Source organism: Aquarana catesbeiana, linkage group LG06, assembly GCF_042186555.1.
Source record: "Aquarana catesbeiana isolate 2022-GZ linkage group LG06, ASM4218655v1, whole genome shotgun sequence".
Taxonomy (NCBI): Eukaryota; Metazoa; Chordata; class Amphibia; order Anura; family Ranidae; genus Aquarana; species Aquarana catesbeiana.
The window spans coordinates 227671993-227744081 of NC_133329.1; positions in this window are offsets into that span (position 1 = coordinate 227671993).

Genomic DNA, 72089 nt, shown 5'->3' on the forward strand with positions numbered 1-72089 from the left:
GCATGCATGAGGACAAAGGGGACATTCACAGCATATTACAATCATGGTAATTAGGGAATGAGGAAAGAAATACAATACATTAGCAAACATTATATACAATAAAATGTGATATTAAAGGATAAAAATCTTACCTTAATATACTCCTTCTGCAGGACCTGTATGATGGCAGAACAGGTCTCAGGGATAATGATCCCCAGAGCCTGGGGGGAGATGCCTGTCGAGAACTTCAAGTCCTGCAGGCTTCTCCCTGTCGCCAAGTACCGCAGGGTGGCGACGAGCCTCTGCTCCGGAGTGATGGCTTGGCTCATGCAGGTATCCTGCCTGCTAATATAAGGGGTCAGCAAAGCCAACAAACGGTGAAATACGGGGTCAGTCATCCGGAGAAAGTTCCTGAAATCATCAGGATTATTCTCACGGATCTCACGGAGCAAAGGCATATGACAGAACTGGTCACACTGAAGCAACCAATTCTTGGTCCACGAACTCCTCCCCACCCTGTTCATGGACTGGACTTGTGTCAAGGTCAGGACCCCAACACCAAGCCCCTGCACAGCACAAACTCTACGAGGGGTACGTATACCCAACATGGCTAGAAAATGGTCGGCTGCTCAGAACGAAGGAGCAGAACGCACTGAAGAACAGCAAGGCCTGTGAAGAGCGACCTGAAAGACAGTAACGAACAAGGACAGAATGACAAGAGTAATGCGTCACTTGCTGCACGCACTGAAGAGCAGATACAAACCCACAAGCACAAACTGAACAGCAGAATACGATCTGAAAACCACGAGTCTGAAAAAGCACGAATCATCTCTCACCAAACTTTTACTAACACGAGATTAGCAAAAGGAGTCCACAGGGTGCCACACTTGGTTCTGAACTGGCCTTTTCTAGTCTCGTCGTACGTGGTGTACGTCACCGCGTTCTTGGCGATCGGAAATTCCGACAACTTTGTGCGACCGTATGTACGCAAAACAAGTTTGAGCCAACATCTGTCAGAAAAAATCCATGGATTTTGTTGTCGGAATGTCCGATCAATGCCTGATCGTGTGTACGGGGCATAACACAATAGCAGCAGATTATTATGAACTGTAGCTTACTTCACTATTGTTCTGCTACTGTGCTTATGCTTAATTGCTAAATAATTCAGGTTCTCTGACAAACGAACCAGCTAAGATTGACTGTCTTCTGAAATGATTCAGTGTGTGTGTCTCTCTCTGCTAACAAATCGTAAGTGAAAGTAAGCTGGCTGTATGTGTATACTTAGTTCTAGCTATTTAACTGCCCCTAATCTTTGGTTACAATCGGCCAATAACATTCATCATCATCATGCTTTAGCAGTCCCACTATTGTTATTCGTTTTTATTTATTAGTGGGAATGCTTAAGCAGTCCCACTATTGTTATTCGATTTTATTTATTAGCGGGACTGCTTTAGCAGTCCCACTATTGTTATTTGATTTTATTTATTAGTGGGACTGCTTTAGCAGTCCCACTATTGTTATTCGATTTTATTAGTGGGACTGCTTTATTTAATTTTATTCCGTACTTTTTTTGGCTCTGCGTAACTTCTGCATACTTTTAGCTATTAAAACCATTCAACTGTTAAAATGTTCGTCTCTTTCAGCTGATGATGGGACTTTTTCAACTTTTTTTCTACTATTTATACTTTTTAACACTTTTAAACACTTTTTTTTTTACATTGAAGTCAATGGGAGCATGCTTCAGATCCTTAAAATCTTCTTCCGCTCCCAAAAGTTTCAGCTCCTTCATACTTTCACCTACAGACGCCAAACAAATTTTAAAATGTTCACAACATATTCAGCTATCTGGCTATATCTTTTCAGTTTTATATCTTTTACAGTTTTTGTGAAAAAGCTGTTTATTTAGTGGTCATTTCAGGAAATTGTAGCCATTAAACAGAGTTTACTGTGTTACTTTTGTTGCCATGGTTACCAATGCTTCTGTTATACACAGGGGGAGGTGGCTGGAGCATCTCAGCTCTGATTACAGAGCCCAGGGGAGGGGACAGACACACCATGTACTGATTTATAATAGAGGAATATGATGGGGCAGTTTTGATGGGGCAATTCTGATGGGGCAGTTTTGATGGTGGCAATATGATGGGGCAGTTTTGATGGGACAATTCTGATGGGGGAGTTTTGATGGTGGCAATATGATGGGGCAGTTTTGATAGGGCAATTCTGATGGGGCAGTTTTGATGGGGCAATTCTGATGGGGCAGTTTTGATGGGGCAATATGATGGGGCAGTTTTGATGGGGCAATTCTGATGGGGCAGTTTTGATGGTGGCAATATGATGGGGCAGTTTTGATGGTGGCAATATGATGGGGCAGTTTTGATGGTGACAATTTTGATAGGGCATTTCTGATGGGGCAGTTTTGATGGCAATATTGTGGGGGCAGTTTTGATGGTGGCAATATGATGGGGCAGTTTTGATGGTGGCAATATGATAGGACAGTTTTGATGGGGCAATTCTGATGGGGCAGTTTTGATGGTGGCAATATGATGGGGCAGTTTTGATGGGGACAATTTTAATGGAGCAGTTTTAAAGGTGGCAATATGATCGGGCAGTTTTGATGGGGGCAGTTTTGATGAGGGTAGTTTTGATGGGGCAGTTTTGATGGGGCAATATGATGGGGCAGTTTTGATGGGGCATTTCTGATGGCAGTTTTGATGGTGGCATTAAGATGGTGCAGTTTTGATGGGGACAATTTTGATGGGGCAATTCTGATGGGGCAGTTTTGGTGGTGGCAATATGATGGGGCAGTTTTGATGGGGACGATTTTGATGGGGCAATTCTGATGGGACAGTTTTGATGGCAATATGATGGGGGCAGTTTTGATGGTGGTCATTTTAGCAATTCAGCTATTCAGCATTCCCACGCATTTTCCCCAGGAAATGCATTTCTAGTTTATTTTTATTATTTAATTTTATTCCGTACATTTTTTGGCTCTGCGTAACTTCTGCATACTTTTAGCTATTAAAACCATTCAATTATTAAAATGTTCATCTCTTTCAGCTGATGATGGGACTTTTTCAACTTTTTATCTACTATTTATACTTTTTAAAATATTAAGCTTTTTATTACTTTTTTTAACATTGAAGTCAATGGGAGCATGCTTCAGATCCTTAAAATCTTCTTCCGCTCCCAAAAGTTTCAGCTCCTTCATACTTTCACCTACAGATGCCAAACAAACTTTAAAATCTTCAAGAAATATTCAGCTATCTGGCTATATCTTTTCAGTTTGATATCTTTTACAGTTTTTGTGAAAAAGCTGTTTGTTTAGTGGTCATTTCAGGAAATTTTAGTTATTAAACACAGTGTACTGTGCAGCGTTTGTTGCCATGGTTACCAAAGCTATACACAGGGGGAGGTGGCTGGAGCATCTCAGCTCTGATTACAGAGCCCGGGGAGGGGACAGACACACCATGTACTGATTTATAATAGAGGAATATGATAGGGCAATTTTGATGGGGCAAATCTGATGGGGCAGTTTTGATGGTGGCAATATGATGGGGCAGTTTTGATGGGGGCAATTTTGATGGAGCAGTTTTGATGGGGACAATTTTGATGGAGCAGCTTTGATGGGGACTAGGGATGAGCCGAACACCCCCCGGTTCGGTTCGCACCAGAACCCGCGAACGGACCGAAAGTTCGCACGAACGTTAGAACCCCATTGACGTCTATGGGACTCGAACGTTCGAAATCAAAAGTGCTCATTTTAAAGGCTAATTTGCATGGTATTGTCCTAAAAAGGGTTTGGGGACCCGGGTCCTACCCCAGGGGACATGTATCAATGCAAAAAAAACTTTTAAAAACGGCCGTTTTTTCGGGAGCAGTGATTTTAATGATGCTTAAAGTAAAAAAAAAAAAGTGAAATATTCCTTTAAATATCGTACCTGGGGGGTGTCTATAGTATGCCTGTAAAGTGACGCGTGTTTCCCATGTTTAGAACAGTCCCTGCACCAAATGTCATTTTTAAAGGAAAAAATCTCATTTAAAACTGCTTGCGGGTTTAATGTCATGTCGGGTCATGGCAATATGGATGAAAATCAGTGAGACAAACGGCATGGGTACCCCCCAGTCCATTACCAGGCCCTTTGGGTCTTGTATGGATATTAAGGGGAACCCCGCACCCAAATTAAAATAAGGAAAGGTGTGGGGCCACCAGGCCCTATATACTCTGAACAGCAGTATACAGGCGGTGCAAACAAGACAGGGACTGTAGGTTTGTTGTTAAGTAGAATCTGTTTGTAATTTTGAACATTTTTAACGTGTTTAGCTCCAGCCAAAAAATCTTTTCTAAGCTTTTTGGAAAACATAGGGAAGGGTTATCACCCCTGTGACATTTGTTTTGCTGTCTTTCCTCCTCTTCAGAAGATTTCACCTCACTTTTTTGTCCCAATGAAAAATGTTTTTTGAAAATTTGGGTTTTTTTGTGGAACAAGGATTGGAAAGCATCAGTGGAAAGGAGAAATTGTTTTCCCATATTAACTCTTACAGGAGAGAATTTCCCTTCCTAGGGGTAGATTTCATCTCACTTCCTGTTGTCTCCTTCCGTTTGCAAGTAGGAGTCGTTTGTAAGTTAGATGTTTGAAAGTAGGGTCCTGCCCTATATACTCAGCAGAAATTTGGGCCTTAGGTGTTGCTGTGGCCACAACACTGTAAGCCCTCACAGGGCCCTGCTGTGAAATATTAGATCAAGAATTGTAATTACATGCCCCTGTTGAACAGGAGCTGAAAAATTAGGCCTTAGGCACTGGTGCTGGTGCCACAACACTGCAACCCCTCACAGACACTCTAGTTGGAACGCAGGAACGAGCCCTGCTGCAAATTATTGCTTCAAAAATTGTAATTACACGCCCCTGTTAGACAGGGGCAGAAAAATTGGGCCTTAGGCACTGGTGCTGGTGCCACAACACTGCAACCCCTCACAGACACTCTAGTTGGAACGCAGGAACGAGCCCTGCTGCAAAGTATTGCATCAAAAATTGTAATTACACGCCCCTGTTAGACAGGGGCAGAAAAATTGGGCCTTAGGCACTGGTGCTGGTGCCACAACACTGCAACCCCTCACAGACACTCTAGTTGGAATGCAGGAACGAGCCCTGCTGCAAAGTATTACATCAAAAATTGTAATTACACGCCCCTGTTAAACAGGGGCTGAAAAATTGTGCCTTAGGCACTGGTGGTGGCGCCCAGAACCAAAAATGTTCTTACAAGCTATCAGCGTGATGATTGAGGAGGAAGAGGATAATTACTCAGGGATAGTCACTCAGCATCAGCATAGGCAGTCTTTGAAGGGATCTGAGATTTCAAAAAAAATTATTCGGTTACATCAGCATCAGGTGCTTGGTAGCTGGTGGTGATCCAAGACTCATTCATTTTTATGAAGGTCAGCCGATCGACCGAGTCGGTGGACAGACGCACCCTGTGATCGGTTACCACGCCTCCAGCAGCACTGAATGTGCGTTCCGAAAGAACGCTGGATGCAGGACAGGCCAGTAGCTCAATTGCATACTGTGCAAGCTCTGGCCAGTGATCCATCCTCAAGACCCAGTAACCCAGAGGATTTTCGGTGGGAAAGGTGTCCAAGTCTGATCTTGCCCCTAGGTATTCCTGCACCATGTAAAACAGACGCTGGCGATGGTTGCTGGAACCGATCATACCTTGGGGCTGCGGACCAAAAAATTGTCTGAACGCATCGGTCAGACGGCCACCTTCTCCACCGCTCCTTCTTTGACTGACCGAAGCCTCAGCAACACGTTGTCCAGAAACAGGAGTTTGTAACCTCCCAGTCTCTGGGAACGCGTTGCACAGACCTTTCTGCAAGGCCTCCCGAAGATGTTTCATCCTCTGCTCCCTCTGCGATGGCAAGATAAGGTCCGCAACCTTACCCTTGTAACGTGGATCAAGGAGGGTTGCCAGCCAGTATTGGTCCTTCTCCTTGATACCACGAATACGAGGATCCTTACGCAGGCTTTGCAGGATCAGGGAGGCCATGCAGCGTAGGTTTGCTGAGGCATTCGGTCCGGAGTCCTCTGGGTCACTAAGAACGACATGGTCCGCAGCCACCTCCTCCCAGCCACGTACAAGTCCATGTGTTTCTTGGGACTGATCCCTTAAAGACTGCTGCTGATGCTGAGTGCCAGGCTCCACCTCCATACTGACACAATCTTCCTCCTCCTCCTCTTCCTCCTCGTCCTCTTCCTGTGTGATCGGCGGGCACGCAGGAACACTGTCTGGATAAAGGGGGCCTTGAGAGCTAAGGAAGTCCTCCTCTTCCTGCCTCTGTTCTGCCTCAAGTGCCCTGTCCATTATTCCACGCAGCGTGTGCTCCAACAGGTGGACAAGGGGGACAGTGTCACTGATGCATGCACTGTCACTGCTCACCATCCTCGTGGCCTCCTCGAATGGTGACAGGACAGTGCATGCATCCCTGATCATGGCCCACTGGCGTGGGGAAAAAAAACCAAGCTCCCCTGACCCTGTCCTGGTGCCATAGTCGCACAGGTACTCATTGATGGCCCTCTGCTGCGTGTGCAGCCGCTGCAGCATGGCCAACGTTGAGTTCCACCTGGTGGGCATGTCACAGATTAGGCGGTTCTTGGGCAGGTTAAACTCCTTTTGGAGGTCCGTCAGCCGAGCACTGGCATTATATGACCGGCGGAAATGCACACAGACTTTCCTGGCCTGCCTCAGGACATCCTGTAAGCCCGGGTACCTGCCCAAGAACCGCTGCACCACCAAGTTAAGGACGTGAGCCAAACAGGGCACATGGGTCATTTGTCCCTGTCGGAGGGCAGAGAGGAGGTTGGTGCCATTGTCGCAAACCACCATTCCTGCCTTAAGTTGGCGTGGCGTCAACCACCTCTGAACCTGCCCCTGCAGAGCTGACAGAACCTCTGCCCCAGTGTGGCTCCTGTCCCCCAAGCACACCAGCTCAAGCACCGCATGGCATCTTTTGGCCTGCGTACTTGCGTAGCCCCTTGAACGCCTACGGAGCACCGCTGGTTCCGAGGAAGAGGCCATGGAGGAAGAAGAAGAGGAGGGGGTGGAGGAGAGAGGTGTGTCACAATCAGCATTTTGGAGGCGTGGTGGCAGAACAACCTCCAACACTACTGCACCTTGTCCTGCATCCTTCCCAGCTGCCAGCAGAGTCACCCAATGCGCCGTGAAACTTAGGTAACGTCCCTGTCCATGCCTGCTGGACCATGAGTCAGCGGTAATATGCACCTTACCGCTGACCGCCCTGTCCAGCGAGGCATGGACATTGCCTTCCACATGCCGGTAGAGAGCCGGAATCGCCTTCCGTGAGAAAAAGTGGCGTTTGGGTACCTGCCACTGAGGAACCGCACATTCCACAAACTCACGGAAGGGGGCAGAGTCTACCAACTGAAAAGGCAGCAGTTGAAGTGCTAGCAATTTTGCCAAGCTAGCATTCAACCGCTGGGCATGTGGATGGCTGGGAGCAAACTTCTTTCGGCGGTGCAGCAGCTGGGGCAGGGAAATTTGCCTGGTACAATCTGACGTCGGTGTACCAAAAGCAGATTGCCCACAAGTACTTGGCTGTGACACACCTAATTCTACACCTTCATTCCTCTCACTGCAGGTCTCAGAGAGGACTGAAGGTCTAGTGGGGTTGGAAATCTCAGCTGATGAGGAGCAAGGAGAGATCCTCTTTGTTCTTTGGTGTGGGTCTTTTAGATACGCTTGCCAACGAACTGCATGGCAGGTCAACATATGTCTGGTCAAGCATGTGGTACCCAAGCGGGAGATATTTTGGCCACGCGAGATACGCTTGAGACATATGTTGCAAATAGCAGCGGTGCGATCTGATGCACTCGTCTCAAAAAAGGCCCACACCAAAGAACTTTTTGAATAACGCGCAGAGACTGCAGCGCCCTACACATGTGGAGCTTTGGGGTGTGATGCAGTCAATGTGTTGCCCTTAGGCTGGCCCCTGGAGGGCATCCTGCCTCGTTGGTGATGTGCTGCCGCCTCCTCCTCCTCCTCCTCCTCCTCCTCCTCCTCCTCCTCCTCTCTCCTATCAGGCACCCACGTTGAGTCAGTGACCTCATCATCCCCTCCCTCCTCATCACTGGAGCAAACCTGGCAGTATGCTGCAGCAGGGGGAGCATGACTGCCAGATTGCTGTCCTTCTTGGGCACCCCCTCTGTCCGCGCTCATGTTACTGCCTTCATCGAGCTCAGTATCGTCATCAGAGCCTTCCAAACGCTGGGCATCCTCCTGGAGCATGTACCCAACACTGTGGTCAAACAGTTCGAGGGAATCCTCATGAGGACATGGTGGAGCTAGGGAAGGAGTCACTGATGACATTGAGCTGAGGGAAGAGGCCGCTGCTTTGCCAGACAAAGCACCCTGGGCATGGGTGAGAGAGGATGAGGAGGATGAGGACGGCTTGGTCATCCACTCGACCAAGTCTTCCGCATGTTGCGGCTCAACATGGCCAGCTGCCGAAAAAAAGGCCAAGCGTGTCCCATGGCCACGTGCTGATGAGGATGCACCGTCTCCACGACCAGCACTAGACACAGAGCCTGCTTGCCCTCTCTTATTGGCTTGTGACTGTCTGCCTCTCCTTCTTGGCCTTCCAGACATACTAATGGCCTGTAGCTGCACTAAGCTGGGATAGAACACCTGTAATTTTCTTCAAGTAGCTTTATATACTGTAACCAGACAAGCCTGCCTGTCAGTAGGAAGATAACAGGAACGGATCTAGCTGAACACTGTGAGCAGGACGCACTGTACTAAATGTAAATAGTCTAGCTGCCTGACCGTGGTACTAATAGGATCAAATAGAACACCTGTAATTTTCTTCAGGTAGCTTTATATACTGTAACCAGACAAGCCTGCCTGTCAGTAGGAAGATAACAGGAACGGATCTAGCTGTACACTGTGAGCAGGACGCACTGTACTAAATGTAAATAGTCTAGCTGCCTGACCGTGGTACTAATAGGATCAAATAGAACACCTGTAATTTTCTTCAGGTAGCTTTATATACTGTAACCAGACAAGCCTGCCTGTCAGTAGGAAGATAACAGGAACGGATCTAGCTGAACACTGTGAGCAGGACGCACTGTACTAAATGTAAATAGTCTAGCTGCCTGACCGTGGTACTAATAGGATCAAATAGAACACCTGTAATTTTCTTCAGGTAGCTTTATATACTGTAACCAGACAAGCCTGCCGGTCAGTAGGAATTTAACAGGAACGGATCTAGCTGAACACTGTGAGCAGGACGCACTGCATTAAATGTAAATAGTCTAGATAGAAGATAACAGGAACGGATCTAGCTAAACTGAATACAGTGTATATATATATATGCAACACCTGGGATGCATATATATACACAATACACTGTAAGTGCAGCTAACTGACTGACTGTTCTGCCTAATCTATCTAACTCAAATCAAATGACACTGTCTCTCTCTCTCTCTATCTCTCAGCACACCGGAACACACACTACACAGGGCCGCCGTGCAGGCGGCCTTATATAGTGTGGGGTGTGTACTAAATGCCCTGAGCCGTAATTGGCCAAAGCCACCCTGGCTTTGGCCAATTACAGCTCTCTCTACTGACAGCGCTGTGATTGGCCAAGCATGCGGGTCATAGTGCATGCTTGGCCAATCATCAGCCAGCAATGCACTGCGATGCCGCAGTGAATTATGGGCCGTGACGCGCCACACGAATTTAGCGCGAACGGCCCATAACGTTCGCAATTCGGCGAACGATCGAACAGCCGATGTTCGAGTCGAACATGGGTTCGACTCGAACACGAAGCTCATCCCTAATGGGGACAATTCTGATGGAGCAGTTTTGATGGTGGCAATATGATGGGGCAGTTTTCATGGGGACAATTTTGATGGAGCAGTTTTGATGGTGGCAATATGATGGGGCAGTTTTCATGGTGACAATTTTGATGGGGCATTTCTGATGGTGGCAATATGATGGGGCAGTTTTGATGTGGGCAGTTTCAATGGGGCAATTCTAATGGGGCAGTTTTGATGGTGGAAAAATGATGGGGCAGTTTTGATGGTGGAAAAATGATGGGGCAGTTTTGTTGGGGCAATTCTGATGGGGCAGTTTTGATGGTGGCAATATGATGGGGCAGTTTTCATGGGGACAATTTTGATGGAGCAGTTTTGATGGTGGCAATATGATGGGGCAGTTTTGATGGGGCAATTCTGATGGGGCAGTTTTGATGGTGGCAATATGATGGGGCAGTTTTGATGGGGACAATTTTGATGGGGCAATTTTGATGGGGCAGTTTTGATGGTGGCAATATGATGGGGCAGTTTTGATGGGGACAATTTTAATGGAGCAGTTTTAAAGGTGGCAATATGATGGGGCAGTTTTGATGGGGGCAGTTTTGATGAGGGTAGTTTTGATGGGGCAGTTTTGATGGTGGCAATATGATGAGGCAGTTTTCATGGGGACAATCTTGATAGAGCAGTTTTGATGGTGGAAATATGATGGGGTAGTTTTGATGGGGACAATTTTGATGGGGCAATTCTGATGGTGGCAATATGATGGGGCAGTTTTGATGGGGCAATTCTGATGGAGCAGTTTTGATGGTGGCAATATGATGGGGTAGTTTTGATGGGGACAATTTTGATGGGGCAATTCTGATGGGGCAGTTTTGATGGTGGCAATATGATGCGGCAGTTTTGATGGGGACAATTTTAATGGAGCAGTTTTAAAGGTGGCAATTTGATAAGGCAGTGTCAGAGAGGTTACCTGGTTGGGCGCCGGTGCGCGCCGGGGCGCGTTGGTGCTCGTGTCTCTGTGCGTGCTGGGGCGTGTGTTCCTGGGGACACTGGCGTGTCTGGTCTGACCGGCCGTGGTGTGCAGGGTGGCGTCCGGGCGTGCGTGCGTACGTGCGTCCGCGCTAGCGCGCGTTCGCCTATGGGTGTTACCGCGGGCGTGCCCGGTGGTGTTGGCGTGCACGCCGGTGTCGGGGGCGCGCTCGGGCGCGTGGGGCGCTTTGACAAATCGGCGCGTGCACGAGCGCGGCGTTTTGGCGCCAATCAGCCTATTTAAGTCTGCCTCTATCCCTGTTCGGTGCTGCCTGATCAACAGCTCTGTGTCTAGTTCCGTGATCCTCTCTGTGTTCCTGTATCTCTGAAGTTTGACCCGTTGTGACCCGGCTTGCCTTTTGGACCTCCCTTGATTGCTGCCTGAACCCGACCCCGGCTTGTTTGACCTTGTTTCTGCCTGTTCCCTTTGTACCGTTGCTGCCAGCACGCTGCCGACCTCTGCCTGTGTGTGACCAGCCTGATAAGCTCCTGCTCAGCATCAGCTCCAGCATATAAGAAAGATAGGGGGCGCTAGATACCATAATATTCAAGTGCTCCAAAAAAAATATATATATATCTCCTGCATTACCAAAAAAATGGAAATGTAAGAAAGCTAGGGGGCGCTAGATACCATACTATTCAAGTGCTCTAAATACATATATCTCCTGTGTTACCAAAAAAAATGAAAATCATAATATTGACAAATAATAGTTAGATTACACATTGAAGTGCCCACATTAGTGAAAACATATATAGTGATTGATTGTCCACATAAAAAAGTGATTGAAGTGATATCTTTCAATATTATCCCAATCTTGTTGCTGTAAACAAAAGGTTTTCCATCACCAAAGAAACAAAAAAAAGGAAAACACCTCGAAGTAGTAGATATCTGCTTACCAGATACCAATGACTCCTTTAGTTATAAAGAGAGTCACTAGCGCTTGTGCAGGGTTGTGCCTGCTCACATGGATGGCCGGGCTGTGGTAGGTATTATAGGCATGGATCATTCCCGTCAGGCTCATTCAAGATAGGATAAGGATACATAGGAAACAAAAACAGTCTCCATAGCGTAAAACCATTTATTAAAAAAGTAAACAAATTAAAAAGCCAAATGGCCGCTTACATTGGTTGGTGCCTACCTGGCACTGGGGCTGCTTGCATGTCAGGGTGACTTCGCAGTCAAAAAAAGCCTTTCATGTCTCCTCCACGCTGGCATGCGTTCCAGCTTACACAGGGGGGCAGCCAAAGGATCCGGATGTTGTTGGATGATAGGACATGTGACCACGTACCGCTCCGACGTACGTTTCGTAGTGAACGTCTTCAGGGAAGCATACCTGAAGCTCTACCGGTTGCCTGTAAGACCACCCTGCTCCAGGACTCTAACATCAGGCCCTCATACCACTCCGCATACCACTCCTGTTTACTCTATCAGGGGCCCCGAATCGGATACGTAAGGGAGCCTACCCTCTGCCCAAGTGGACTCACCTGTCTGGTAAGTGTGGGACCTGACAGTATCAGGCAGCCATGTCCGGGCAGGGGGCCTCCCCCATGGAGGAACTTTTCAGGCACCTAGCGGGCCTCACCCAAGCCGTCAAAAGCTTACAGGAGGGCTATACCAGACTGGAAGGACAGGTCCAGGCCCTCTCAGCCTCCCCTCCGGGAGCAGCACCTGCTAATCCTGCCTCAGCGCCCTCTGTAGTAATGCTCCCACCAGAGCCCAGGGTGCCTACACCTGAAAAATTCTCCGGAGAATGTTGCAAGTTCCGGGCATTCCGCAACGCATGCAAACTTTATTTTGCCTTACAACCCTGTACGTTTTCCTTGGAGGCCACCAAAGTGGGGTTCGTCATATCTCTGTTGTCCGGTGAGCCTCAGACCTGGGCCCACCACCTGCTGGAGCAAAAGGCCAGATCTCTGGATTCCTTGAATGACTTTTTCATAGCAATGTCTCAGTTGTACAAGGACCCCCAGTTAACAGCCACGGCAGAAGCTGCCTTGCACTCCCTTCAACAAGGCCGCAGAGCGGCCGAAGATTACGCTGTGGAGTTCAGGCGTTGGAACTCGGATACGGAGTGGAATGACGCGGCTTTGCGTCACCAATACCGGCTGGGGTTATCGGACCCTCTTAAGGACGAATTGGCACGGGTAGGGGTACCTCAGACACTAGAGGAGCTTATCAACTTGTCAATCCAAATTGACCGCCGCCTCAGAGAGAGACGTTCTGAGAGGTCCGTTGGCCATCCACGCCTCACTTGGATGCTACCCAGGGCTCCTAGTGCCCCGAACCAAGCTCCACCTGTCCCGACTGTTCCAACCCTGGAGGCTCCTGAGCCCATGCAGCTGGGACTGCTCCGTCCCTCTCTGACCCCAGAAGAGAGGACACGTAGACGCACACTCAACCTGTGCCTGTACTGTGGAGAGTCTGGACACTTTGCAAGAGCATGTCCCAACAAGAGACGTAAGTGCCTGCCGTCCTCCTCGTTGTGTGCACCTGTTTTTCCTAGATCCGGTAACCACTTAACACTTTCCGTTGTATTACAGTTACCTGGAAGGAACATCCCAGTACTGGTCATCATTGATTCGGGAGCATGTAGCCGATTCATTGACCGGACCTTCATTGAAGATCATCACATTCCCACTCAAACCAAGGCCCAGGGATTGGCAGTTTTCTTAGCGGACGGCTCCACCCTCAGCTCCGGTCCTGTTACCCAGGAGACTGTTCCTCTACTGGCCACCATTGGCCCGGAACACCAGGAACTTTTATGCCTGGATGTCATCTCCTCTCCCCTCTTCCCAATTATCTTAGGAATGCCTTGGCTACAGGCTCACAATCCCAGTATCAACTGGTCCACGGGCAAAATCCAGTTTTCATCCGAATATTGCAAGCAACACTGTTTACAGGGGACCCCTATGTCATCCTTTCAATGCCTGTGCCTAGATTCAGAAACCAAGTCTTACCAAAATCTTACCGAACCTTACCGGGATTTCCTGGATGTATTCAGCAAAAAGGGGGCAGAAACTCTTCCAGTACATAGACCCTACGATTGCCTGGAACTGAAGTTCCCTTCGGGAGGATTTTTCCCTTAACTGAGCAGGAGCTAGGCACCTTGAAAGTCTATATAGACGAAAACCTAAAGAAAGGATTAATTCGTCCCTCCACATCTCCAGCAGGTGCAGGCATCTTTTTCATAGAGAAGAAAGATCACTCTTTACATCCCTGCATCGATTACCGGGAACTCAATAAAATTACTATAAAAAACAGATATCCACTACCTCTGGTTCCCAAATTATTTCAGAGGTTAGGATCTGCTACCGTCTTCACCAAGCTGGACCTCCGCGGAGCCTACAATTTGATCCGCATAAGAGAGGGGGACGAATGGAAGACGGCCTTTCGTACTCGATTCGGGCACTACGAGAACCTCGTCATGCCCTTTGGTCTGTGCAACGCGCCAGCCACATTCCAGCACTTCGTCAACGATGTCTTTCGTGACTTTCTGGACCTATATGTCATCGTTTATCTGGACGATATCCTGGTTTTCTCTGCTTCCCTGACTGACCACCGCAAACATGTGCGAAATGTACTTACCCGACTTAGACAACATGGGCTTTATGCCAAACTCGAAAAATGCGAGTTCGAGCTCCAATCCATCCAGTTCCTAGGCTTGGTCATTTCCCCTGACGGTATCAAAATGGATCCGCAAAAAGTATCCGCTATCTTGGATTGGCCTGCACCTATAGACAAGAAAGGAGTACAGCGCTTTATTGGTTTCGCCAATTTCTATAGGAAATTCATTAAAGGATTCTCTTCAATTATAACTCCCATTACGGAACTCATCAAACAGGGAATCCGGTTCTGCTGGACCCCTAAGGCGCAAGTGGCCTTTGAAAGACTCAAAGCTCTGTTTACGTCAGCCACTATCCTCAAACATCCCAACCCTGCCTTGCCTTTCGTCTTAGAAGTGGATGCTTGCGAAGTCGCGGTTGGAGCCGTGCTCTCACAAAGACAAGGTGCCAAAGCACTTCTGTACCCTGTGGGATTCTTCTCACGTAAACTCTCCTCTTCTGAGAGGAATTATGACGTGGGAGATCGGGAACTTCTAGCCATTAAAGCAGCTCTGGAGGAATGGCGCTATCTCCTGGAAGGTGCAGCTCCCCCCATTTTGGTCTACACGGACCATAAAAATTTAGAATACCCAAGGACAGCTAAGAGATTGAAACCCCGGCAGGCCAGATGGGCACTTTTTTTTTCCCGATTTATTTTTCATATCACCTACAGACCCGGATCCAAGAATGTCAAATCCGACGCCCTTTCCCGAATGTATCCTGATTCAGAGAAGACCCTGTCTCCAGACACCATCCTCCCCTCTGGGAATTTCCTGATGTTACAGGAGGACCTAATCTCTCAGATCAGACGATCCTCTATGGGAATGCCATTACCTGCTGAAGCTTGTACCAAAGATGGGCTGTTCTGGTACAAAAATAAAATTGTGGTCCTTGAGGAGCTAAAAGTACGGGTGTTAAGCTTGTGCCATGATCACAAACTGGCCAGTCACTTTGGCACACGGAAGACAATTGATCTTGTCCAACGCACCTTTTGGTGGCCTCACTTTACTAAGGACTGCAAGGAATATGTTGAATCCTGTAATACTTGCGCCAGAAGCAAGAGTAGCCGGGCAAGAGCATGGGGTCTGTTGAGACCATTACCAGTCCCAGAAAGACCGTGGGCCATGATTTCAATGGACTTTATAATTGAACTCCCCCATCAGAAGGTTTTTCTTCCATTTTTGTTGTGGTAGACAGGCTGTCTAAAATGGCCCATTTCCTCCCCATGAAGGGCATCCCTTCGGCTATGGAGACCGCTTCCATCTTTATTAAGGAGATCATCAGACTGCATGGAGTACCAACCAATATAGTTTCCGACAGAGGCGTTCAGTTTACCTCCAGATTCTGGAAAGCCCTTTGTGGCGCCCTGGAAATCGAATTATCATTTTCCTCGGCCTATCATCCCCAGTCAAATGGACAAACCGAGAGGACGAATCAGACCTTGGAGCAATACCTCCGCTGTTTCTCTGCATTCTCCCAGGATGATTGGGCTTCCCTGCTTCCCATCGCGGAGTTCTCTTATAACAACTCACTACACTCAGCTACCAATCAGTCACCATTTTATGCCAACTATGGTTTCCATCCATCCTTCTTGCCTGGATCTATTCCCGAGTGCCCTGTCCCTGCAGTATCCGAAACCTTGGACTTTTTCTCAAACAATAACAAATTACTGCAGGATACCATGACCAAAGCTCAAGAAGATTACAAGAGAATCTTTGACAGGAAGAGACGGGGAGAACTCGTTCTGGAACCGGGCAATTCTGTCTGGTTATCTCCCGCTAACCTTAAGTTGGCCTGTCCATCTGACCTAAATACTTGGGTCCTTTCTTGATTAAAAGAAAAATCAACAATGTGGCATATGAACTTGACCTTCCTAACACCCTGAGGATACACCCAGTCTTCCACGTGTCCCTCTTGAAGCCGGTCACCCCCAACTCTTTTTCTGGCTGTAGTGTTGGCCCACCCAAGCCTATCTTAGTTAATGGCGAAGAGGAGTTCGAGGTGGAGGCAATTTTAGATTGCAGAAGAAGACGCAATCAAGTTCAATATCTTGTAAAATGGAGGGGCTATGAACCCGAAGACAATTCGTGAGAGCCAGAAAGTAACTTGCATGCCAGAGAACTCCTACAGTCTTTTAAAACTTCTCATGCCTCAAAGATGGCCCAGCTGGGCATCCGGAGTCTGCCCTTGAGGAGGGGGTACTGTCAGAGAGGTTACCTGGTTGGGCGCCGGTGCACGCCGGGGTGCGTTGGTGCTCGTGTCTCTGTGCATGCTGGGGCGCGTGTTCCTGGGGACACTGGCGTGTCTGGTCTGACCGGCCGTGGTGTGCAGGGTGGCGTCCAGGCGTGCGTGCGTTCGCGCTAACGCGTGTCCGCTCTAGCGCGCGTTCGCCTATGGGCGTTACCGCGGGCATGCCCGGTGGTGTTGGCGTGCACGCCGGTGTCGGGGGCGCGCTCGGTCGCGTGCGGGGGCGCGGGGTGCTTTGGCAAATCGGCGCGTGCACGAGCGCGGCGTTTTGGCGCCAATCAGCCTATTTAAGTCTGCCTCTATCTCTGTTCGGTGCTGCCTGATCAACAGCTCTGTGTCTAGTTCCGTGATCCTCTCTGTGTTCCTGTATCTCTGAAGTTTGACCCGTTGTGACCCGGCTTGCCTTTTGGACCTCCCTTGATTGCTGCCTGAACCCGACCCCGGCTTATTTGACCTTGTTTCTGCCTGTTCCCTTTGTACCGTTGCTGCCAGCCCGCTGCCGACCTCTGCCTGTGTGTGACCAGCCTGATAAGCTCCTGCTCAGCATCAGCTCCAGCATACCTGAAGCTCTACCGGTTGCCTGTAAGACCACCCTGCTCCAGGACTCTAACATCAGGCCCTCATACCACTCCGCATTCGCAGGCCTCCTGTTTACTCTATCAGGGGCCCCCGAATCGGATACGTAAGGGAGCCTACCTTCTGCCCAAGCAGACTCACCTGGTAAGCGTGGGACCTGACAGGCAGTTTTGATGGGGGCAGTTTTGATGAGGGGGGTTTTGATGGGGCAGTTTTGATGGTGGCAATATGATGGGGCAGTTTTGATGGGGCAATTCTGATGGGGCAGTTTTGTTGGTGGCATTATGATGGTGCAGTTTTGATGGGGACAATTTTGATAGGGCAATTCTGATGGGGCAGTTTTGATGGTGGCAATATGATGGGGCAGTTTTGATGGGGACAATTTTAATGGAGCAGTTTTAAAGGTGGCAATATGATGTTGCAGTTTTGATGAGGGCAGTTTTGATGGTGGCAATATGATGGGGCAGTTTTGATGGGCAATTCTGATGGGGCAGTTTTGATGGGGGCAATATGATGGGGCAGTTTTGATGGGGCAATTCTGATGTGGCAGTTTTGATGGGGACAATTTTGATGGTGCAATTCTGATGGGGCAGTTTTGATGGCAATGTGATGGGGCAGTTTTGATGGTGGTAATATGATGGGGCAGTTTTGATGGGGCAATTCTGATGGGGCAGTTTTGATGGTGGCAATATGATGGGGCAGTTTTGATGGGGCAATTCTGATGGGGCAGTTTTGATGGGGCAATTCTGATGGGGCAGATTTGATGGTGGCAATATGATGGGGCAGTTTTGATGGGGACAAATTTGATGGAGCAGTTTTGATGTGGACAATTCTGGTGGAGCAGTTTTGATGGGGACAATTCTGATGGAGCAGTTTTGATGGTGGCAATATGATGAGGCAGTTTTGATGGTGGCAATATGATGGGACAATTTTGATGGGGCAATTCTGATGGGGCAGTTTTGATGGCAATATGATGGGGGCAGTTTTGATGGTGGCAAAATGATGGTGCAGTTTTGATGGGGCAATTCTGATGGGGCAGTTTTGATGGCAATATGATGGGGGCAGTTTTGATGGTGGCAATATGATGGGGCAGTTTTGATAGGGACAATTTTTTTTTTAGTTTATAATTTTTATTGATTTTGCATAGGAAATACAAAGTACAATTTGAGATTGTACGTCGTGCAACGACGTTTGAATAAACAATATAAGATATAAACACAAGTCCACAAACAGTGTTCAAATGTAACCAGTAGTAAACATGCGTTGGTGAGGGTATTAATGAGTATATTCAGTCCATTACGCTGGAGGGGCACCCCATGTGGGATCTTTAGTGCCCCTGAAGCGGAGAGGCCTGTCTGCATATTCAAACATGTTCACCGTACTTATCTATTAAGAACTATTTGATTTAAATGTAAATGTCTCCCAGTAGAGTTGCAAATATTGCTCGGTCAAGAAAGTGAAATCTAAGGTGTCGTGCTATTATGTGGGGTGTCCAGTTTTAGTCCAATCAGTCCATGGTTGCCAGTTTTTGTGTGCTTTTGCTGCATGGCCTGTGTACTCTGCAGCTGTTATCTCATAGCTGCAGTGCAGGGCCACTATGTCGACAACTTGGGTTAATGTCGGGGGGTTGTCGGATTTCCATTGTCTAGCAATATTGAGTCTGGCCGCCAGTAGAATATGTGTAAATATTAGTCTGAATGTAGGGTGTATTTCTTCTATATTCAGGTTTAAAATTGCAAGTGCCGGTAGTGGATAGAAGTGGTGCGGGTTACTTGTGATGGTAAGTGGAAAACATTTTCCCAGTATTTCTTAAGGGCAGAGCATGACCAGAATACATGAAATAGGTCACTTGAGGAGGATTTGCATCTCCAACAAGTGTTGGGAATTTGTTATTGTTATTCTAGCTGGGGTCATGTACCAACGCAAGGATATCTTCTGGGTCAGTTCCCAGAGGGCCACGCATTTGGTGGCTGTATATATGGACTTGAGGGCTTGGTGCCATTGATCATTTGAGTAGGTGTACGCAAGATCAATGTCCCACCTGTGATGTGGTTTCAGTTTTGAGAAGATGCATTTTTGGTGGAGGATCTTGTAAAAGTAAGAGATTCCTTTTGTTTTCGTGTTAGGGTTGGTGAGGTAGTCCCAGGTTTTAGGATGAATACAATATAGAGGGAGGGGGATAGTTTTCAGGCAGTGGTGTATACGGAGGTAGGTATAATATTCGGTCGAAGGCAGAGTGTATTCTGATTGTAGTTGGGAGAATGGTTTGATGTGGTTATCATGCAATAACTCGTGTAGGAAGTGGATGCCATTGAGGTTCCATGTTGATAATGAGAGTTCAGGCATTAGGTGTAGCAAGGCATTTAAGGGTATATGGGAATGCATCTTTGTGGAGGTAAATGGCAAGAGGGTTGACATTTTCTTCCACGCATGAGCCGTGGCTTTCATAGTTGGTGATATAGCTATTGGGATTATGGTGCCTAGCGGTATGCTAAGTATCCATGTTGTTAGGTTAGGGTGGGTGAGTGAAGCTTTCTCTATTTGTCCCCATAGTGTTGACGGATAGGTTTGAAACCAAGAGGGAAGTTGGGCTAGGATGGTTGCCAAGTGATAATCCTCAAAATCTATGGAACCCGTACCGCCCGCTAGTTTGTGTTTAGTCAGATTAGAATGGGCACATCTTGGTTTTTTGTCTTTCCATAGAAACTTGTTAAAGATCGTACGAAGAGATCTAAAGAAGGAGATGGGTAGAGGGATGGGTAGAGTCCTGAAATGGTACAAGATTTGGGGGAGGCATATCATCTTGAATGCTGCAAGTCTACCTGTCCATGAAATTTTGTGTTTTGATATTTGTTGTGATGTCGATTGAATGTTCTGAAGTAGGGGCAAGAAGTTACATTGGTATATGTGTTTGGTTTTCCGTGGTAATTGGATGCCTAGGTAGGTAATGTCAGTGTCGGCCCACGCGAATGGGTATTGTAGCTGTAAAAGGTTTTTCGTGGTAGCGTCAATATTAATGTCTAATATAAAGGACTTAGTCGTATTCACTTTATAGTACGATATCGAGCTGAACCAGTTTAGCAGTTTTTGCACTTCAACCAGGGAAGCAGTCGGATTGGAAAGGATGAGAATCACATCGTCAGCAAATAGACTGATTTTATGGTGGAAGCTGCCAATTTTTAGACCTGAGATATGTGGGTGGGAGCGGACATGTTCCGCTAGTGGTTCCATTAGCATATTGAATATGAGGGGGGATAGGGGGCACCCCTGTCGGGTACCATTAGTAATGGGGAATGGGCGTGAGAGCATGCCCTCTACATATACCTGGGCCTCAGGGTTGGAATAAAGAGCCATGATGGCGCTCAGAATGTTGCCTTGGAACCCAAATTTTTGCAGAACCGCTTTCAAGTAGGACCAGTGAACTCTATCGAACGCCTTCTCTGCATCTAGAGATAGAAGCAGAGAAGGCGTTCCAGTGCACTCTATATGGTGGATGAGGTCAATTATCCGTCTAGTGGCGTCAGAAGTCTGTCTGCCTTTTGTGAACCCGGTTTGGTCTTGGTGGATAAGGGTGGGCATGATTGTAATTAGTCTTGTTGCAATTGTTTTAGCGTAAATTTTGAGGTCCAGGTTTAGCAATGAAATTGGGTGAAAATTTTGTGGGACGTTCGGCTGCTTCCCTGGTTTCGGTAGCGTTATAATCAAAGCTTTTAAATATTCATTAGAGAAATTGGAAGAGGAGGCAGCGTTGTTGAAAAGGTCGGTGAGGTGAGGGGTTAACTGTGGGGAGAATTGCTTATAGTATTCCCCGGTCAAGCCGTCTGGTCCTGGTGCTTTTCCACTGGGTAGCGAAGTTATGGTATTTTTAATTTCATGTTCAGTGAAAGGGGCGTTAAGGGCGGATAGTTGGTCCATATTCAGTCTGGGTAGATTTATTTTGTTGAGAAATACGTCTATGTCAGTTAGTGTGGGTTGTGGGGTATGGGGGTCTCTTTTTAGGTTGTATAAATCTCCATAATATGCACTAAAGGCATCAGCTATATCTTGGGGATTACTTAGGGAGATTTTCGTGTGTGGGTGAATCAGTTGGCCAAATTTAAATTTTGTGCGTCTACCTTTGATGCGTTGTGCTAATTTCTTTCCCGCTTTATTTGAGGTGGAATAGGTAAATGCTTTAACTTTCCTTAAATGGAATACATATGAGTGCAGGAGTAGGGATCTGAGTTCCTGTCGTAGGGATAGAAGCTGATTCGTCTGAGAGTCATGAGGGGTTTTTTTATGTCTTGATTCTAGGGCCGTTATTTGAGCTGTCAATTCATCTATGCGCTGCGCCCTCTTACGTTTATGATGGGAGCTCAATTTAATTAGCATTCCCCTCATATACGCCTTATGTGTGCTCCACACCACGGCAGGGTCGGGCACTGAGCCCTTGTTTAGTGTGAAAAAATCAGTGATTTGTTCTGATATTTCTGGCGCATATTTGTCATGTTGAATAATAAAGTTGTTTGCTCGCCATAAAAATGTGTTGTGTTGTAAGTTGGAGTCTTTGATTGTAATTGAGATAGGGGCATGGTCCGACCATGTTGTGGTGTGAATCACAGAGCTGGATATTTTTTGTAGAATACATTTATCAGTGAGAAAAAGATCAATTCTCGAATACGAATTGTGTCTGAAAGAAAAAAAAGTGAAGTCTCGTTCTGAGCCATGATGGCATCGCAAAAACATCATATAGATCGTGGGAGGATAGAAATGCTTTTAGGGGTGATTCCCTTCTCTTTGTTGCTGACGTGGAGTCCATGGTTGCATCTGGGACTTGATTGAAGTCTCCACATAGAATCATGTGACCCTTTTGGATAGGTCTGGCTGCGTTTAGAACTTTTATGATATATTGAGGTTCAAAGGAGATCTGGAACCGGAATCCAGGTGAAGATGTGCCGGGGTCCGAGATTCGGAAGTCGTTTAGGCTAGTAGAAGAATGGTGATGCGACTTGGCTCTGAAGCGGCTTGGAGGCGAGATTCAGTTGCAGGCTTGTGGTTGCCCGTTTAGCTGTATGGAGGGTGGACTGTAAGACTGCGAATAGAGCAATATGTTAAAGAGCACAGTAGTGGAAATCAATAGGAGAACATTAAGCTCAAAAAAGAGAAAAAAAAAAAGAATAACCAGAGATAAAATAGCAACTGTAAACAATATAAGTGGAATGATCTGTTGGTGGATGATTCGGTGTATCTTTCGCTATGGGTATAGCAAATGGTGACTAAGAGGGGGTGTTGAACACCGTGTTTTCCTCTAAGTGGGGTGCACAAAGTTAATAACACGGGAAGAAGAGATCAGGAGTAACAAGTTGTCAGTGCTCAGGGGAGCTGTAATGACGATTGCTGACCATGCGTAGCATTAAAAGGATCATCCTTCAGTGGAAAGTGTGCTCCAGGTGTCTACGGGATGCATTGGGGCCTCTGTCTGGAGGGGTTTCTTTTGGCAGATCTGGAATTATTCCCCAGGAGTGGAGGAGTTTTAGGCCTTTGTCAAGATTTCTGATGGTATGGTTTTGACCATTGTGCACTAGGAGTATGGTGGCTGGGTACCGCCATTTATACGGTATTTTGTGATTTTGTAGACCTTTAGTGATCGGGTTCATCTGTCTTCTCATTTGGAGAGTGTACTTGGACAGATCTGGGAAGAATTGAACTTCAGTGTAGGGAGCTGGTAAGGGTGTTTTAGCTTTTACTCCCATGAGGAGTTTTTCCTTTATGTGGTAGAAGTGGACCCTCATCAGCACGTCCCTGGGGACCGAGGCTGCAAGGTGTGACGGTTTAGCGATTCTGTGTATTCTATCGATAATCACATCTCGTGGAGATGCTTCGGGGATAACAATGTGCATCAATTCTTTTGCGTAAAGCGGGAGGTCTGCGGGTAGTACACTCTCAGGGATTCCTCTCAGTTTAACATTGTTCCTGCGAGACCTGTCTTCTAAATCGGCCAGCTTGGCACGCATCCACGACTGCTCCTCTTTGAATTCATCATAAGCATCAATGATGACATTCACTGTGGAGGTACAGGCATTTAGGCCTTTTTCAGTGTTAGTCACCCTGTCATCCAGTGAGTGGATGTCAGAGGTGATTTTGTGAAACATGGATGAGAGGTCTGTCATTAGGGATGATTGCAGAGAGAGGAGCATATCTTTTAATGTTGTGTCCATAACTGGCTGACCTGAGATGGGGAAGGCAGCCATGGATGAGTGTAAGGCCTGGTCTATGGAGAGAGGAATAGGAGCCTGGGCCTCGATTTGTGGACACTGCGTCCAGTGCAGCGGTGTGTCTAACCGCATTTTAGCTTTGGCTGGGCTGGCAGGGAGAGGATCACCCTCAGGGGGATAGTGGTGCTCAGCAGCGGTACCTGGAGTCAGTTGTTCATCTGCGATGGCATCCGGGAGGTCAGTATAGGAGACCTGCGGCGCGGCCTGGTCAGCGCCATCTTGCGATCCGGTGTGCGCCGGCTTGTAGGCAAATTCTGTGAGTTTTTGGGGTATATGCTCCATAATTCTTTTCCTGGATGATTGCATCTTGCTCTGGTGGATGAATGGAGCAAGGATGGTGCCTTTTGTGGGTCGTGATGGCGGCCTGTTGTGGCGGATTGTGTCCCCTGGCTGACGAGCTGCAGGCTTAAGCATCCATCTTCTTCTCCGGTCGGCCACGCCCCCCCGATGGGGACAATTTTAATGGAGCAGTTTTAAAGGTGGCAATATGATGGGGCAGTTTTGATGGGGCAGTTTTGACAGGGGTAGTTTGATGGTGGCAATATGAAGGGTCAGTTTTGATGGGGCATTTCTGATGGGGCAGTTTTGATGGTGGCAATATGATGGGGCAGTTTTGATGGGGCAATTATGATGGGGCAGTTTTGATAGTGGCAATATGATGGGGCAGTTTTGATGGGGCAATTCTGATGGGGCAGTTTTGATGGGGACAATATGATGGGGCAGTTTTGATGGGGCATTTCTGTTGGGGCAGTTTTGATGGGGACAATATGATGGGGCAGTTTTGATGGGGAAATTCTCATGGGGCAGATTTGATGGTGGTAATATGATAGGGCAGTTTTGATGGGGACAATTTGATGGGGCAATTTTGATGGGGCAGTTTTGATGGCAGTTTTGATGGGGCAGTTTTGATGGGGGCCGTTTTAGCAATTCAGCTTTTCAGCATTCCCACGCATTTTCCCCAGGAAATGCATTTTCTAGTTATTATTTATTATTTAATTTTAGTCCGTACGTTTTTTGGCTCTGCGTAACGTCTGCATACTTTTAGCTATTAAAACCATTCAACTATTAAAATGTTCGTCTCTTTCAGCTGATGATGGGACTTTTTCAACTTTTTTTCTACTATTTATACTTTTTAAAATATTAAGCTTTTTAACACTTTTTTTAACATTGAAGTCAATGGGAGCATGCATCAGATCCTTAAAATCTTCTTCCGCTCCCAAAAGTTTCAGCTCCTTCATACTTTCACCTACAGACGCCAAACAAACTTTAAAATGTTCAAAAAATATTCGGCTATCTTGCTATATCTTTTCAGTTTGATATCTTTTACAGTTTTTGTGAAAAAGCTGTTTGTTTAGTGGTCATTTCAGGAAATTTTAGCCATTAAACAGAGTGTACTGTGTTGCTTTTGTTGCCATGGTTCCCAAAGCTTCTGTTATACACAGGGGGGAGGCTGGAGCATCTCAGCTCTGATTACAGAGCCCGGGGGAGGGGCCAGACACACCATGTACTGATTTATAATAGAGGAATATGATGGGTCAGTTTTGATGGGGCAGTTTTGATGGTGGCATAATGAGGGGGCAGTTTTGATGGGGCAATTCTGATGGGGCAGTTTTGATGGTGGCAATATGATGGGGCAGTTTTGATAGGGCAATTCTGATGGGGCAGTTCTGATGGGGCAGTTCTGATGGGGCAATTCTGATGGTGGCAAAATGATGGGACAGTTTTGATGGGGCAATTCTGATGGGGCAGTTTTGATGGTGGCAATATGGTGGGGCAGTTTTGTTGGGGACAATTTTAATGGAGCAGTTTTAAAGGTGGCAATATGATGGGGCAGTTTTGGTTGGGGCAGTTTTGATGGGTTTAGTTTTGATGGGGCAGTTTTGATGGTGTCAATATGATGGGGCAGTTTTGATGGGGCAGTTTTGATGGTGGCAATATGATGGGGCAGTTTTGATGCGGTAATTCTGATGGGGCAGTTTTGATGGTAGAAATATGATGGGGCAGTTTTGATGGGGCAATTCTGATGAGGCAGTTTTGATGGGGACAATTTTGATGGGGCAATTCTGATGGGGTAGTTTTGATGGCAATATGATGGGGCAGTTTTGATGGGGCAATTCGGATGTGGCAGTTTTGATGGTGGAAATATGATGGGGCAGTTTTGATGGGGACAATTTTGATGGGGCAATTTTGATGGGGCAGTTTTGATGGCAGTATGGCATCAAAACTTCACATGGAAGAAAACCATCAGGCCTTCAGAAAGAAACTCAAGACCTACCTCTTCTGAGAAGCTTGACAACACAGGACGGATCCAGCGCCTTGAGGCGATTCAGTTCGCAACTGCAGCGCTATACAAATCATTCATTCATTCATTCATTCAGTATGATGGGGGCAGTTTTGATGGGGGCCCTATTAGCAATTCAGCTGTTCAGCATTTCCACTAGGGATGAGCCGAACACCCCCCGGTTCGGTTCGCACCAGAACCCGCGAACGGACCGAAAGTTCGCACGAACGTTAGAACCCCATTGACGTCTATGGGACTCGAACGTTCGAAATCAAAAGTGCTCATTTTAAAGGCTAATTTGCATGGTATTGTCCTAAAAAGGGTTTGGGGACCCGGGTCCTACCCCAGGGGACATGTATCAATGCAAAAAAAACTTTTAAAAACGGCCGTTTTTTCGGGAGCAGTGATTTTAATGATGCTTAAAGTAAAAAAAAAAAGTGAAATATTCCTTTAAATATCGTACCTGGGGGGTGTCTATAGTATGCCTGTAAAGTGACGCGTGTTTCCCATGTTTAGAACAGTCCCTGCACCAAATGTCATTTTTAAAGGAAAAAATCTCATTTAAAACTGCTTGCGGGTTTAATGTCATGTCGGGTCATGGCAATATGGATGAAAATCAGTGAGACAAACGGCATGGGTACCCCCCAGTCCATTACCAGGCCCTTTGGGTCTTGTATGGATATTAAGGGGAACCCCGCACCCAAATTAAAATAAGGAAAGGTGTGGGGCCACCAGGCCCTATATACTCTGAACAGCAGTGCAAACAAGACAGGGACTGTAGGTTTGTTGTTAAGTAGAATCTGTTTGTAATTTTGAACATTTTTAACGTGTTTAGCTCCAGCCAAAAAATCTTTTCTAAGCTTTTTGGAAAACATAGGGAAGGGTTATCACCCCTGTGACATTTGTTTTGCTGTCTTTCCTCCTCTTCAGAAGATTTCACCTCACTTTTTTGTCCCAATGAAAAATGTTTTTTGAAAATTTGGGTTTTTTTGTGGAACAAGGATTGGAAAGCATCAGTGGAAAGGAGAAATTGTTTTCCCATATTAACTCTTACAGGAGAGAATTTCCCTTCCTAGGGGTAGATTTCATCTCACTTCCTGTTGTCTCCTTCCGTTTGCAAGTAGGAGTCATTTGTAAGTTAGATGTTTGAAAGTAGGGTCCTGCCCTATATACTCAGCAGAAATTTGGGCCTTAGGTATTGCTGTGGCCACAACACTGTAAGCCCTCACAGGGCCCTGCTGTGAAATATTAGATCAAGAATTGTAATTACATGCCCCTGTTGAACAGGAGCTGAAAAATTAGGCCTTAGGCACTGGTGCTGGTGCCACAACACTGCAACCCCTCACAGACACTCTAGTTGGAACGCAGGAATGAGCCCTGCTGCAAAGTATTGCTTCAAAAATTGTAATTACACGCCCCTGTTAGACAGGGGCAGAAAAATTGGGCCTTAGGCACTGGTGCTGGTGCCACAACACTGCAACCCCTCACAGACACTCTAGTTGGAACGCAGGAACGAGCCCTGCTGCAAAGTATTGCTTCAAAAATTGTAATTACACGCCCCTGTTAGACAGGGGCAGAAAAATTGGGCCTTAGGCACTGGTGCTGGTGCCACAACACTGCAACCCCTCACAGACACTCTAGTTGGAACGCAGGAACGAGCCCTGCTGCAAAGTATTGCATCAAAAATTGTAATTACACGCCCCTGTTAGACAGGGGCAGAAAAATTGGGCCTTAGGCACTGGTGCTGGTGCCACAACACTGCAACCCCTCACAGACACTCTAGTTGGAATGCAGGAACGAGCCCTGCTGCAAAGTATTACATCAAAAATTGTAATTACACGCCCCTGTTAAACAGGGGCTGAAAAATTGGGCCTTAGGCACTGGTGGTGGCGCCCAGAACCAAAAATGTTCTTACAAGCTATCAGCGTGATGATTGAGGAGGAAGAGGATAATTACTCAGGGATAGTCACTCAGCATCAGCATAGGCAGTCTTTGAAGGGATCTGAGATTTCAAAAAAAATTATTCGGTTACATCAGCATCAGGTGCTTGGTAGCTGGTGGTGATCCAAGACTCATTCATTTTTATGAAGGTCAGCCGATCGACCGAGTCGGTGGACAGACGCACCCTGTGATCGGTTACCACGCCTCCAGCAGCACTGAATGTGCGTTCCGAAAGAACGCTGGATGCAGGACAGGCCAGTAGCTCAATTGCATACTGTGCAAGCTCTGGCCAGTGATCCATCCTCAAGACCCAGTAACCCAGAGGATTTTCGGTGGGAAAGGTGTCCAAGTCTGATCTTGCCCCTAGGTATTCCTGCACCATATAAAACAGACGCTGGCGATGGTTGCTGGAACCGATCATACCTTGGGGCTGCGGACCAAAAAATTGTCTGAACGCATCGGTCAGACGGCCACCTTCTCCACCGCTCCTTCTTTGACTGACCGAAGCCTCAGCAACACGTTGTCCAGAAACAGGAGTTTGTAACCTCCCAGTCTCTGGGAACGCATTGCACAGACCTTTCTGCAAGGCCTCCCGAAGATGTTTCATCCTCTGCTCCCTCTGCGATGGCAAGATAAGGTCCGCAACCTTACCCTTGTAACGTGGATCAAGGAGGGTTGCCAGCCAGTATTGGTCCTTCTCCTTGATACCACGAATACGAGGATCCTTACGCAGGCTTTGCAGGATCAGGGAGGCCATGCAGCGTAGGTTTGCTGAGGCATTCGGTCCGGAGTCCTCTGGGTCACTAAGAACGACATGGTCCGCAGCCACCTCCTCCCAGCCACGTACAAGTCCATGTGTTTCTTGGGACTGATCCCTTAAAGACTGCTGCTGATGCTGAGTGCCAGGCTCCACCTCCATACTGACACAATCTTCCTCCTCCTCCTCTTCCTCCTCGTCCTCTTCCTGTGTGATCGGCGGGCACGCAGGAACACTGTCTGGATAAAGGGGGCCTTGAGAGCTAAGGAAGTCCTCCTCTTCCTGCCTCTGTTCTGCCTCAAGTGCCCTGTCCATTATTCCACGCAGCGTGTGCTCCAACAGGTGGACAAGGGGGACAGTGTCACTGATGCATGCACTGTCACTGCTCACCATCCTCGTGGCCTCCTCGAATGGTGACAGGACAGTGCATGCATCCCTGATCATGGCCCACTGGCGTGGGGAAAAAAAACCAAGCTCCCCTGACCCTGTCCTGGTGCCATAGTCGCACAGGTACTCATTGATGGCCCTCTGCTGCGTGTGCAGCCGCTGCAGCATGGCCAACGTTGAGTTCCACCTGGTGGGCATGTCACAGATTAGGCGGTTCTTGGGCAGGTTAAACTCCTTTTGGAGGTCCGTCAGCCGAGCACTGGCATTATATGACCGGCGGAAATGCACACAGACTTTCCTGGCCTGCCTCAGGACATCCTGTAAGCCCGGGTACCTGCCCAAGAACCGCTGCACCACCAAGTTAAGGACGTGAGCCAAACAGGGCACATGGGTCATTTGTCCCTGTCGGAGGGCAGAGAGGAGGTTGGTGCCATTGTCGCAAACCACCATTCCTGCCTTAAGTTGGCGTGGCGTCAACCACCTCTGAACCTGCCCCTGCAGAGCTGACAAAACCTCTGCCCCAGTGTGGCTCCTGTCCCCCAAGCACACCAGCTCAAGCACCGCATGGCATCTTTTGGCCTGCGTACTTGCGTAGCCCCTTGAACGCCTACGGAGCACCGCTGGTTCCGAGGAAGAGGCCATAGAGGAAGAAGAAGAGGAGGGGGTGGAGGAGAGAGGTGTGTCACAATCAGCATTTTGGAGGCGTGGTGGCGGAACAACCTCCAACACTACTGCACCTTGTCCTGCATCCTTCCCAGCTGCCAGCAGAGTCACCCAATGCGCCGTGAAACTTAGGTAACGTCCCTGTCCATGCCTGCTGGACCATGAGTCAGCGGTAATATGCACCTTACCGCTGACCGCCCTGTCCAGCGAGGCATGGACATTGCCTTCCACATGCCGGTAGAGAGCCGGAATCGCCTTCCGTGAGAAAAAGTGGCGTTTGGGTACCTGCCACTGAGGAACCGCACATTCCACAAACTCACGGAAGGGGGCAGAGTCTACCAACTGAAAAGGCAGCAGTTGAAGTGCTAGCAATTTTGCCAAGCTAGCATTCAACCGCTGGGCATGTGGATGGCTGGGAGCAAACTTCTTTCGGCGGTGCAGCAGCTGGGGCAGGGAAATTTGCCTGGTACAATCTGACGTCGGTGTACCAAAAGCAGATTGCCCACAAGTACTTGGCTGTGACACACCTAATTCTACACCTTCATTCCTCTCACTGCAGGTCTCAGAGAGGACTGAAGGTCTAGTGGGGTTGGAAATCTCAGCTGATGAGGAGCAAGGAGAGATCCTCTTTGTTCTTTGGTGTGGGTCTTTTAGATACGCTTGCCAACGAACTGCATGGCAGGTCAACATATGTCTGGTCAAGCATGTGGTACCCAAGCGGGAGATGTTTTGGCCACGCGAGATACGCTTGAGACATATGTTGCAAATAGCAGCGGTGCGATCTGATGCACTCGTCTCAAAAAAGGCCCACACCAAAGAACTTTTTGAATAACGCGCAGAGACTGCAGCGCCCTGCACATGTGGAGCTTTGGGGTGTGATGCAGTCAATGTGCTGCCCTTAGGCTGGCCCCTGGAGGGCATCCTGCCTCGTTGGTGATGTGCCGCCGCCTCCTCCTCCTCCTCCTCCTCCTCCTCCTCCTCTCTCCTATCAGGCACCCACGTTGAGTCAGTGACCTCATCATCCCCTCCCTCCTCATCACTGGAGCAAACCTGGCAGTATGCTGCAGCAGGGGGAGCATGACTGCCAGATTGCTGTCCTTCTTGGGCACCCCCTCTGTCCGTGCTCATGTTACTGCCTTCATCGAGCTCAGTATCGTCATCAGAGCCTTCCAAACGCTGGGCATCCTCCTGGAGCATGTACCCAACACTGTGGTCAAACAGTTCGAGGGAATCCTCATGAGGACATGGTGGAGCTAGGGAAGGAGTCACTGATGACATTGAGCTGAGGGAAGAGGCCGCTGCTTTGCCAGACAAAGCACCCTGGGCATGGGTGAGAGAGGATGAGGAGGATGAGGACGGCTTGGTCATCCACTCGACCAAGTCTTCCGCATGTTGCGGCTCAACACGGCCAGCTGCCGAAAAAAAGGCCAAGCGTGTCCCATGGCCACGTGCTGATGAGGATGCACCGTCTCCACGACCAGCACTAGACACAGAGCCTGCTTGCCCTCTCTTATTGGCTTGTGACTGTCTGCCTCTCCTTCTTGGCCTTCCAGACATACTAATGGCCTGTAGCTGCACTAAGCTGGGATAGAACACCTGTAATTTTCTTCAAGTAGCTTTATATACTGTAACCAGACAAGCCTGCCTGTCAGTAGGAAGATAACAGGAACGGATCTAGCTGAACACTGTGAGCAGGACGCACTGTACTAAATGTAAATAGTCTAGCTGCCTGACCGTGGTACTAATAGGATCAAATAGAACACCTGTAATTTTCTTCAGGTAGCTTTATATACTGTAACCAGACAAGCCTGCCTGTCAGTAGGAAGATAACAGGAACGGATCTAGCTGTACACTGTGAGCAGGACGCACTGTACTAAATGTAAATAGTCTAGCTGCCTGACCGTGGTACTAATAGGATCAAATAGAACACCTGTAATTTTCTTCAGGTAGCTTTATATACTGTAACCAGACAAGCCTGCCTGTCAGTAGGAAGATAACAGGAACGGATCTAGCTGTACACTGTGAGCAGGACGCACTGTACTAAATGTAAATAGTCTAGCTGCCTGACCGTGGTACTAATAGGATCAAATAGAACACCTGTAATTTTCTTCAGGTAGCTTTATATACTGTAACCAGACAAGCCTGCCTGTCAGTAGGAAGATAACAGGAACGGATCTAGCTGAACACTGTGAGCAGGACGCACTGTACTAAATGTAAATAGTCTAGCTGCCTGACCGTGGTACTAATAGGATCAAATAGAACACCTGTAATTTTCTTCAGGTAGCTTTATATACTGTAACCAGACAAGCCTGCCTGTCAGTAGGAAGATAACAGGAACGGATCTAGCTGAACACTGTGAGCAGGACGCACTGCACTAAATGTAAATAGCAGGAACGGATCTAGCTGAACACTGTGAGCAGGACGCACTGCACTAAATGTAAATAGCAGGAACGGATCTAGCTGAACACTGTGAGCAGGACGCACTGCACTAAATGTAAATAGCAGGAACGGATCTAGCTGAACACTGTGAGCAGGACGCACTGCACTAAATGTAAATAACAGGAACGGATCTAGCTGAACACTGTGAGCAGGACGCACTGCACTAAATGTAAATAGCAGGAACGGATCTAGCTGAACACTGTGAGCAGGACGCACTGCACTAAATGTAAATAGCAGGAACGGATCTAGCTGAACACTGTGAGCAGGACGCACTGCACTAAATGTAAATTGCAGGAACGGATCTAGCTGAACACTGTGAGCAGGACGCACTGCACTAAATGTAAATAGTCTAGAAGATAACAGGAACGGATCTAGCTGAACACTGTGAGCAGGACGCACTGCACTAAATGTAAATAGCAGGAACGGATCTAGCTGAACACTGTGAGCAGGACGCACTGCACTAAATGTAAATAGCAGGAACGGATCTAGCTGAACACTGTGAGCAGGACGCACTGCACTAAATGTAAATAGCAGGAACGGATCTAGCTGAACACTGTGAGCAGGACGCACTGCACTAAATGTAAATTGCAGGAACGGATCTAGCTGAACACTGTGAGCAGGACGCACTGCACTAAATGTAAATAGTCTAGAAGATAACAGGAACGGATCTAGCTGAACACTGTGAGCAGGACGCACTGCACTAAATGTAAATAGCAGGAACGGATCTAGCTGAACACTGTGAGCAGGACGCACTGCACTAAATGTAAATAGCAGGAACGGATCTAGCTGAACACTGTGAGCAGGACGCACTGCACTAAATGTAAATAGCAGGAACGGATCTAGCTGAACACTGTGAGCAGGACGCACTGCACTAAATGTAAATAACAGGAACGGATCTAGCTGAACACTGTGAGCAGGACGCACTGCACTAAATGTAAATAGCAGGAACGGATCTAGCTGAACACTGTGAGCAGGACGCACTGCACTAAATGTAAATAGCAGGAACGGATCTAGCTGAACACTGTGAGCAGGACGCACTGCACTAAATGTAAATTGCAGGAACGGATCTAGCTGAACACTGTGAGCAGGACGCACTGCACTAAATGTAAATAGTCTAGAAGATAACAGGAACGGATCTAGCTGAACACTGTGAGCAGGACGCACTGCACTAAATGTAAATAGCAGGAACGGATCTAGCTGAACACTGTGAGCAGGACGCACTGCATTAAATGTAAATAGTCTAGATAGAAGATAACAGGAACGGATCTAGCTAAACTGAATACAGTGTATATATATATATGCAACACCTGGGATGCATATATATACACAATACACTGTAAGTGCAGCTAACTGACTGACTGTTCTGCCTAATCTATCTAACTCAAATCAAATGACACTGTCTCTCTCTCTCTCTATCTCTCAGCACACCGGAACACACACTACACAGGGCCGCCGTGTAGGCGGCCTTATATAGTGTGGGGTGTGTACTAAATCCCCTGAGCCATAATTGGCCAAAGCCACCCTGGCTTTGGCCAATTACAGCTCTCTCTACTGACGGCGCTGTGATTGGCCAAGCATGCGGGTCATAGTGCATGCTTGGCCAATCATCAGCCAGCAATGCACTGCGATGCCGCAGTGAATTATGGGCCGTGACGCGCCACACGAATTTAGCGCGAACGGCCCATAACGTTCGCAATTCGGCGAACGATCGAACAGCCGATGTTCGAGTCGAACATGGGTTCGACTCGAACACGAAGCTCATCCCTAATTTCCACATATTTTCCCCAGGAAATGCATTGTTATTCGATTTTATTTATTTTTATTTATTTATTATTCCGTACGTTTTTTTGGCTCTGCGTAACTTCTGCATACTTTCAGCTATTAAAAATACTCAATTATTAAAATGTTCGTCTCTTTCAGCTGATGATGGGACTTTTTGAACTTTTTTTCTACTATTTATACTTTTTAAAATATTAAGCTTTTTAACACTTTTTTTTAACATTGAAGTCAAGGGGAGCATGCTTCAGATCCTTAAAATCTTCTTCCACTCCCAAAAGTTTCAGCTCCTTCATACTTTCACCTACAGATGCCAAACAAACTTTAAAATGTTCACAAAATATTCAGCTATCTTGCTATATCTTTTCAGTTTGATATCTTTTACAGTTTTTGTGAAAAAGCTGTTTGTTTAGTGGTCATTTCAGGAAATTTTAGCCATTAAACAGAGTGTACTGTATTGCTTTTGTTGCCATTGTTACCTAAGCTTCTGTTATACACAGGGGGGAGGTGGCTGGAGAATCTCAGCTCTGATTACAGAGCCCGGGGGAGGGGCCAGACACACCATGTACTGATTTATAATAGAGGAATATGATGGGTCAGTTTAGATGGGGCAATTCTGATGGGGCAGTTTTGATGGTGACAATATGATGGGGCAGTTTTGATGGGGCAATTCTGATGGGGCAGTTTTGATGGTGGCAATATGATGGGGCAGTTTTGATGTTGACAATTTTGATGGGGCAGTTTTGATGGTGGCAATATGATGGGGCAGTTTTGATGGGGACAATTTTGATGGGGTAATTCTGATGGGGCAGTTTTGATGGCAATATCATGGGGGCAGTTTTGATGGCGGCCGTTTTAGCAACTCAGCTATTCAGCATTCCCACACATTTTCCCCAGGAAATGCATTTTCTAGTTATTATTTATTATTTAATTTTATTCTGTACGTTTTTTGGCTCTGCGTAACTTCTGCATACTTTCAGCTATTAATACCATTCAACTATTAAAATGTTCACCTCTTTCAGCTGATGATGGGACTTTTTCAACTTTTTTTCTACTATTTATACTTTTTAAAATATTATGCTTTTTAACACTTTTTTTGAACATTGAAGTCAATGGGAGCATGCTTCAGATCCTTAAAATCTTCTTCCGCTCCCAAAAGTTTCAGCTCCTTCATACTTTCACCTACAGATGCCAAGCAAACTTTAAAATGTTCACAAAATATTCAGCTATCTTGCTATATCTTTTCAGTTTGATATCATTTACAGTTTTTGTGAAAAAGCTGTTTGTTTAGTGGTCATTTCAGGAAATTTTAGCCATTAAACAGAGTCTACTGTATTGCTTTTGTTGCCATAGTTACCTAAGCTTCTGTTATACACAGGGGGGAGGTGGCTGGAGCATCTCAGCTCTGATTACAGAGCCCGGGGGATGGGACAGACACACCATGTACTGATTTATAAGACAGGAATATGATGGGGCAGTATTGATGGGGCAATTATGATGGGGCAGTTTTGATGGTGGCAATATGATGGGGCAGTTTTGATGGGACAAGTCTGATGGGGCAGTTTTGATGGTGGCAATATGATGGGGCAGTTTTGATAGGGCAATTCTGATGGGGCAGTTTTGATGGGGCAGTTTTGATGGGGGCAGTTTTAATGGTGGTAATATGATGGGTCAGTTTTGATGGGGACAATTTTGATGGGGCAATTCTGATGGGGTAGTTTTGATGGCAGTATGATGGGAGCAGTTTTGATGGGGGCCATTTTAGCAATTCAGCTATTCAGCATTCCCACGCATTTTCCCCAGGAAATACATTTTCTAGTTATTATTTAATTTTATTTCATACTTTTTTTGGCTCTGCGTAACTTCTGCATACTATTAGCTTTTAAAACCATTTAACTATTAAAATGTTCATCTCTTTCAGCTGATTATGGGACTTTTTCAACTTTTTACTACTATTTATACTTTTTAAAATATTAAGCTTTTTAACACTTTTTTTTAACATTGAAGTCAATGAGAGCATGCTTCAGATCCTTAAAATCTTCTTCCGCTCCCAAAAGTTTCAGCTCCTTCATACTTTCTCCTACAGACGCCAAACAAACTTTAAAATGTTCACAAAATATTCAGCTATCTGGCTATATCTTTTCAGTTTGATATCTTTTACAGTTTTTGTGAAAAAGCTGTTTGTTTAGTGGTCATTTCAGGAAATGTTATTGATTAAACAGAGTGTACTGTGCTGCTTTTATTGCCATGGTTACCAAAGCTTCTGTAATACACAGTGATGGGTGGTGGGGGAGGCAGCTGGAGCATCTCGGCTCTGATTATAGAGCTCGGGGGAGGGGACAGACACACCATGTACTGATTTATAATAGAGGAATATGATGGGGCAGTTTTGATGGGGAAATTCTGATGGGGCAGTTTTGATGGTGGCAATATGATGGGCCAGTTTTGATGGGGACAATATTGATGGGGCAGTTTTGATGGTGGCAATACGATGGTGCAGTTTTGATGGGGACAATTTTGATGGGGCAATTCTGATGGGGCAGTTTAGATGGTGGCAAAATGATGGGGCAGTTTTGATGGGGCAATTCTGATGGAGCAGTTTTGATGGTGGCAATATGATGGGGCAGTTTTGATGGGAACAATTTTGATTGAGCAGTTTTGATGGTGGCTATATGATGGGGCAGTTTTGATGGGGCAATTCTGATGGGGCAGTTTTGATGGGGCAATTCTGATGGGGCAGTTTTGATGGTGGCAATATTATGGGGCAGTTTTGATGGGGCAATGCTGATGGGGCAGTTTTGATGGCAATATGATGGGGCCAGTTTTGATGGGGGCCATTTTAGCAATTCAGCTATTCAGCATTCCCACTCATTTTCCCCAGGAAATGCATTTTCTAGTTTTTAATTTTATTTTTAATTTTATTCAGTACTTTTTTTGGCTCTGTGTAACTTCTGCATACTTTCAGCTATGAAAACCATTCAACTTTTAAAATGTTCAGTTCTTTGAGCTAATGATGGGACTTTTTTCTACTATTTATACTTTTTAAATATTAATCTTTTTAACATTTTTTTTAACAAGTCAATGAGAGCGTGCTTCAAATCCTAAAATCTTCTTCAGCTCCCAAAAGTTTCAGCTCCTTCATACTTTCACCTACAGATGCCAAACACACTTTAAAATGTTCACAAAATATTCAGCTATCTGGCTATATCTTTTCAGTTTGATATCTTTTACAGTTTTTGTGAAAAAAGCTGTTTGTTTAGTGATCATTTCAGGAAATGTTATCGATTAAACAGAGTGTGTATTGGGCTGCTTTTGTTGCCATGGTTACCAAAGCTTTTTATACACAGTGATGGGCGGTGGGGGAGGTGGCTGGAGCATCTCAGCTCTGATTACAGAGCCCGGGGGACAGCACAGACACACCATGTACTAATTTATAATAGAGGAATATGATGGGGCAGTTTTGATGGGGCAATTTTGATGGGGCAGTTTTGATGGTGGCAATATGATGGGGCAGTTTTGATGGTGGCAATATGATGGGGCAGTTTTGATGGGGCAATTCTGATGGGGCAGTCTTGATGGTGGCATTATGATGGGACAGTTTTGATAGGGGCAGTTTTGATAGGGGCAATTCTCATGGGGCAGTTTTGATAGGGGCAATTCTCATGGGGGCAGTTTTGATGGTGGCAATATGATGGGGCAGTTTTGATGGTGGCAATTTTGATGGGGTCAGTTTTGATGGGGCAGTTTTGATAGTGGCAATATGATGGGGCAGTTTTGATGGGTCAGTTTGATGGGCGCCGTTGTAATGGGGCAATATGATGGGACAGTTTTGATGGGGCAGTTTTGATGGTGGCAATATGATGGGGCAATTTTGATGGGGTCAGTTTTGATGGGGGCAATATGATGGGGCAGTTTTGATGGTGGCAATATGATGGGGCAGGTTTGATAGGGCAATTCTGATGGGGCAGTTCTGATGGGGCAATTCTGATGTGGCAGTTTTGATGGTGGCAATATGATGGGGCAGTTTTGATGGGGCAGTTTGATGGGCACCGTTGTGATGGGGGCAATATGATGGGGCAGTTTTGATGGGGCAATTTTGATGGAGGCAGTTTAATGGGGGCAATTTTGATGGGGTCAGTTTTGATGGGGGCAATATGATGGGGCAGTTTTGATGGTGGCAATATGATGGGGCAGATTTGACGGGGCAGTTTGATGGGGGCCTTTGTGATGGGGCAATATGAACGGGCAGTTTTGATGGGGCAATTTTGATGGGGGCAATATGATGGGGCAGTTTTGATGGGTCAGTTTGATGGGCGCCGTTGTAATGGGGCAATATGATGGGGCAGTTTTGATGGGGCAGTTTTGATGGTGGCAATATGATGGGGCAATTTTGATGGGGTCAGTTTTGATGGGGGCAATATGATAGGGCAGTTTTGATGGTGGCAATATGATGGGGCAGGTTTGATAGGGCAATTCTGATGGGGCAGTTCTGATGGGGCAATTCTGATGTGGCAGTTTTGATGGTGACAATATGATGGGGCAGTTTTGATGGGGCAGTTTGATGGGCGCCGTTGTGATGGGGGCAATATGATGGCGGCAGTTTTGATGGGGCAATTTTGATGGAGGCAGTTTAATGGGGGCAATTTTGATGGGGTCAGTTTTGATGGGGGCAATTTGATGGGGTAGTTTTGATGGTGGCAATATGATGGGGCAGATTTGATGGGGCAGTTTGATCGGGGCCTTTGTGATGGGGGCAATATGAACGGGCAGTTTTGATGGGGCAATTTTGATGGGGGCAGTTTGATGGGGGCAAGTTTGATGGTGCAGTTTTGATGAGGGCCGTTTTGATGGGGCAATATGATGGGCAGTTTTGGTGGGTCAGGTTTGATGGGGGCAGTTTTGATGGGATAGTTTTGATGCAATCAGTTTTGATGGGTTCAGTTTTGATGGTGACAATATGATGGGGCAGTTTTGATGAGGCAGTTTTGATGGTGGCAATATGATGGGGCAATATCATGGGGGCAGTTTTGATGGTGGCTATATGATGGGGCAGTTTTGATGGGGGCAATATGATGGAGCAGTTTTGATGGGGCAGTTTTGATGGGGGGCATTTTGAAGTGGCAATATGATTTGCAGTTTTCATGGGGCAGTTTTGATGGGGCAGTTTTGATAGGGGCAGTTTTGATGGGGCAATTTTGATGGGCCATTTTTTTGGGACAGTTTTGATGGGGGCAGTTATGATGGGGCAGTTTTGATGGTGGCAATATGACGGGGCAATCTTGATGGGGGCTGTTTTGATGGTGGCAATATGATGGGGCAGTTTTGAAGGGGGTAATATGATGGGGCAGTTTTAATAGGAGCAGTTTGATGGGGGCCGTTTTGATAGTGGCAATATGATGGGGCAGCTTTGATTGGGCAGTTTTGATGGTGCAATATGATGGGACAAATTTAATGGGGACTTTTTTGATGGGGCAATATGATGGGGCAGTTTTAATGGTGGCAATATGATGGGACAGTTTTGATGGGGCAATATGATGGGGCAGTTTTGATGGGGGCCGTTTTGATGGTGGCAATATGATGGGCAGTTTTGATGGGGCAGTTTTGATGGTGGCAATATGATGGGGCAAATTTGATGGGGGCCGTTTTGATGGGGCAATATGATGGGCCAGTTTTGATAGAGGCAGGTTTGGTCGTGTCAATATGATGGGGCATTTTTGATGGGGGCAATATGATGAGGCAGTTTGATGGGGGCTGTTTTGATAGGGCAGTTTTGATGGGGCAGTTTTGATGGTGGCAATATGATGGGGCCATTTTGATAGGGTCTGTTTTGATGGTGGCTGTTTTTGATGGTGGCAAAATGATGGGGCAGTTTTGATGGGGGCAATATGATGGAGCCGTTTTGATGGGGCAGTTTTGATGGGGGGCATTTTGATGGTGGCAATATGATGGGCAGTTTTGATGGGGCAGGTTTGATGGGGCAATATGATTGGGCAGTTTTGATAGGGGCAGTTCTGATGGGCCAATTTTGATGGGCCAGTTTTGATGGGGCATTTTTGATGGGGGCAGTTATGATGGGGCAGTTTTGATGGTGGCAATATGATGGGGCAATCTTGTTGGGGGCTGTTTTGATGGTGGCAATATGATGGGGCAGTTTTGAAGGGGGTAATATGATGGGGCAGTTTTGATAGGAGCAGTTTGATGGGGGCCGTTTTGATGGTGGCAATATGATGGGGCAGCTTTGATGGGGCAGTTTTCATGGTGGCAATATGATGCGGCAAATTTGATGGGGGCTTTTTTGATGGGGCAATATGATGGGGCAGTTTTGATGGTGGCAATATGATGGGACAGTTTTGATGGGGCAATATGATGGGGCAGTTTTGATGGGGCAATATGATGGGGGCCGTTTTGATGGTGACAATATGATGGGCAGTTTTGATGGTGGCAATATGATGGGGCAAATTTGATGGGGGCCGTTTTGATGGGGCAGTTTTGATGGGGGCAGGTTTGATGGTGACAATATGATGGGGCATTTTTGATGGGGCAATATGATGGGGTAGTTTGATGGGGACCATTTTGATGGGCGCAGTTTTGATGGTGGCAATATGATGGGGCAGTTTTAATGGGTCAGTTTTGATTGGACAGTTTTGATGGTGGCAATATGATGGGGCAATTTTGATGGGGGCAGTTTTGATGGGGGCCGTTTTGATAGGGGCTGTTTTGATGGTGGCTGTTTTGATGGTGGCAATATGATGGGGCACTTTTGATGAGGCAGTTTTGATGGTGGCAATTTTGAGGGGGGCAGTTTTGATGGTGGCAATATGATGGGGCAATTTTGATGGGGCAGTTATGACTGTGGCAATATGATGGGACAATTTTGATGGGGCAGTTTGATAGGGGCAATTTTGATGGGGAACAGTTTTGATGGTGGCAATATGATGGGGAAGTTTTGATGGGGCAAATTTGATGGGGGCCGTTTTGATGGGCAATATGATGGGAAAGTTTTGATGTATAAAATTCTTCACATTTCCCAGCGGAAAGCACAGTCAACGTCTTGTTTGAATCGCTGACATGCCCACATTTTTAAGTTTACCAACATAAATTTTATACCGATACGTTCACAAAGGCTGTGTGTCTCTAACGGTGAAGTCGCTGTTTCAATAGCATGTACTGTTGTGGATTTATTAAGGTTTGTTTGAAGGGTTCTCTCACACTGTCTCTCACTCATGGGACAGCACAAAGGACTAAAAGAGGATATAGAATAAAGAGACACAACACAATTTCATGTTGGCAATAATGGCCACGGCATTTATTAAGGGGTTACCCAAGATGAACAATAATCATTCATAACAAAATCTTTAATCTTAAAATTCCATAACCATAAATTATTTCATTTATTAATGATATCACGTAGTCCATCCAGAACTGAACTGGATGACAAACCCCACTAACAAATGCCATGACAAATTCAAAATTAATTTTTTAGGGAGGTAGGGTGGGAGCAGCGCGGGGCTCCGTCTTCAGCGTTTCTCCTCAGGCAGTGAACGGAGCAGGAAAGCTGCCGGCTTTTATAACCACAGCCTGGCTCTAACCCGCCCGATTCAGCCAATCAGAAACTGTTGCCATGCCACTCTGCAATCTGCCATCACCTGGGGCAATCCAAACAGCAAAACGGAGGGGGAGAAACAGCAGAACATACTACCGCCCTCTGTACTGTCCCATGGAGCCCCGCATAAGCGCTAGGGGCTCATTCATATAGTTACATAGTTACATAGTTAGTAAGGTTGAATAAAGACACCAGTCCATCAACTTCAAAATGAGTGAGTGTGGGTGTGTGTCTACAATTATCCCTATTTATTTAAGTTACCCATATAGCACTGTCAATTTACGCAGCACTCCACACACACACATTGCACACTCACATTGGTCCCTACCCTCAAGGAGCCCACAATCCAAGGTCCCCAACTCACATTCATATACTAGGGCCAATTTTGGACAGAAGCCAATTGACCTACCAGCATGTCTTTGGAGTGTGGGAGGAAATCGGAGTACCCGGAGGAAACCCACGCAGGCACAGGGAGAACATGCAAACTCCAGGCAGGTAGTGTCGTGGTTGGGATACGAACCAGCAACCCTTTTTACTGCTAGGTGAGAGTGGTAGCCACTACACCACTGTGCTGCCACAATAGGACATGGGACAGCACAAAGGACTAAAAGAGGATATAGAATAAAGAGACACAACACAATTTCATTTTGGCAATAATGGCCACGGCATTTATTAAGGGGTTACCCAAGATGAACAATAATCATTTATAACAAAATCTTTAATCTTAAAATTCCATAACCATAAATTATTTCATTTATTAATGATATCACGTAGTCCATCCAGAATTGAACTGGATGACAAACCCCAACAGCTGAAAGCCTCTCAAAAACTGAGTGGCTGAAGCCCCCATAACGCCGTGGCCTGCTCAATCATGTTTTGTAAACCTAAAATAAAAAAGTCTAACCCAACCTCCAACAGGTGTACAAATCAATTCTGTATAAACCAGGCAAGAAACCTTCGAGGTCTATATGGCGATTAAAAAAAAAAAAACGCCTTGAGAAATTACTAAGTTGCATATAGTTCTATTTACGCGTTTCCTAATCCTGTCTACATAATGAAGATTACGTAAATCTGACCAAAGGAGTCTTGGCACTATTTCTGAAAAACTATAACTGTAGAAGGAAATAACAACTTAAAAGAAGATAAGTCTCTCTTCATCTCGCAAATCAAATCTCAAGTTTTGATCCTGCCCAGGTCATTACCCCCGGCATGAATTATAATTACATCGGGAGAAAGCCACTGTCCTAGCAAGTAAATAAAGTGATCCTTTAAATTCCTCCATCTCAGCCCCCTTATTCCCCACCATAAATCCTGAAAACGTCTTTCATCCAAACCAATATTGATTGTGCCATTTTTGATGGAAGCTTTCCATTTGGCCCAAAATAAAAAAGAATGTCCTATTATCTAAATGACGTGCTTGGAAGAACCTAAGAAAAATAAAAAATAAGATCAGGACAATCATACAAGTTAAATCTATCACTATCCCAATGCCCCAATTGCTTTAAAACATCCTTAGAAAACCCGAGAAGGCTGGCTTCAGTAGCCACCCCAATCCTAAATGAATGCGAAGAGAAATGAAAACCGGAAAGGTTAAGTTTCTTTAGTCAAGAAGACAGGACAGATGAGAACTGGTACTGGTAACTAGTTAATGGAGATAGATTAATATGAATAAAGAATGAACCTGTAAAAAGGGGGTCGAGAAGAAAGATACTGAGTAACTCTAAAAACTGGAAATATGACTTGAAAGGGGGCTCTATAAAGAGTTAACCAACAACCCTTGCCTAATGGATCCATCTTGGATCTACAGATAAAAATCCAAACTGAATCTTCTGAAACAGAGATGTCTGAAAAAACGAAAAAGGAAGAAGATTTTTTAGGTGCTGTGAATTCCTCTAATCTAAGAGCACAAAAATACAATAAAAAATGCCGTTCTGAACAGCAAAGTCTCAAAAGAGGAAAAGCAAACTGATTCCAGTGCAGACATCAATTTTACCAATAAATCAGAGGAAATAGGGCGTCTACTGTCAACAGCTGGAGAGGATCTTCTGAAGCCTTTCAGCAATTGTTTGACTGGAAAAAAGAAATTAAGGGCAGGAAGTTCTGACACTTTCAAAAAGAATTAGGCCCCTGCTACAATTTTTCCAACCAAAGCAGGGCTAAGATTGGCTGGAATTAGAGAGAAGACAAAACATAACGCCACATGCGCACTAACTGTATTAAAAGAAAAAATAGACTCTTCACAAAAATTACACCATCTAAACCAAGCTTGTGAGTATTCTTCCCAAGTTTTAGGAGCAATGGAATTTCTTATATTTTCTTCAATTATCCCCAAATCAGGCCCCAGAGAAATTCTGGGCAAGGGAATCCTTCCTGGTCTGCCTCTGGAGCGAGTTCCCGAAAACCTCTGGAACTTCGAATGAGATAAGGAATCAGCGATCTCATTAGTAGTGCCCGGGACATGTTTTGCTTTTAGCCAAATGTTAAAAGTCATGCATTGCAAAACCAAAAACTGAGTAATTTTATAACTAGTTCAGACTTAGATGATAAACAGTTTACCACAAAAATACTCCTTTATTATCCATATGTAATATATTTTCAAAGAATTCCTTCCAAATAGTAATAGCCACCACTACCAGAAACAATTCTAATAAAACTAAATTACGGCTAATATCTCGTGACCTCCAAACTCAGACCATTCCTTAGTACACCAATGACCATCCAGGAAGGCACCAAAACCAGATGCGATCTTTAATGAATTCGCTCTGCCATTTTTTTTTTTCTTTTACTGCGTGGCCATTAAAGTTGATCAAGAATTGATCCCAAACTTTAGATCCTCCTTAATGGGCCGGGTAATGGAGACATGTGAAAAAGGATTTTTAAGACCCCTAGTGGCTAAGGCAAATCTCCAAGAAAATATTCTGGCTACAGGGATTACTCTAGACACAAACGCAAAGAGACCTAACAAGGACTGAATGTCCCACAACAGAACCTGTCTTTTAGACAAAACCTTAGCGATCATCAACCTCATTTGTATAATTATTTTCCATCGGCAAACGGAATTCCATGGTGACAGAGTCAATTGTGATGCCCAGGAATTCAATAACCGTCACTGGATTCACAGTTTTTTCATTGGCTAGGGGAATGCCAAAAGACTCACAAATGTTGAAAAAACAATTCAACATTTCAGAACAAACTTGAGCTTCGATGGGGCCTATAAATAAAAAAATCCTCTAAATAATGGATAGCACTACCTTGAGGGGAATTTTGTAACAAAACCCACTGCAAAATGTTGAATAACATTTAACAAATAACTGCAAGATTTGGGAAAACCCATGGGCATGCACTTATCAAAATAGAATTTATCCTCAAAATAAAAACCCAGTGAGTTAAAACCTATGGGGTTGACTGGTAAAAGTCAAAATGCAGATTTTATATCCGCTTTGACATAAAAGATCCCAAATCGATTTAAAAGACAAAGAGCTTCTTCGAAAGAAGCATAGGACACTGGCGATTGAAAGTCGGCTACTTCATCATTTAGAGAATTTCCAAGAGGAAAGGATAAACGATGGATCATCCGAAAAGAACCTGGCCCTTTTTTATTTTTTGGGACCAGGCTTAAAGGGGATAAATGAAAATTTAAAAAGGGGAGAAGGAAAAAATCCAGCAATTCTGCCTTCCTTTAATTCCTTAGAAATTTTTTATCCTGACTATTTCAAGGGTGTGCAAGAAGGGAAAGTACATTTTACCAGAAGACAACCTTGCCCTACAAAAGCAGGGACTAAAAAACAAACTTAAATCCTTCATAAAGAAGGTCCGCCATCTTGTGGTCTGGATACTGATCTAGCCAGAACAGCATTTTTGCCAATCTCACTGGCGTCCATGCTCTTTGAATTATTGTCTCTTGACTGAGATGTGTTAGCTGATTTTCTAAAACAGCGGGATGCTGGATGAGCATTCATGCTTATATCTGCAGTTCGATAAGAATTTGCTTTGGGAATCATTATATGCAAAGCATACTCCTTTACAAAAAGTGGACTGAACATTCGCTATTTGCGGTCTCTGTGTATATTGAGGTCTTTGTGGCAGCATCAAGTTCAGCCACAGCCTTACAACTTTTACCTCCCAGCGGATGGATGGATGAACCGAGAGCTATTGCCTGCTCTCAACATAATTGAACCATGAAATGGACCAAAGTGGCGGTATGCCTCCGCCACTATATCCCAGTGCTGAAACAATCCTGAGCATTTATCAGGAAAACATTCGCCCATAACAGAAGCAAAAATACAAAATGCCTGAAGCCAGTTCTGAAAAGTCCAGGGAATTACCCTCCTCCTATCCTCCTCAGACCTGTCATCCATTCTTTTATCAGATTTCAACAGAAATTCCTTAGATGATGGGAGCAATTATAAAATATCTATGAATTCTCCACTCCATATTTTTTCTTAAGCAGCAGTGGATAAATGATATCGCAGTATAGATAATTCACAGGGGAGAGCCTCTTTAAAACAGGATTCAGAAACCAGAGTTTTAACAGGTAAGGGAAATGTAGGATTATAAACAGAAACAGGCATAGAGGGATCAATATTGGTATTATTAACAGGTAATTTGTCAATAGAAACATTTTTATTCAAAAGGTTAATACTTACCGATGTGGTGGGGTTACCCTGTGAAAAACAGCATTATCTGGTACAGTTAAACCACTTGAGCCACCGCCACTCCATACATTAGCAACATTACCAATATTAATAGGTTCACCCATTTTAGCAAGTACATTGGCTAAAGAACCAACTACTTTTACCTAATTCTATTAAATGTAAATCATTTCTCTCACCAGAATTATGGTCCACGCTAACAGGCTGCCCAGATGTTTGCACCTCACAGGATATGCCAGCAGAAGCTATCTGAGGTGATTCCATTCTGACTCTGTTTAAGGAGCGTGACCTTGCCTGTTTCATATTTTCTCTCACAGGGGAAGAGGGAGAATCTTCCCTTCTCAACCTCTTTCCCTTGTTACCTTTGCAACCTCTCTTCTGGCCAGCAAGGGGAGCTGGATGACTGTCATTTTCAATTACTTCAGTGGGCACAGACTGAGCATGCTCTAAATCAGCCTAAGCTGACACCAACGGGACCACTTCCTCCTCCAAGCACCGCCTTAACCACTCCGCCCCTCCACAGCTCTCGCCTTTGTGGACAAGACGACGCAGCAGCTCTTCCATCCTTCAGATAACACTGTCTGGAGCAGCGCGGGGGGTCCATCTTCAGCGGGTCTCCTCAGGCGGTGAACTGAGTGGTAAAGCTGCTGGCTTTTATAACCACAACCTGGCTCAAACCCGCCCGATTCAGCCAATCGGAAACCATTGCCATGCCACTCTGCAATCTACCATCACCTGGGGCAATCCAAACAGCAAAACGGAGGGGGAGAAACAGCGGAACATACTACCGCCCTCTGTACTGTCCCATGGAGCCCCGCATAAGCACTAGGGGCTCATTCATTAGGTGTGGGGATTAATGTTCACAAAGCTTTTCAAAAAACCTTGAAATATTTCACATCTTTCATACATTAGTGGTGTCGTTAAACTTTTTAAGTGAAATTCATGTTTATTTTAAAACGATTCCTACTTTTCCAACTATTCTCAGTACTTCAACTTTTTCTTACGGATTTCAGCTATTCATCCAGTTAGCTTTAGCAATTCAGCTATTCACCATCCCCACGCATTTTCTCAAGGAAATGCATTTTCTAGTTTTAATTTTAATTTTATTCCGTACGTTTTTTGGCTCTGCGTAACTTCTGCATACTTTCAGCTATTAAAACCATTCAACTTTTAAAATGTTCAGCTCTTTCAGCTAATGATGGGACTTTTTCAACTTTTTTATACTATTTATGCTTTTTAAAATATTAAGCTTTTTAACACTTTTTTTTAACATTGAAGTGAATAAGAGCATGCTTCAAATCCTTAAAATCTTCTTCCGCTCACTTGCCTATCCCGGACAGAGAGACGCATCTTGTCCCAGCATCCACGGCTGCAGCTACATCAGGGACGCCTCCTCCGGCTTCCAGGGTTACACGGCTTTCCACCCCGGGGGACATTTAGGACTACAGCCACTCCGACATATCCACTGGAGACAGGCATATCTGACAGCCAAATACCATCGCAAAGGAAAATACAATTAATATACATTCCTATTACATTCGTAGAAAACCTGGACATGGACTAGTATGGAACTTGGAATAATGAACTATCCACCACAGGACATCCCCTCCTACTAGCCACTCCTTTCCATGTACACATAACGGCCTACCAGCCCATACAGACTGTGCTCCTGTTCTCCTGGCTCTGATGAAGAGGTTATCCTCGAAACGCGCCAGCCCTTTTTAAATACCTGCCTCAACATGGGCATACCCCAATTTTAATTAATTTTTTAGTGCCTATTTTGTTACCTGTTTTTATGCAATGTAGTATTTGTATGATTCAATATTATATGTTTGTATTCCTTATACATGATTAAACCATACATGTTTTGATGTAAGCGTCTGATCACGCGCCTTCTATCCACCTCCTACCATACAATACTTTCATCTACAGACGCCAAACAAACTTTAAAATGTTCACAAAATATTAAGTTATCTGGTTATATCTTTTCAGTTTGATATATTTTACAGTTTTTGTGAAAAGCTTGTTTAACCACCTCAATACAGGGCACTTAAACCCCCTTCCTGCCCAGACCAATTTTCAGCTTTCGGTGCTCTCACACTTTGAATGACCATTACTCAGTCATGCAACACTGTACTAAAATGAAATTTGTGTCCTTTTTTTCACACAAATAGAGCTTTCTTTTGGTGGTATTTAATCACTAATGGGTTTTTTATTTTTTGTGCTATAAATAAAAAAAGACCGAAAATTTTGTGAAAAATTGCCCTTTTCTTTGTTTTTGTCATAAAATTTAGCAAATTAGTAATTTTTCTTCATAAATTTTGGCCAAAATTTATACTGCTATATATCTTCGGTAAAAATAACCCAAATTAGTGTATATTATTTGGTCTTTGTGAAAGTTATAGAGTCTACAAACTATGGTGCCGATCACTGAAAATTGAAAACACCTGATCAGGCCTTCAGTACATCAGGTGAATCTCATTTCTTGAGGTACTAACAAGTCAGAAAAGTACAAATACCCCATAAATGACCCTTTTTTAGAAAGTAGACATTCCAAGGTACTAAGTAAGTAGCATGGTGAGTTTTTTTAAGTTGTAATTTTTTCCCACAATTCTTTGCAAAAGGAAGATTTTTTTTTTTTCAAAATTGTCATATTAACTGGTTATTTCTCTCACAGAGCATATGCATACAACAAATTACACCCCAAAATACATTCTGCTACTCTTACCGAGTATGGGGATACCACATGTGTGGGACTTTTACACAGCCTGGCCACATACAAAGACCCAACATTGAAGTCGCACCATCAGGCGATCTACGAGCATAAATTGCACATCTCATTTCTTAACCACCTATTACACTTTTGAAGGCCCTGGAGCACCAGAACAATGGAATTGCCCACAAAATGACCCCATTTTGGAAAGCAAACACCCCAACGTATAATCTATGAGGCATAATGAGTCTTTTGAATGGTTATTTTTTTTCCAGATGTTTTTGGAAAATGTGGAAAAAAAATGAAAACGCATTTTTTGTACACAAAGTTGTCCATTTATAAGATATTTCCAACACATAGCAAATACATAGCAAAAATGACACCCCAAAATACATTCTGCTACTCCTCCTGAGTATGGCGATACCACATGTGTGGGACTTTTACACAGCCTGGCCACATACAAAGGCCCAACATTGAAGTCGCACCATCAGGCGATCTACGAGCTTAAATTGCACATCTCATTTCTCAACCACCTATTACACTTTGAAGGCCCTGGAGCACCAGGACAATGGAATTGCCCACGAAATGACCCCATTTTGGAAAGCAAACACTCCAACGTATAATCTATGAGGCATAATGAGTCTTTTGAACGGTTATTTTTTTTCCAGAAGTTTTTGGAAAATGTGGAAAAAAAATAAAAACGCATTTTTTTTACACAAAGTTGTCCATTTATAAGATATTTCCAACACATAGCAAAAATGACACCCCAAAATACATTCTGCTACTCCTCCTGAGTATGGGGATACCACATGTGTGAGACTTTTATACAGCTTGGCCACATACAGAGGCCCAACATCCAAGTAGCACCATCAGGCGTTCTAGGAGCATACATTACATAGATAATTTCCTGGCAAGCTATCATTTTTGAAGGCCCTTCATATTTCTAACACATAGCATGTACATACCAAGAATTACAATCCAAAATAAATTCTGTTGCTGAAAGGATAAAAAAAAGTATTACCTGTGCTTTTAGTAGTGTCCACAGAAGAGAGCACTGGTCCAGACAGCAGTAAGGGATGTGCTTAGTGACAGCAATATTAACTATCCAGGCAGCAGGCAGGAATATTGTCTATAGTCGGCACAGCACAGTCCATAGGAATTGTCAAGGCAGAGACAGCCAGCACAGCCATAATATTGGTCCTGGTACACTGTTACCTGCAGACACTCATTATTGTACCGCTCTCCAGCCCTTCATAAACATACTGCCTCTTGCTACAGCAAATTATTTGCATAGTCCAGGTAGCAGGCAGAGGTGTGGTCCATTCATGCGGCAGGCAAAGGCATGATGGCAGTAAGTCAGCAGAAGGCTGAGGGCCGCAATCGGGTAAGACCTGTGCACAGGGGCACAGGGGTAGAGGCTTCAACCCACCCAAATCTCTATGAAGCCTCCGGACTCCAGACCCTAATCCGGAAATTACAAAACCGGGAGAAAACAAAAAAATTGTTATCTCCATCCGGAAAAACTATTCTGGAGCCCCTCACATATGTGAGACCCCTGTGTACTATAGTAGCAGGGCAACAGATCAGTCCAAGCGGTAGGCAAAAGCATAGTCCATAAAACAGGCCAGGGTCAGGTAACGTGCAAGCAGTCCAAGCGGTAGGCAGAAGCATAGTCACAAAACAGGCCAGGGTCAGTTCATGAGCAAACAGTCCAAACGGTGGGCAGAGGCATAGTCAAAACAGGCCAGGGTCAGTTCATGTGGAAGCAGTCCAAACGGTAGGCAGAGGCATAGTCAAAAAGCAGGCCAGGGTCAGTTCACATTGAAGGCAGTGGCATGGTTATTTGGGTAAGCATGGAAAATGATCAGCAAAAATGGGGAAAATATGGGCTAATAACTTAGGGATGTATGATACAGTTCGAAGCATTCACCAATGCAAAGGACTGGTTGGGAGGGACACTGGGGATAATGGAAGCTGGTATCTTTTTGAAAACCTCTTCTGCTTCACACGCGACATCTTTTTTGCCGTCTTCAGCCTGCTTCCGATGGTTGAATGTTGTACGGGAATTGGCGTTCATGAAGTTGGCTAACTGCATCAGAACAAAGTCCTTCTGGGAGGGGTCTTTGTTGATAGATGAGGGGCGTGACTACTACTTCTATGAATTTTAGGAAGGGGGCGGGGCTTTCTGTGGATTTTGTGTAGATTATGTAGGAATTGTAAATGGCCAAATGGATTAGATAAATTGCTACCTTCTTGTACCAGAATCGGGACCTCCTTATTGACAAATAGGGCTGAATCATTTGGTCATTGAAATCCACCCCCCCATGTAGAGATTATAGTCTTGGACACATGTCGGTTTTTCAATGGGACCTCGTCTTCGCTGAACTACAACTGTAGTGTCATCATGAATGGTGGACATCATGTGCACGTTCCTGTTATCCTTCCACCTCAAGGCCAGCACTTCATTACATCTCAGTGTTGTTCTTTCCCCCTTTGCAGCTTTTTGTTCACTATGGATTGTTGGAAGCCCTTCCTATTTTTTCTTGAGGTTCCGCAGGCCAGGGTTTTTTCAATATATAGGTGTCTGAAAAGGAGCAGGCTGGTATAATAGTTGTCCAGGTATATATGATAGCCTTTTTTCAGAAGTGGGTAAGCCAGGTCCCATACGATTTTTCCAGTTGTGCCCAAGTAGGCCGGGCACTCAGGGGGCTGGAGCTGGGAATCTCTTCCCTCATATATGCGAAACGCATATAGATATCCCGTGGCTCTCTCACACAGCTTGTAAAATTTGACTCCATATTTGGCCTTTTTGCTAGGAATATATTGTTTTATTCCTAGCCGGCCTGAAAATGGTACCAGGGACTCATCCACACATATATTCTTCTCGGGGACATAGAGTTCTGCAAATCGTTGGGAAAATAAATTTATCAGTGGGCGAATCTTGTATAGCTTATCGGAATTTGGATGATTGCGGGGAGGGCACTGGGTGTTGTCATTAAAATGAAAGAATCTCATAATCATCTCATATCGGGACCTGGACATTGCAGCAGAATACATAGGCATATGGTGGATGGGGTGGGTGGACCAATAGGTATGTCCTTCATTTTTTTTTGTAAGCCCCATATTTAGGGTGAGGCCCAAAAACAATTTGAACTCCTCCAAATTCAAATCTCTCCACTCAAACGGACGGGCATAAGATGATTGGGGGTTGCTGGCAATATACTGCTGGGCATACATATTTGTCTGGTCCACAATGAACTGCAGCAAAGTGTCGGGAAAAAACAGGTGAAAAAAAATTGATCTCTAAAATTTTGGGTGTTGGCCTGCACACCTGGCTGTGCTGTGAAAGGGGGAATATTTGGTGATCCCGAGTTGGAAGGCAGCCATGTTGGGTTGGCAAGACCATCTGGCATGTATGTAGCGGCCCTGGCTCTTGGGGGACGTGACACTCCAGTAGTTGGGGGAGTTGAATTTCCTGTGCTGGTACTCAGGTGTGATGTGGCAGCACTGGTACTGGGCATTTGTTCCTGGGGCCTATTCCTGGCGGCAGCACTGGTACTGGGCCTTTCTTCCTGGGGCCTATTTCTGGTGGCAGAGCTGGTACTGGGCCTGGGAATATAATCCTGGTTGCTGGCGGCTTCCTGGTTTCCAGAGTGTCGCGCCCTTTTAGGATGGACCCATTCTTCATCCGAATCATTGCTACTCTTGATCGGTTCAAATGCTGAATTTGATTTGAAATCAGAATTGGACTCTGATGAGAACTCCCCGGTGCTCTCATCAGTCATAGAGAGGATCTGGAATGCCTCCTCGCTAGTAAATCTGCTTTTGGACATGGCTGTGTGGCGGGTAGCTGTGCGACAGGTGACAGATGGGTGGCAGGTGACGGTCACTGATGGGCTGTGCGATGGGTGGCAGGTGACGTTCACTGAGAGGTGATGGTGTGGTGGGCGATGGTCACAGATAGTTGACAGGTGACAGTCACTGATGGGTGACAGGTGCACCGCTGATGGTCATTGATGGGTGACAGGGCACAGTCACTGATGGGTGACGGGTGACAGGGCACAGTCACTGATGGGTGACGGGTGAGAGGGCGCGGTCACTGATGGGTGAAAGGCCACTGACGGTGACAGGTGATAGTCACAGATTGTTGACAGGCGTCGGTCACTAACAGGCGACGGTCACTGATGGGTGACGGGTGCACCGCTGATGGTCACTCATGGGTGACAAGGCACGGTCACTGGTGGGTGACAGGGCAGGTCACTGATGGGTGACGGGTGACAGGGCATGGTCACTGGTGGGTGAGGGGTGACAGGGCAGGTCACTGATGGGTGACAGTTGCACTGCTGATGGTCACTGATGGCAGTCTCTATGTGACAGGTGCACTTTTTATGGGGTGACTGTTGGGTGACAGATGACAATTGGGGGGGCGATGGGACAGGTGTGGTGTTGGTGCAGACACTACAATACATAGATCTGTAACTCACTGCTCCTGGCTCTTCTCTCCTCACACTGGAAATGGTGTGTGAGGAGGGAAGGGCTAGTAACAGCTAGTGACAGCTCTTTGTTTACAGTTAGTGATCGGCTGTGAATGGATCACAGCCGATCACATGGTACACAGCCCTGGCCAATGGCTGTGTACTATCGTCGGTGATGAGCAATGTTCCTGGGAACACGCCGCCACCGACATGCACGCGCAGCGCGCTCACGATCGCGCGCATGCGCCGTGCAATGCGGGGATGTACCATTAGTGATCGGCCGTTACTTCATCACGGCCGATCACGTGGTAAACAGCCATGCCCAGTGGCTGTTCACCCCTGTCGGTGACGAGCGGTGTCTCAGTGACACGCCGCCACCAACAGTACAGGGCTGCGCACTCACGATCGCCTGCATGCCCTGTTTAAACGGGCTCACGTAATATGACATCCGCCCAGAACAAGAGGCTTACCGTCCCGCCGTCATATGACGGCGGGGCGGTAGGCTAGTGGTTAAGTTTAGTGATCATTTCAGGAAATTTTATCGAATAAACTGAGTGTCTATTGGGGTGCTTAGAGTGGATGATGTCATACCTAGAGCACAGAGCCTTAAAAAAATGATCTTAGTTCCTTCTCTATAAATTGCTCTCACGCCCACAAGATCTACTTGTCATACACAATTTATACATCAAAATGTAGGTATTTTTGTCTAGTTTCAGACGATGTGCTGAGTTTTGTGATACACCTCTCACTTTTGGCTGGTTGAGCTTCCAAATGACAAGAGTTCTACACTTTCTTCCATTGACTGTCCTGTATACAATTCTTCACATTTCCCAGTGAAACGCACAGCCAACTTCTTTTTTAAATCGCTGACATGCCCACATTTTTAAGTTTATCAACATATATTTATACCGATACATTTACAAAGGCCGTGTGTCTCTAATGGTGAAGTCACTGTTTCCATAGCATGTACTGTTGTGGATTTATTAAGGCTTGTTTGAAGGGTTCTCTCACACTGTCTCTCACTCAGGCATTTTCTAGTTAGTGGGACTGCTTTAGCAGTCCCACTATTGTTATTCGATTTTATTTATTTTTATTAGTGGGACTGCTTTAGCAGTCCCACTATTGTTATTCATTTTTTTATTTATTTTTAATTTTAATTTTATTTATTATTCCGTACGTTTTTTGGCTCTGCGTAACTTCTGCATACTTTCAGCTATTAAAACCATTCAACTATTAAAATGTTCGTCTCTTTCAGTTGATGATGGGCCTTTTTCAACCTTTTTTCTACTATTTATACTTTTTAAAATATTATGCTTTTTAACAATTTTTTTGAACATTGAAGTCAATGGGAGCATGCTTCGGATCCTTAAAATCTTCTTCCGCTCCCAAAAGTTTCAGCTCCTTCATACTTTCACCTACAGATGCCAAGCAAACTTTAAAATGTTCACAAAATATTCAGCTATCTTGCTATATCTTTTCAGTTTGATATCTTTTACAGTTTTTGTGAAAAAGCTGTTTGTTTAGTGGTCATTTCAGGAAATTTTAGCCATTAAACAGAGTTTACTGTGTTGCTTTTGTTGCCATGGTTACCTAAGCTTCTGTTATACACAGGGGGGGAGGTGGCTGGAGCATCTCAGCTCTGATTACAGAGCCCGGGGGAGGGGACAGACACACCATGTACTGATTTATAAGAGAGGAATATGATGGGGCAGTTTTGATGGGACAATTCTGATGGGGCAATTTTGATGGTGGCAATATGATGGGGCAGTTTTGATAGGGCAATTCTGATGGGGCAGTTTTGATGGGGCAATTCTGATGGGGCAGTTTTGATGGGGGCAGTTTTGATGGGGGCAATATGATAGGGCAGTTTTGATGGGGCAATTCTGATGGGGCAGTTTTGATGGTGGCAATATGATGGGGCAGTTTTGATGGGGCAATTCTGATGGGGCAGTTTTGATGGTGACAATATGATGGGGCAGTTTTGATGGGGACAATTTTGATGGGGCAATTCTGATGGGGCAGTTTTGATGGCAATATGATGTGGGCAGTTTTGATGGTGGCAATATGATGGGACAGTTTTTATGGGGCAGTTTTGATGGTGGCAATATGATGGGGCAGTTTTGATAGGGCAATTCTGATGGGGCAGTTTTGATGGGGCAATTCTGATGGGGCAATTTTGATGGGGCAGTTTTGATGGTGGCAATATGATGGGGCAGTTTTGATGGGGCAATTCTGATGGGGCAGTTTTGATTGTGGCAATATGATGGGGCAGTTTTGATGGGGCAATTCTGATGGGGCAGTTTTGATGGTGGCAATTTTGATTGGGCAATTCTGATGGGGCAGTTTTGATGGCAATATAATGGGGGCAGTTTTGATGGTGGTAATATGATGGGGCAGTTTTGATGGGGCAATTCTGATGGGGCAGTTTTGATGGTGGCAATATGATGGGACAGTTTTGATGGGGACAATTTTGATGGGGCAATTCTGATGGGGTAGTTTTGATGGCAATATAATGGGGGCAGTTTTGATGGTGGCAATATGATGGGGCAGTTTTAATGGGGCAATTCTGATGGGGCAGTTTTGATGGTGGCAATATGATGGGGCAGTTTTGATGGGGACAATTTTGATGGGGCAATTCTGATGGGGTAGTTTTGATGGCAATATAATGGGGGCAGTTTTGATGGTGGCAATATGATGGGGCAGTTTTGATGGGGCAATTCTGATGGGGCAATTCTGATGGTGGCAATATGATGGGGCAGTTTTGATGGGGCAATTCTGATGGTAGCAATATGATGGGGCAGTTTTGATGAGGCAATTATGATGGGGCAATTCTGACGGGGCAGTTTTGATGGTGGCAATATGATGGGGCAGTTTTGATGGGGACAATTTTGATGGGGCGATTCTGATGGGGCAGTTTTGATGGCGGTATGATGGGGGCAGTTTTGATAGGGGCCGTTTTAGCAATCCAGCTATTCAGCATTCCCACGCATTTTCCCCAGGAAATGCATTTTCTAGTTAATTTTATTTTATTATTCCGTACGTTTTTTGACTCTGCTAACTCCTGCATACTTTGAGCTATTAAAACTATTCAAGTTTTAAAATGTTCAGCTCTTTCAGTTAATGATGGGACTTCTTAAACTTTTTTTCTACTATTTATACTTTTTAAAATATTAAACTTTTTAACACTTTTTTTAACATTGAAGTGAATGAGAGCATGCTTCAAATCCTTGAAATCTTCTTCTGCTCCCAAAACTTTCAGCTCCTTCATACTTTCACCTACAGACGCCAAACAAACTTTAAAATGTTCACAAAATATTCAGCTATCGGGGTATATCTTTTCAGAATGGTATCTTGCATAGTTTTTGTGAAAAAGCTGTTTAAGTTTAGTGATCATTTCGTGCAAGGCGGCCAACACCATTTTAAATTAGGGCAACCAGGCTTTTGTTGCCATGGTTACCAAAGCTTCTTATACACAATGGTGGGCGGTGGGGGAGGCGGCTGGAGCATCTTAGCTCTGATTACAGAGCCCGGGGGACAGCACAGACACACCATGTACTGATTTATAATAGAGGAATATGATGGGGCAGTTTTGATGGGTCAAGTCTGATGGGGCAGTTTTGATGGTGGCAATATGATGGGGCAGTTTTGATGGGGCAATTCTGATGGGGCAGTTTTGATGATGGTAATATGATTGGGCAGTTTTAATGGGGCAATTCTGATGGGTGCAGTTTTGATGGTGGCAATATGATGGGGCAGTTTTGATGGGGCAATTGTGATGGGGCAGTTTTGATGGGGTCTGTTTTGATGGGGGCAGTTTTGATGGTGGCAATATGATGGGGCAGTTTTGATGGTGGCAATAGTTTGGGACAGTTTTGATGGGGCAGTTTTGATGGTGGCAATATGATGGGGCATTTTTGATGGAGCCAATATGATGGGGCAGTTTTGATGGGGCAGTTTGACGTGGACCGTTTTGATACAAAGACAGGTAAAGTATTTCAAGTGGAAAGGGAACCGGTGGGGGATCCCCGCCTCAAAACGGCCCCACTTTAAAGAGCATTTAAGACATGGCAAGCAGAAGGGCAATCAGGGAAAACAAGGAATAAACAAGTACATAAGCCAATATCAACGTATACATACATGTCAATAAGAGTAAACAGAGGTAACGATATGGAAAAAAAACAAAAAATATCTGTGAATATAAAAAGAAAAAAAGAAGAAATGATAATGACAAGCAAACCGATTGTTTAGGACAGGAAGGAAAATGGGAGAGAAGGGAATATGGCCAGACCGTATAATGATTCAAAACACAGACAGACAACCGGTGTGATGTTATTTTTCCATTAAAAATGGAAAAATAACATCACACCGGTTGAGGCGGGGATCCCGCACCGGTTCCCTTTCCACTTGAAATATCTTACCTGTCTTTGTATTGGTCACATATATGCGCCAGTCATACCTTTACAATTTATACCTTTTCAATCAATATATTTTTATTATTTTTTTTTACAGCTCTTCCACCCTCTACATGTGCACCGGGCGTGGCTGGATAGCCTCTTTCTGAGGCTTCCGGGGACATGGGCTCCGCTACTCCATTGCGCACACCCACTATCCTCTGTTTTCTGATGAGACCGTCTTTCCGCACCTGTGGGACGCTGCTGCATTGTGCCCCTCCATGGCACTTGCGCCGTTCGGCCTGTGTTTTTTTGCCGCCCATGCGGCGCATGCGCTTGGCGCTCCTGGCGCCTGCGCCGTGTGGAGGTGCAGTTCAGCGACTGCTCAGGGGGCCCGCCTTTGGAGGCTGGGCTGGAGCAATCTTCACCCAGCTGTTTGGCATCGCTAATCAGCTGGGTGGAGGAGGAAACAATGGCGCTACAACATTTATATTCCCTTTTGAACATAGATCAGGTAGGACCAGGGACCTGCTGCTCTCTGAAAACTTCCCATTTTTTTTGAGATCCGCTGTATTAGGTGAGACACTGTTCATATTTTTTCCACCTTTTGAGGCCATTGATATGGCTTCTTGCTTATTAGTTCACACCAACAACATTTTGGGCTTGGTTTAGTCATTAATACCAGTCTCACTTCACAGTGATCCTTTGCAGTTCTCGGCTCTCCAGATTGTGCAGCAGTCTTTTTCCCTACTGCCACCGATCTCCTGATTCTCTCATTTAACCTAGGTAGGTTTTTTACCTTTCAATGTTATCTATGTGGGATATTCCCTTTCATGACACACACAGTACCACTCATAGGTTTATATTTATACCCCCTTCCCTTTTACCTACATATATTTATTTTATTTCTTCTTTTTCTTTTTTTTCCTTCCCTTCCAGATCCTCCAGTCTATTTTTTGGGCCTCAGTGCATATGTCAGCCTGCCGCTGGTTCGGTTTGCAAATCCGGCGGGGCTGCTGGGTGACAGGAGGGGGACAGTCTCCTCCCCCTTCCTTCTTTTCTCCATATCATCTTTTATTACCATATTAAATTGCTTCTCAGTGGATTGGGCCTGTGTGGAATTCCCTGCTCCATCTCTTCCTCACGCTTTTTAAATTGTGGATGCATCTTTGTACCTGTTTAACCACTATGATGTAAGTACCAGATACTATGCACTGGATTATTATGTAGCTGTATGCTTTTGAACAACTTCATTGATCACTGTATATCTAACATCTTATAGACACTGTGCTTCCCAGAAAAACCCCTGATGAAGGAGACTACAGTCCATCTCCGAAACGTAGGGTCTCTGGATTGTGTATCCTATGTCGTATGTTTTGCACAAGTACTATGCATCCCTTGTATTGTATGTTTTTTCTGTTGTTTTGTACCTATCATAATTAATAAATTTTACATACTTCTTTACATTGTGGTCACGGTAGTGCCTTTAAAATCCCACCCTCAGGGGGTATTTCTATTTAGATTTAGATTGGGATGTGGCACACCGTCACTATAAGCAGACAGTTTTGATATTCCCGTGGCAATATGATGGCGCAATTTTGATGGGGGCAGTTTGATGGGGGCAGTTTTATAGGGCAGTTTTGATAGGGGCCGTTTTGATGGGGCAATATGATGGGGAGCAATTTTGATGGGGGCCGTTTTGATGGTGGCAATATGATGGGCACTTTTGATGGGGCAATATGATGGGGCAGTTTTGATGGGGGCAGTTTACTTTAAAATGTTCACAAAATATTCAGCTATCTGTCTATACCTTTTCAGTTTGATATCTTTTACAGTTTTTGTGAAAAAGTTGTTTAAGTTTAGTGATCATTTTGTGCAAGACGGCCAGCGCCATTTTAAATTAGGGCAACCAGGCTTTTATTGCCAAGGTTACCAAAGCTTCTTATACACAGTGATGGGCTGTGAGGGAGGCGGCTGGAGCATCTTAGCTCTGATTACAGAGCCCGGGGGACAGCACAGACACACCATGTACTGATTTATAATAGATGAATATGATGGGGCAGTTTTGATGGAGCAATTCTGATGTGGCAGTTTTGATGGTGGCAATATGATGGGGCAGTTTTGATGGGGACAATTTTGATGGGGCAGTTTTGATGGTGGCAATATGATGGGGCAGTTTTGATGGTGGCAATATGTTGGGGCAGTTTTGATGGTGGCAATATGATGGGGGCAGTTTGATGGGGACTGTTTTGATGGGGGCAATATGATGGGACAGTTTTAATGGGGCAGTTTTGACGGTGGGAATATGATGGGGCAATTCTGATGGAGCAGTTTTGATGGCAATATGATGGGGCAATTTTGATGCGGCAATTCTGATGGGGTCAGTTTTGATGGGGCAGTTTTGATGGTGGCAATATGATGGGGCAGTTTTGATGCAATTTTGAAGGGGCAGTTTTGATGGGGTCAGTTTTGATGGGGGCAATATGATGGGGCAGCTTTGATGGTGGCAATATGATGGGGCAGATTGATGGTGACAATATGATGGGGCAGTTTTGAATGGGCAGTTTTGATGGTGGCAATATGATGGGGCAGTTTTCATGGGGACAATTTTGATGGGGCAGTTTTGATGGTGGCAATATGATGGGGCAGTTTTGATGGTGGCAATAGTTTGGGGCAGTTTTGATGGGGAAGTTTTGATGGTGGCAATATGATGGGGCAGTTTTGATGGAGCCAATATGATGGGGCAATTTTGATGGGGCAGTTTGATGGGGACCGTTTTGATGGGGGCCATCTGATGGGGCAGTTTTGATGGGGCCAATATGATGTGGCAGTTTTGATGGGGGCAGTTTGATTGGGACTGTTTTGATGGGGCAATATGATGGGGCAGTTTTAATGGGGCAGTTTTGATGGTGGCAATATGATGGGGCAATTTTGATGGGGCAGTTTTGATGGAGCAATTCTGATGGGGTCAGTTTTGATGGGGCAGTTTTGATGGTGGCAATATGATGGGGCAGTTTTGATGGGGCAATTTTGAAGGGGCAGTTTTAAAGGGGTCAGTTTGATGGGAGCAATATGATGGGACAGCTTTGATGGTGGCAATATGATGGGGCAGTTTTGATGGGGCAGATTGATGGTGACAATATGATGGGGCAGTTTTGAATGGGCAGTTTTGATGGTGGCAATATGATGGGACAGTTTTGATCGGGCCAATATGATGGGGCAGTTTTGATGGGGCCATTTTGATGGTGGCAATATGATGGGGCAGTTTTGAAGGGGCAGTTTTGAAGGGGCAGTTTTTGACGGTGGCAATATGATGGGGCAATTTTGATGGGGGCAGTTTAATGGGGGCAATTTTGATGGAGCAGTTTTGATTGGGGCCGTATTGATGGGGCAATATGATGGGGCAGTGGCTATATCTTTTCAGTTTGATATCTTTTACAGTTTTTGTGAAAAAGCTGTTTCAGTTTAGTGATCATTTCGTGCAAGGTGGACAGCGCCAATGTAAATTAGGGCAACAAGGCTTTTGTTGCCATGGTTACCAAAGCTTCTTATACACAGTGATTGGCGTTGTGGGAGTAAGCTGGAGCATCTTAGCTCTGATTACAGAACCAGGTAGACAGCACAGACACACCATGTACTGATTTATAATAGAGGAATATGATGGGGCAATTCTGATAGGGCAGTTTTGATGGTGGCAATATGATAGGGCAGTTTTGATGGGAGCAGTTTTGATTGGGCAAAGGGGGCAGTTTGATGGGGCAGTTTTGATGGTTGCAATATGATGGGGCGGTTTTGATGGGGGTTGTTTTGATTGGGCAATTCTGAAGGGGGCAGCTTGATGGGGCAGTTTTGATGGTGGCAATATGATGGGGCGGTTTTGATGGGGCAATTTTGATGGGGCAGTTTTGATGGGGTCAGTTTTGATGGGGGCAATATGATGGGGCAGCTTTGATGGAGGCAATATGATGGGGCAGTTTTGATGGGGCAGTTTCGACGGTGGCAATATGATGAGGCAGTTTTGAATGGACAGTTTTGATGGTGGCAATATGATGGGACAGTTTTGATGGTGGCAATATGATGGGGCAGTTTTGATGGGGCCAATATGATGGGGCAGTTTTGATGGGGGCAGTTTGATGGGGCAGTAATGATAATGGTAATATGATGCGGCAGTTTTGAAGGGGCAGTTTTTGACAGTGGCAATATGATGGGGCAGTTTTGATGGGGCAGTTTTGATGGGGCAGTTTTGATGGGGCCGTTTTGATGGGGCAGTTTTGATGGAGGTTGTTTTGATTGGGCAATTCTGATGGGGGCAGTTTGATGGGGCAGTTTTGATGGTGGCAATATGATGGGGCGGTTTTGATGGGGCAATTTTGATGGGGCAGTTTTGATGGGGTCAGTTTTGATGGTGGCAATATGATGGGGCAGCTTTGATGGTGGCAATATGATGGGGCAGTTTCGATGGTGGCAATATGATGGGGCAGTTTTGAATGGACAGTTTTGATGGTGGCAATATGATGGGGAAGTTTTGATGGGGCCAATATGATGGGGCAGTTTTGATGAGGGCAGTTTGATGGGGCAGTAATGATAATGGCAATCTGATGGGGCAGTTTTGAAGGGGCAGTTTTTGACAGTGGCAATATGATGGGGCAATTTTGATGGGGCAGTTTTTATGGGGCCGTTTTGATGGGGCAGTTTTGATGGGGGTTGTTTTGATGGTGGCAATATGATGGGCAGTTTTGATGGGGGCAATTTTGATGGGGGCAATTTTGATGGGGCAGTTTACTTTAAAATATTCACAAAACATAATGGGGCAGTTTTGATGGGGCAATTCTGATGGGGGCAGTTTTGATGGTGGCAATATGATGGGGCAGTTTTGATGGTGGCAATATGATGGGGCAGTTTTGATGGTGGCAGTTTACTTTAAAATGTTCACAAAATATTCAGTTATCTGGCTATATCTTTTCAGTTTGATATCTTTTACAGTTTTTGTGAAAAAGATGTTTAAGTTTAGTGATCATTTCGTGGAAGGCGGCCAGCGCCATTTTAAATTAGGGCAACCAAGCTTTTGTTGCCATGTTTACCAAAGCTTCTTATACACAGTGATGGGCGGTGGGGGAGGCGGCTGGAGCATCTCAGCTTTGATTACAGAGCCCGGGGACAGCACAGACACACCATGTACTGATATATAATAGAGGAATATGATTGGGCAGTTTTGATGGGGCAATTCTTATGGGGCAGTTTTGATGGTGGCAATATGATGGGGCAGTTTTAATGGGGCAATTCTGATGGGGCAGTTTTGATGGTGGCAATATGATTGGGCAGTTTTGATGGCGCAATTCTGATGGCGGCAGTTTTGATGGTGGCAATATGATGGGGCAGTTTTGATGGTGGCAACATGATGGGGCAGTTTTGATGGGGCCATTTTGATGGGGCAATATGATGGGGCATTTTTTATGGGGGCCGTTTTGATGGTGGCAATATGATGGGCAGTTTTGATGGGGCAGTTTGATGGGGACCGTTTTGATGGGGGCAATCTGATGGGGCAGTTTTGATGGGGCCAATATGATGGGGCAGTTTTAATGGGGGTAGTTTGATGGAGACTGTTTTGATGGGGGCAATATGATGGGGCAGTTTTAATGGGGCAGTTTTGACAGTGGCAATATGATGGGGCAATTTTGATGGGGCAGTTTTGATGGGGCAATTCTGATGGGGTCAGTTTTGATGGGGCAGTTTTGATGGTGGCAATATTATGGGGCAGTTTTGATGTGGCAATTTTGAAGGGGCAGGTTTGATGGGGTCAGTTTTTTGTGGGCAATATGATGGGGCAGTTTTGATGGGGCAGTTTCGATGTTGGCAATATGATGGGGCAGTTTTGATGGGGCCAATATGATGGGGCAGTTTTGATGGGGCAGTTTGATGGGGCAGTTTTGATGGTGGGAATATGATGGGGCAGTTTTGAATGGACAATTTTGATGGTGGCAATATGATGGGACATTTTTGATGGTGGCAATATGATGGGACAGTTTTGATGGTGGCAATATGATGGGGCAGTTTTGATGGGGCAGTTTTGATGGGGGCAGTTTGATGGGGCAGTAATGATAATGGTAATATGATGCGGCAGTTTTGAAGGGGCAGTTTTTGACAGTGGCAATATGATGGGGCAGTTTTGATGGGGCCGTTTTGATGGGGCAATATGATGGGGCAGTTTTGATGGGGGTTGTTTTGATTGGGAAATTCTGATGGGGGCAGTTTGATGGGGCAGTTGTGATGGTGGCAATATGATGGGGCGGTTTTGATGGGGCAATTTTGATGGGGCGGTTTTGATGGGGTCAGTTTTGATGGGGGCAATATGATGGGGCAGCTTTGATGGTGGCAATATGATGGGGCAGATTCGATGGTGGCAATATGATGGGGCAGTTTTGAATGGACAGTTTTGATGGTGGCAATATGATGGGGCAGTTTTGATGGGGCAGTTTTTGACAGTGGCAATATGATGGGGCAGTTTTGATGGGGCCGTTTTGATGGGGCAATATGATGGGGCAGTTTTGATGGGGGTTGTTTTGATTGGGCAATTCTGATGGGGCAGTTTGATGGGGCAGTTTTGATGGTGGCAATATGATGGGGCGGTTTTGATGGGGCAATTTTGATGGGGCAGTTTTGATGGGGTCAGTTTTGATGGGGGCAATATGATGGGGCAGCTTTGATGGTGGCAATATGATGGGGCAGTTTCGATGGTGGCAATATGATGGGGCAGTTTTGAATGGACAGTTTTGATGGTGGCAATATGATGGGGCAGTTTTGATGGGGCCAATATGATGGGGCAGTTTTTGACAGTGGCAATATGATGGGGCAATTTTTATGGGGCAGTTTTTATGGGGCCGTTTTGATGGGGCAATACGATTGGGCAGTTTTGATGGGGGTTGTTTTGATGGTGGCAATATGATGGGCAGTTTTGATGGGGCAATATGATGGGCAGTTTTGATGGGGGCAATTTTGATGGGGGCAGTTTTGATAGTGGCAGTTTACTTTAAAATGTTCACAAAATATTCAGTAATCTGGCTATATCTTTTCAGTTTGATATCTTTTACAGTTTTTGTGAAAAAGATGTTTAAGTTTAGTGATCATTTCGTGGAAGGCAGCCAGCGCCATTTTAAATTAGGGCAACCAAGCTTTTGCTGCCATGGTTACAAAAGCTTCTTATACACAGTGATGGGCGGTGGGGGAGGCGGCTGGAGCATCTCAGCTTTGATAACTGAGCCCGGGGGACAGCACAGACACACCATGTACTGATTTATAATAGAGGAATATGATGGGGCAGTTTTGATGGGGCAATTCTTATGGGGCAGTTTTGATGGTGGCAATATGATGGGGCAGTTTTAATGGGGCAATTCTGATGGGGCAGTTTTGATGGCTCAATTCTGATGGGGGCAGTTTTGATGGTGGCAATATGATGGGGCAGTTTTGATGGTGGCAATATGATGGGGCGGGTTTGATGGGGGCAGTTTGATGGGGGCTGTTTTGATGGGGGCAATATGATAGGGCAGTTTAGATGGGGCAGTTTTGACGGTGGCAATATGATGGAGCAATTTTGATAGGGGCCATTTTGATGGGGCAATATGATGGGGTATTTTTTATGGGGGCCGTTTTGTTGGTGGCAATATGATTGGCAGTTTTGATGGGGCAATATGATGGGCAGTTTTGATGGGGCAGTTTGATGGGGACCGTTTTGATGGGGACTGTTTTGATGGGGGCAATATGATGGGGCAGTTTTAATGGGGCAGTTTTGACGGTGGCAATATGATGGTGCAATTTTGATGGGGCAGTTATGATGGGGCAATTCTGATGGGGCAGTTTTGATGGTGGCAATATGATGGGGCAGTTTTGATGGGGCAGATTGATGGTGACAATATGATGGGGCAGTTTTGAATGGGCAGTTTTGATGGTGGCAACATGATGGGGCAGTTTTGATCAGGCCAATATGATGGGGCAGTTTTGATGGGGGCTATTTTGATGGTGGCAATATGATGGGGCAGTTTTGAAGGGGCAGTTTTTGATGGTGGCAATATGATGGGGCAATTTTGATGGGGGCAGTTTAATGGGTGCAATTTTGATGGAGCAGTTTTGATGGGGCAGATTGATGGTGACAATATGATGGGGCCGTTTTGAATGGGCAGTTTTGATGGTAGCAATATGATGGGGCAGTTTTGAAGGGGCAGTTTTTGATGGTGGCAATATGATGGGGCAATTTTGATGGGGGCAGTTTAATGGGTGCAATTTTGATGGAGCAGTTTTGATGGGGCAGATTGATGGTGACAATATGATGGGGCCGTTTTGAATGGGCAGTTTTGATGGTGGCAATATGATGGGGCAGTTTTGATCGGGCCAATATGATGGGGCAGTTTTGATGGGGGCTATTTTGATGGTGGCAATATGATGGGGCAGTTTTGAAGGGGCAGTTTTTGACGGTGGCAATATGATGGGGCAATTTTGATGGGGGCAGTTTAATGGGTGCAATTTTGATGGAGCAGTTTTGATTGGGGCCATATTGATGGGGCAGTATGATGGGGCAGTGGCTATATCTTTTCAGTTTGATATCTTTTATAGTTTTTCTGAAAAAACTGTTTCAGTTTAGTAATTATTTCATGCAAGGCGGCCAGCGCCATTGTAAATTAGGGCAACGATGCTTTTGTTGCCATGGTTACCAAAGCTTCTTATACACAGTGATTGGCAATGTGGGAGGCGGCTGGAGCATCTTAGCTCTGATTACAGAGCGCGGGAGACAGCACAGACACACCATGTACTGATTTATAATAGAGGAATATGATGGGGCAATTCTGATAGGGCAGTTTTGATGGTGGCAATATAATAGGGCAGTTTTGATTTTGCAATTCTGATGGAGCAGTTTTCATGGTGGCAATATGATGGGGCAGTTTTGATGGGAGCAGTTTTGATTGGGCAATTCTGATGGGGGCAGTTTGATGGGGCAGTTTTGATGGTTGCAATATGATGGGGCGGTTTTGATGGGGCAATTTTGATGGGGTAGTTTTGATGGGGTAAGTTTAGATGGGGGCAATATGATGGGGCAGCTTTGATGGTGGGAATATGATGGGGCAGTTTTGATGGTGGGAATATGATGGGGCAGTTTTAATGGTGGCAATATGATGGGACAGTTTTGATGGTGGCAATATGATCGGACAGTTTTGATGGTGGCAATATGATGGGGCAGTTTTGATGGGGCCAATATGATGGGGCAGTTTTGATGGGGGCAGTTTGATGGGGCAGTAATGATAATTATAATATAATACGGCAGTTTTGAAGGGGCAGATTTTGAAAGTGGCAATATGAAGCGGCAAATATGATGGGGCAGCTTTGATGGGGTCGCTTTGATGGGGCAATATGATGGGGCAGTTTTGATGGGGGTTGTTTTGATTGGGCAATTCTGATGGGGGCAGTTTGATAGGGCAGTTTTGATGGTGGCAAAATGATGGGGCGGTTTTGATGGGGCAATTTTGATGGGGCAGTTTTGATGGGGTCAGTTTTGATGGGGGCAATATGATGGGGCAGCTTTGATGGTGGCAATATGATGGGGCAGTTTTGATGGGGCAGTTTCGATGTTGGCAATATGATGGGGCAGTTTTGATGGGGCCAATATGATGGGGCAGTTTTGATGGGGCAGTTTGATGGGGCAGTAATGATAATGGCAATATGATGGGGCAGTTTTGAAGGGGCAGTTTTTGACAGTGGCAATATGATGGGGCAATTTTGATGGGGCAGTTTTTATGGGGCCGTTTTGATGGGGCAATATGATTGGGCAGTTTTGATGGGGGTTGTTTTGATGGTGGCAATATGATGGGCAGTTTTGATGGGGCCAATATGATGTGGCAGTTTTGATGGGGGGCAGTTTGATGGAGACTGTTTTGATGGGGGCAATATGATGGGGCAGTTTTAATGGGGCAGTTTTGACGGTGGCAATATGATGGGGCAATTTTGATGGGGCAGTTTTGATGGGGCAATTATGATGGGGTCAGTTTTGATGGGGCAGTTTTGATGGTGGCAATATTATGGGGCAGTTTTGATGTGGCAATTTTGAAGGGGCAGGTTTGATGGGGTCAGTTTGTTGGGGGCAATATGATGGGGCAGTTTTGATGGGGCAGATTCGATGTTGGCAATATGATGGGGCAGTTTTGATGGGGCCAATATGATGGGGCAGTTTTGATGGGGCAGTTTGATGGGGCAGTAATGATAATGGCAATATGATGGGGCAGTTTTGAAGGGGCAGTTTTTGACAGTGGCAATATGATGGGGCAATTTTGATGGGGCAGTTTTTATGGGACCATTTTGATGGGGCAATATGATTGGGCAGTTTTGATGGGGGTTGTTTTGATGGTGGCAATATGATGGGCAGTTTTTATGGGGCAATTCTTATGGGGCAGTTTTGATGGTGGCAATATGATGGGGCAGTTTTAATGGGGCAATTCTGATGGGGCAGTTTTGATGGTGGTAATATGATTGGGCAGTTTTGATGGCGCAATTCTGATGGCGGCAGTTTTGATGGCGCAATTCTGATGGCGGCAGTTTTGATGGTGGTAACATGATGGGGCAGTTTTGATGGGGCCATTTTGATGGGGCAATATGATGGGGCATTTTTTTATGGGGGCCGTTTTGATGGTGGCAATATGATTGGCAGTTTTAATGGGGCAATATGATGGGCAGTTTTGAGGGGTCAGTTTGATGGGGGCAATGTGATGGGGCAGCTTTGATGGTGGCAATATGATGGGACAGTTTTGATGGGGCAGATTGACGGTGACAATATGATGGGGCAGTTTTTAATGGGCAGTTTTGATGGTGGCATTATGATGGGGCAGTTTTGATCAGGCCAATATGATGGGGCAGTTTTGATGGGGGCTATTTTTATGGTGGCAATATGATGGGGCTGTTTTGAAGGGCAGTTTTTGACGGTGGTAATATGATGGGGCAATTTTGATGGGGGCAAATTGATGGGGCAATTTTGATGGGGCAGTTTTGATTGGGGCCGTATTGATGGGGCAATATGATGGGGCAGTGGCTATATCTTTTCAGTTTGATATCTTTTACAGTTTTTGTGATAAAGCTGTTTCAGTTTAGTGATCATTTCGTGCAAGGCGGCAAGCGCCATTGTAAATTAGGGCAACGAGTCTTTTGTTGCCATGGTTACCAAAGCTTCTTATACACAGTGATTGGTGTTGTGGGAGGCAGCTGGAGAATCTTAGCTCTGATTAAAGAGCCCGGGAGAAAGCACAGACACACCATGTACTGATTTATAATAGAGGAATATGATGGGGCAATTCTGATAGGGCAGTTTTGATGGTGGCAATATGATAGGGCAGTTTTGATGTGGCAATTCTGATGGAACAGTTTTCATGGTGGCAATATGATGGGGCAGTTTGATGAGGCAGCTTTGATGGTTACAATATGATGGGGCGGTTTTGATGGGGCAATTTTGATGGGGCAGTTTTGATGGGGTAAGTTTTGATGGGGGCAATATGAGGGGCAGCTTTGATGGTGGCAATATGATGGGGCAGTTTTGATGGTGGCAATATGATGGGACAGTTTTGATGGTGGCAATATGATGGGGCAGTTTTGATGGGGCCAATATGATGGGGCAGTTTTGATGGGGCAGTTTGATTGGGCAGTAATGATAATGGTAATATGATGCGGCAGTTTTGAAGGGGCAGTTTTTGACAGTGGCAATATGATGTGGCAATTTTGATGGGACAGTTTTGATGGGGCAATATGATGGGGCAGTTTTGATGGGGGTTGTTTTGATTGGGCAATTCTGATGGGGGCAGTTTGAAGGGGCAGTTTTGATGGTGGAAATATGATGGGGCGGTTTTGATGGGGCAATTTTGATGGGGCAGTTTTGATGGGGTCAGTTTTGATGGGGGCAATATGATGGGGCAGCTTTGATGGTGGCAATATGATTGGGCAGTTTTGATGGGGCAGTTTCGATGGTGGGAATATGATGGGGCAGTTTTAAATGGACAGTTTTAATGGTGGCAATATGATGGGGCAGTTTTGATGGGGCCAATATGATGGGGCAGTTTTGATGGGGCAGTTTGATGGGGCAATAATGATAATGGCAATATGATGGGGCAGTTTTGAAGGGGCAGTTTTTGACAGTGGCAATATGATGGGGCAATTTTGATGGGGCAGTTTTTATGGGGCCGTTTTGATGGGGCAATATGATTGGGCAGTTTTGATGGGGGTTGTTTTGATGGTGGCAATATGATGGGCAATTTTGATGGGGCAATATGATGGGCAGTTTTGATGGGGCAATTGTGATGGGGCAGTTTACTTTAAAATATTCACAAAACATAATGGGGCAGTTTTGATGGTGGCAATATGATGGGGCAGTTTTGATGGTGGCAATATGATGGAGCAGTTTTGATGGGGCAGTGTTGATGGTGGCAATATGATGGGGTGGTTTTGATGGGGCCAATATGATTGGGGCAGTTTGATGGGGGCCGTTTTGATGGTGGAAATATGATGGGGCAGTTTTGATGTGGCAATTCTGATGAAGCAGTTTTCATAGTGGCAATATGATGGGGCAGTTTTGATGGGAGCAGTTTTGATTGGGCAATTCTGATGGGGGCAGTTTGATGGGGCAGTTTTGATGGTTGCAATATGATGGGGCGGTTTTGATGGGGCCAATATGATGGGGCAGTTTTGATGGGGGCAATAAGATGCAGCAGTTTTGAAGGGGCAGTTTTTGACAGTGGCAATATGATGGGGCAATTTTGATGGGGCAGTTTTGATAGGGCCGTTTTGGTGGGGCAATATGATAATGCAGTTTTGATGGGGGTTGTTTTGATTGGACAATTCTGATGTGGGCAGTTTGATGGGGCAGTTTTGATGGTGGCAATATGATGGGGCAGTTTTGATGGGGCAGTTTTGATGGGGTCAGTTTTGATGGGGGAAATATGATGGGGCAGCTTTGATGGTGGCAATATGATGGGGCAGTTTCGATGGTGGCAATATGATGGGGCAGTTTTGAATGGACAGTTTTGATAGTGGCAATATGATGGAGCAGTTTTGATGGGGCCAATATGATGGGGCATTTTTGATGGGGATAGTTTGATGCGGCAGTAATGATAATGGCAATATGATGGGGCAGTTTTGAAGGGGCAGTTTTTGACAGTGGCAATATGATGGGGCAATTTTGATGGGGCACTTTTTATGGGGCCATTTTGATGGGGCAATATGATTGGGCAGTTTTAATGGGGGTTGTTTTGATGGTGGCAATATGATGGGCAGTTTTGATGGGGGCAATTTTCATTGGGCAGTTTACTTTAAAATATTCACAAAACATGATGGGGCAGTTTTGATGGGGCAATTCTGATGGGTGCAGTTTTGATGGTGGCAATATGATGGGACAGTTTTGATGGTGGCAATATGATGGGGCAGTTTTGATGGTGGCAGTTTACTTTAAAATGTTCACAAAATATTCAGCTATCTGGCTATATCTTTTCAGTTTGATATCTTTTACAGTTTTTGTGAAAAAGATGTTTAAGTTTAGTGATCATTTTGTGAAAGGCGGCCAGTGCCATTCTAAATTAGGGCAACCAAGCTTTTGTTGCCATGGTTACCAAAGCTTCTTATACACAGTGATGGGCGGTGGGGGAGGCGGCTGGAGCATCTCTGCTTTTATTACAGAGCCTGAGGGACAGCACACACATACCATGTACTGATTTATAATAGAGGAATATGATGGGGCAATTTTGATGGGGCAAATCTTATGGGGCAGTTTTGATGGTGGTAATATGATGGGGCAGTTTTAACGGGGCAATTCTGACGGGGCAGTTTTGATGGTGGCAATATGATTGGGCAGTTTTGATGGAGCAATTCTGATGGGGGCAGTTTTGATGGTGGCAATATGATAGGGCAGTTTTGATGGTGGCAATATGATGGGGCAGTTTTGGTGGGGCCAATATGATGGGGCAGTTTTGATGGGGGGGCAGTTTGATGGGGGCCGTTTTGATGGTGGCAATATGATAGGGTAGTTTAGATGGGGCAGTTTTGACGGTGGCAATATGATGGGGCAATTTTGATAGGGGCCATTTTGTCGGGGCAATATGATGGGGCATTTTTTATGGGGGCTGTTTTGATGGTGGCAATATGATTGGCAGTTTTGGTGGGGCAATATGATGGGCAGTTTTGATGGGGCTGTTTTGATGGGGCAATTTTGATGGGGGCAAATTTGATGGGGCAGTTTACTTTAAAATGTTCACAATATATTCAGCTATCTGGCTATATCTTTCCAGTTTGATATCTTCTACAGTTTTTTTGAAAAAGCTGTTTAAGTTTAGTGGTCATTTCGTGCAAGGCGGCCAGCGCCATTTTAAATTAGGGCAACCAGGCTTTTGTTGCCATGGTTACCAAAGCTTCTTATATACAGTAAAGGGTGTTACTGGAGGTGGCTGGAGCATCTCAGCTCTGATTACAGAGCCCAGGGGACAT